The sequence below is a fragment of the Apium graveolens genome, chromosome 2 (genome assembly GCF_009905375.1).
Source record: "Apium graveolens cultivar Ventura chromosome 2, ASM990537v1, whole genome shotgun sequence".
Classification (NCBI taxonomy): domain Eukaryota; kingdom Viridiplantae; phylum Streptophyta; class Magnoliopsida; order Apiales; family Apiaceae; genus Apium; species Apium graveolens.
In genome coordinates, this window is record NC_133648.1 from 5,796,621 (window position 1) to 5,866,091 (window position 69,471).

The window sequence follows — 69,471 nt, forward strand, 5'->3', positions numbered from 1 at the left end:
CCTTGGCCTTTGATGGACTTTATAACATTCATTGTTTAACAGGCTTGGGTGCCTGAAATGGTAGCTAGTGTCGTAAAGATGATGGAAAAGTGGGATGAAGAAAGCAAAGGGAAGAACCAATTTGAGCTTGAAATGCAAAATGAGTTCCATGACTTGATTGCAGAGATCCTTTCAAAAACAGCTTTTAGCAGTAGTTTTGAAGAAGGGAAACACATATTTCAACTGCAAGAACAACAAGTGGGCCTTGCATTGCTTGCTTTGCGAAGTGTTTACTTTCCTGGATTTAGGTGATCAAGATTATTCTACAGTAATAGAAAAAACATATGCACTATTATCCGTTTTATGAGATGACTACCTTTGATTGTTCAATTCAATGTTATCAGCCCTGGTACATTTCATGCCTGCGCTGATTGTAAAGTTATTTGCAGGTTTTTACCTACTAAGACGAATAGATTGAGATGGAGACTAGAGAAGCAAACTCGGGACTCTATCAGAAAGATAATCAGGACAAATGAAAAACTAGGAGACAATTCAAAGAATCTTTTGAACCAATTAATGTCAACTAACATGAACGAGCTCGGTCAGGTATTGGAGGTAGAAGAGGTCATAGACGAATGCAAGACATTTTACTTTGCAGGAAAGGAAACAACTGCTAATGTTTTGACCTGGGCAGTTCTTCTCCTTGCATTACATCAAGATTGGCAAAGCAAAGCTCGCGAGGAAGTTCTTAGGGTATGCCAGGACAACGAAAGTCCAACTGCAAAAGACTTGAATGACTTCAAGATTGTAAGCTCAGTATTCTTTTCATCTACGGTTATGATATATCAAACCAAACCAAACATGTGATATACAGGTGCAGTACAGTCAAATTTATTATTATCGGTGCATTTCTTTAATATCTGTTTCTGTATAATAGGTTGGCTGTATACTAGATGAGACGCTTAGACTATACCCTCCAATTGCAAATATGACACGAAAGACTACGAAGAATGTTGTGGTTGGTGGCCTAAACATTCCAGCAGGAACAGAGTTTTATTTGGCAGTAGCTGCCATCCATCACGACACAGAGATATGGGGAACAGATGCCAAGGAGTTCAATCCATCCAGGTTTTGTGAGCCTCGCAGCAGACATTTGGCTTCCTATATGCCATTTGGTTTAGGTTCCAGAATCTGCATAGGCCAGAACTTGGCAGTGGTTGAAGCAAAACTAATCCTAGCCACAATCATCAGGAAGTTTGCTTTCGTTGTCTCACCATCATACGTTCATGCTCCACTCATGTCTTTCACTGTACAGCCTCAGTATGGTGCTCATGTGCTCGTTCAAAGGATTTGAAATAAAGATCGATAAAACTAAGATTAAAAGTATTTGTGAATAAATAAGCTAGCACCTATTTTATTCTGTTTACAGCTCTTTTAAAGATCTGATTGCATATTACAGCAACGATTCAGTTGGTCATGAGATTGAACAAGTAATAAAACTTCTACTATATGCCTAGCACTAAAACTACTCTCGTATGCCTATGTATCTTCAATTCACTATACTCTTTGTAATCGAGATAAGTTGAAAATTGAAATAATATAAATTTGATTAGCATTATCGTCCTTAATTAGCACGTACAAAGAAATCTCAGTCCAATAATCTGAAGTTCTGACAGTCCAAGTATAATTACATGTGTTAATTGATTCAAATAGAAGATTATAATTACCAGAATGTTCTGCTTTCAGTACTTTTACTCGCGAAGGCCTGGCTATGCTCTGCAACAAACTTGTCGATGTAAAATTTATGAGCAGCACAGATGTTAATCTAGATCATACCCTGACAACCACATGTAGTCTACAATATGAGACTATATCAACTCGATGAGATTTTATCACAGCGAAAATCCTAGCCTAATATCGGATCATATCACCTTAATGACAGAATCCTTAGTCTCCCCATGGAGGCAAGTATGAGCAGAAACACCGAGAACATCAGGCACTTGCCTCAATCTTTTAGCTGCCTCTTCGGAACTGAGGGCACCAAAAGCAAAATAACTTGGACTTGAAACATTTTATATATAATTTCGAGCTTCATCTGACAACAGCAGCTAAGCTTAGGTTTTCACATATTCTGCAGGCTGCAGCTATTTCTTCTCTAGTCTCCAGAGGTTCCTGAACACTTACAAGCCAATGCTTGTAGTCCATACTGAAGTCAATGCACTCTACTGTTGATCACGATAGCCAAAGGCAAATTCACAAAAACTTGTACGATCTAAGCACATACTACAACAATAAAATCTTTTAGTCGTAGCGCCTCTTTTTTTTTCTTTTTTTTTTGCTGTCAAAAATGTAATCTTACAATTTCATACTTCGATTAACGATTTTTTTTCAAATTTTGACAGATTAATCCTAACTATTTTTTATTCTTTAATTCAACTTGAATTTGATTCATCTCCAATTTCTTCTGAAAACTTTTAATGGCTTTCTTAAAAATTAAGTTTTTTCATAAATATAGTATTTTGATTCTAACTTGTATAACATGTTGCAGAAGTTGCCGCCATATGTTAGAATACAGTGTAAGCGTGTGCGAATAAAAGAAACCAACAAAAATGATACGAATGAGAAGTTCTCGAGTCCAGTCGTATAAATGTCTCCTTAAAACTATTACGGCCTCACTATATGTGCGAGTCGTTAGCCTCCCAGGAAAAACGAGAAGACGGCGATGTTACGCGAACAGCATCTTCGATGAACTAGAACGGAGCAAGAAAGTATCACTGGAATAGAGAGAAAGTAGGGTTTGTATTTAGGAGGAGGCTGTGTGTTGTATATCGAATAAATCAATAACCCTAAGCCTGATATGATATTATATAGGCTCGAGTAAACGTGTGCGCTGCTCCACGCGTAATTAATTAAAACGCGTTAATTAATCAGTCGGTTAATAAATCAAACATGTAATTGAATCTGATTATTATTACGTCAAATCAATTATAATAATATGTAGTCAAAACGAATTAAAATTTTAAAAGCTAAATTAGCAAAACTAATCAGTGATTATTCGGGCCAATTTTCTGCTACATTCGTGTCCGCACGTCGCACACGCGGGCAAGTTCGAAGGCTTCACAAGTCTCGGATTGTCCCTCGAAAACCCAAGATTTGCACCCCCATGCGCGCACACGTAGGTGTTGGAGCAATACATAAGTAACACATTTGAACACTACATAAGTGTTTTGTTATATAAAGCTATGTATACGCATTTGCAAAATCAATGTGGGACTTTCTTTTCTTCCACAAATTTTCACTATTAAGACTAACTTTGGATGATCATATCTCATCCATCTCTTCGTCATTTTGAGTGATTCAAAGTGCCTCGAAAAACTCTCTCGGAGAAGAACGCATTTCAAGTGTTACTCGTTGCGCGCACGCAACATTCATCCCCTCAAATTATGGCTTAAATTAACTTGACAATGTGGGACTACTACCCACATTTTCCAGCAATCCCCCACATGGATGAGATTGACGTTTCAGTAGCAAACACCAGAAGGACAGATACGAAGTTTGACTTGGTGATACTTTCTTCGATCAGATATAGCATACGATAAGTAGAGAATGCTCCTTGAACCTTCGCTCGAATAAGCATACCGACTTTATTGGTAGATAGTAGACGTGCTTGTCCTTGAACTGTTCGACCGTTTATGTAAACGATAATATACTTATCACTATATATTTTCTGAATCGTTCAGTTCTCATGAGTATGTCCATTTTGGCCATGGAACATCGTCCTGGTTCTGCAAGAATTTCTAAAGAATTGTGCCTCGCAATTCTCCTTTGAAGCGATCCCACTTTTCTCCCACATAGGTGATCTTTATCTTATAGAGTAACCCGTATATACTCAACTGAATTCCATGTGTTCACTCCTGAACTCCATGTATTCACCAAAAGATCATTAAAAGCTCAAAAGCTTAACCCCGTACCATACGGGTCTCACTGTTTCCTCATCATAGGAGCAGGCCAGGGGTTTCCCCCACAGTGATTTGGTCATCGTGATTTAGTTTTCCCATTAAACCAAGTTCTTGGGATCTCCAGTCAACATTGGTTGGGTGTCCACCATGACGCCGTTAAGCAACAGGCTTAAGGCCCATCCCTCTCGATGAATTCTCAACCACTTATCTCGATAATCCTTTGGTTAGCGGATCTGCGATATTATCCTTTGACGGTATATAGTTAATAGTGATAATTCTGGTTGAGATCAATTTTCTAATGGAACTATGTCATCGTTATATGTGACGAGACTTTCCATTATACATCATGCTTTGTGCTCTACCAATAGCGGATTGATTGTCACAATGTATCCCTATTGCAGTCACAGGCTTTGGTCATCTTGGAATATCCTCTAAGAATTGGCATAGATATTCAGCCTCTTCGGCGCATTTATCTAGTGCCACAAACTCAGCTTCCATCGTGGAATGAGTTATCACAGTTTGCTTTGAGAATTTCCATGAAATTATCGCGCCAGCTAGAGTAAACACATAGCCACTCGTAGATTTTAGAGCCTTCTTACTAGATATCCAGTCCGCATCGGTTTATCTCTCTAATACTACTGAATATCTGCCATAGTGCAGTCCATAGTCTCGAGTTCCTCTCAAGTACCTCAGTACCCTTATGATCGCTTTCCAGTGATCAGCTCCCGGATTACTCGTAAACCTACTCAATTTGCTGATTGAGTATGCAATATCTGGTCTTGTACAACTCATTGGGCACATCAGACTCCCAATTATCCTCGAGTATTCCAACTGGGAAACCGCTACACCTTTGTTCTTAGATAGATGTAAAGTCATATCCACAGGTGTCCTAACTTTCTTGAAGTCATCCTTAAGAAACTTCTCAAGGATCTTGTCAACATAATGAGGTTGACTCAATGCGAGCCCCTCTGATGTTCTAGAAATTTGGATTCCTAGAATCATATTTGCTAGTCCTATATCTTTCGTGTCAAATCTTGCCTTTAACATGTCCTTTGTAGATTTGATCACTTTATCATTGCTTCCGGCAATAAGTAGATCGTCTACATACAATATCATGATGACATAACCATTGTCATTGTCCTTGACAAAACTGCTTTCGTTATCTTCGTAATAGGCACATCTATCACATTCATTGATCTTGAAGCCATTGGCCAGCACGACCTCGTCAAATTTCTCATGCCATTTCATAGGCGTTTGCTTCAAGCCATACAGTGACTTCACTAATCTACAGACTTTCCTCTCTTATACGGGGACAACGAACCCTTCAGGTTGTTTCATATAGATTTCCACATCTATATTTCCATTTAGAAAAGCTGTTTTCACATCCATTTGATGTACTGCTAAATTTCGCATTACAGCGATAACAAACATCATCATTATAGACGTTATTCTCGAAACTGGAGAATATGTGTCAAAGTAGTCAAGACCTTTATGTTGCTTGTATCTTTTAATTACAAGTCTTTCCTTGTACTTGTCAATAATACCATCAGTTTTCAACTTCTTCTTGAAAACCCACTTGTTGCCTAACAGTTTACAACCGTTTGGCAAATCAACTAATTCCCAAGTATGATTCTGCAAATTTGAATCAACTTCATTTTTAGTGGCCTTATTCCACATGAGGCCATCGGGTGAGGTAACCGCTTCCTTATAGGTTTTCGGGTCACCTTCCTCGAGCAAAAAGGTGATAAAGTCAGACCCATAGGATTTCTCTATACATTGTATTTTTCTCCTTCTCACTACGCCCACATTCTCGTCCTCACTTTCTTCACTCTCATTATTGTGATCTATAGACTTATGAGCTCGTTTAAATATTGAAGGAGGTTCATTTCCTGGATTACAAGGAATTGTCATCTCAAGGAATGAGGCGTTCCTAGATTCCATGATCGTATTCTTCTGAATATCAGGAATCTTCAAATCATACACGAGAAACGGATATGTAGTGTTATGTAGTGGATATCCGATGAAGATACAATCCACAGTCTTTGGATCAATCTTCACCTTCTTAGGTGTAGGGATCAGTACATTTTCCAGGCACCCCCACACTTTCAGGTGTTGGTAACTTGGTTTCTTTTTCTTCTAGATTTCATAAGAACATACATCCTTATTCTTGCGCATATTAATATTTAAAATATTATTCGCGCTTAAGATGGCTTCCCCCCACATCGACCGCGGAAGTCCAGAGCTTAGCAACATCGCATTTATCATTACTTTGAGAGTGCGATTCTTCCTCTCAGCCACTCCATTCGACTGAGAGGAGTACGGTGTAGTGACCTCATGAATTATGCCATGTTGTGAACATAATTCTCCAAAGGGTTCAACATATTCACCTCCACGATCACTTCGTATCATTTTAATTTTCTCAGTTTGTTGTATCTCAACTTCTTCCTTATAGATTTTAAATTTATCTATAGCTTCGTCTTTGCTTTTCATCAAATATACATAGCAGTATTTTATACAGTCATCTATAAATGTAATCAAATACTTATTTCCTCCTCTTGTTGAAGCGAATTTTAAATCAAATATATCGCTATGTATTAGGTCTAGCACTTTGGTGTTTCTTTCCACACGTTTAATGATGATCTCGTTAATTTTGCCTCAACACAAGTTTGACACTTATGTTTTGAATCAATTATTGATTATGGTATATATTCTTTTTTTTACACTTAACATTCGTAAAGTGTCATAATTAACATGTCCTAATCTAGCATGCCATAAATTAGGAGACTCAAGCAAGTAAGCCGAAGAATTCTTTATTTCATTATCGTTCTTAATGGACATAACATTAAGCTTAAAAAGCCCATCGGTTACATAGCCCTTTCCTACAAGCATACCACTCTTAGACAAAATGACTCAATTACAATATGAAATTCGTGCTTATTCAACAAAGAACCAGACACAAGATTCTTGTGAATATCAGGCATATACCGTATATTTTTCAAAGTCAGATTCTTCCCAGAGCTCATCTTCAGGATCACCGTGCCTTCACCTTCAATGATAGAAGTCGCTGAATTCCCCATGTAAAGCTTCTCACCAGCATCGGAAGCTTTGAGGCTAGAGAGAATCGCATTTTCTAAGCAAACATGCCTAGTAGCACCAGTATCAATCCACCACTCACATGGATTAGAGCCGATCAGGTTCACTTCAGAGACCGTAGCACAGAGGTCTATGTCACCCATCACCTTGGAGATATGATTAACCATGTTTGTTTATTTCTTCTTCTTGGCCTTTTTGTGCTTCTTGTAATCAGAATACCTATGACCCACTTTATCACAGTTGTAGCATTTCCCTTGAAATTTCAACTTCGAAATCCCTCCTTTGGGTGCCAGTTTTGCCCCTTTACCAGAAGTGGTCTTTTTGGGCTTGGAGCTTTCAACATGCTCCACCATGTTTGCCTTCTCAGTAGAAACATTCATTTTCTTCTCAGACCCTCTATTTTCTTCTTCAATACAAAGTCTAAGAATTAGATCCTCCATGGTCATCTCCTTTCGCTTGTGCTTAGGGTAGTTCAAGAATATTTTCCAGGCAGGTGGTAGCTTTTCAATCACAGCAGCAACTTGGAAAGATTCACTAATGACCATTCCTTCAGCATGAATTTCATGAATGATCACCTACAGTTCTTGCATCTGACTGACCACAGTCTTAAAATATGTCATCTTATAGTCAAGAAAGCGGCCAACAATCCACATTTTTCCCCAGCGTCCTCGGTTTTATACTTATAGTCAAATGACTCCCATAAGACAGTAGTTGTTGGCTTCGAGCTATACACGTTATACAACGAGTCAACCAAGCAGTTCAACACATAATTCCAACATATGTAGTCGGAGTGCTTCCAAGCATCCACGGCATACATAGCCCGCGCATTGCTCTCGGTAGTGAGCAGTGGTACCTCTTCCTTCAAGAATCGATCCAGATGCAACGTAGTCAGATAAAAGTGCATCTTTTGTTGCCAACATTTGAATTTCATTCCGTTGAACTTATCGAGTTTATCAGCATGTGCAGCAGGCACAGTTGGCATAATAGGTGCAACATGCACCGCAAGTGTGACAGTCGGTACGTGCGTCTGTACTACTGGTGTATATACACCAGTAGGCACCGTATACACAGTAGGCACCACAGGTACAATCGTAAGAATGAATCATGTTGACGTTTATCCAAGAGGCACACTAAACTGTCCAATGACAGTGTGTCCCACAGGCACATGTCCAACAGGTGTCTTACCCTCATCAAATACTACGATTTGTGCATTAGGGTTAGGCGCTTGCTGATGAACCCCGTCAGATCCAACTATTTGTGCGTTGGGATCAGCCGTCGTGTTCATCGTATTGTTCACAGTATTATTCTCCATAGATCTGTTACTCAACAAAAAGGCAGAGATAGATGTATAAGTCACAGATAATAAATAATAATAGTTTTAAGATTGTGAACGCAATTTGCGATTAATACATATAATCTAAGTGTGTTCGAATAACAAAAACCAATAAAAAGGATATGAAGGAGAAGTTCTCGAGTCCAGTCGTATAAATGTCTCCTTAAAGCTATTACGGCCCTCACCGTATGTGTGAGTCGTTAGCCTCCCCAGATAAAATGAGAAGACGGCGATGTTACGCGAACAACACCTCCGGCGAACTAGAACTGTGACGACTGAGAATTTTTGTGACGTAATTAAGTCAATAAAGTATGTGTTATGTGATGTGATTATAATTATGTGACTAAGTGCTGATTAATTGTCTATTCTGTATATTAGAATTTAGGAGCGTAAATAAAAATGTTCCAATTTAAAGAGTCAGCTTAGGAGTTAAGCTGTGTCGTCGGGCCGTCAGGTAGAACGGAACCCGTCCTAATAAAGGATTAAAGAATATAGAATGTGAAGTATGTGCGACTGAATGAAATGAATGTTTAAATAAAGTATTTCGTCCTAAGTGACGTGTTGATCGGTAAAGGAAATGAGAAGCGTAATCGAAACGCTGAGCGTCGGGCCGTCAGGCTGAACGTGACCCGGTACGCGTAGTAAAGGATAAAGATTAAAGAGGGATAAAATCTATGATCAGACCTGAGTCGTTATGTGATCGTATATGTGTGACTGCCGGTGTGTGTGCATGATTATGTGCTCTGTGACATTTTATGAATTTAAAAGGAATTATGTGATTTAAATAAAGGTTTAATTAACCTTCGCGCATTTTAATAAAATCATCCGAGTAAGATAAAAACATGGGATTTGTTTTGATATCTTCTTAGTAGTCCTAGAGACTTTTTAAAAATAATAAGTGGGTTTATTTGGTGGTCTTTGCATTTTTAAATTGATTGTATGTGGAAACATGTTATTATTAAGGCAAGCTTGCGAAATTCATATAAAATCAACCGTCCGCTCAAAAATCTATTATGAGTAATGGTTAAAAAGCTAATTTCGAGATCTACGTGTTAAAATCGTCACTTGCAATAATTTCCGACTTTCCGAGAGAGATATATTTTATATCTAATTTTTGTTGCATTTGAGTAAAAAGAAAAGGGACATATAAGCATAAAAAGAATTAGTAAAGTACAAGTTTGCCCTTGTTTTGGTGGTATATAAATCCATTTCCCCCCCTTTTTCTTTTTCCTCCCCGTGCACCCCATTTCCCCTTCTCTCTTTCTTTTTCTTTCTTTCCTTCACTCTCTCTCTCGGCTATACTCTCACTCTCTCTCTTGGCTCTCTCCATCTCTCATCTCTCTCTCTTGCATGCAACACTCAAACCTCACTCAAACTCAAAGATATTGCTTCCTTTAGTCTTTATTTTCGGTATACTTCTCGATTCCCATTTGCATGTAAGTGTTTGCAAGTGTTTTGATGATTAATCACTATGGTGGTGTTCAAGGAAAATGATTTCTTGATACCTAACTACAAGAGTGAATCCAAGAGATTTTTGGGGTCATAAACTCGAGAGGAGACCCGTTATGGGCTCTCTCAAGTTCGACCACCACCGGCTATGATCCAAGGAGAGCCGGTGGAGTTTCTATGATATGATAATTTGATTCTAAAACTTTGCATGTTTGGTTTTCGAAAAGATCAAAAGAGTTTTTGATAAATTCTTTTAAAACTTGAATATGTGATTAGAAAATGGATATGTCTTGATTATTGATGTGTGTATAAGTTGTTTGATGATTAGGAGATTAAAATTTAAGGTTGCATGTGAGTTTTTAATTCGGCTATATGCTAATTAAAAAGAGGAATTTTATTTGGTGAGTTGATCTTAGTGAACACTAAGCTTATTTAGCATAAAAAGTGATTGCATGTTAGTTTTAGAGAAAAACAAGTAGTGCATGTAATTGTTGGATCCTTGAAGTTGTAAATCATATTTTTTCCGAATGGAAAATGGATTTGCTTGTTGATTAAGTGGATGCATGTTGATTGAATGAGTTAATTAAAGTTAGAATCACTAGGTGACGCATGGTTTGGTGTTTAAATGAATGGAATGACTTAGTAAAGGATTAAAATAAGTGGGAAATGTGATATATAACCTTGCATGTCAAAATTGATTCTTGCATGTTTGATTTATGGAAAAACCCATAAATCAACTAAGTTGTGTTTGATATATAAAACAAGTTGTGTTTGATTATATGAGGTTGAAATTGAATATACTTGGTTGTGTTTTGTATGTATGGTTCGAATTAAGGAATAAAATAAAAAAAGGGAATTAAATCGTTTGTTATTAGGAGCTATAAGCGATAGCTATGGTCGTAAAAGAGTTATATTAGTGTGATTTGAGAAATAGCTAAGGTTAACCAAGTACGCTTTGATTGTTAAGTATATAAGGATATAAAAGTTACGAGAAAGGGATATGATATGCGCTATGTGCTATGTGCTTATGTGTATAAGCTATAATCGTATACTCGAGTCAAGGATATAATCGAGTTATCGTATTGAGTGATCGTTCTGGGAACGAGAGTTGAGAAACTGAATGAGATTTTGATTCTTATTGTAGATTCGGAGTGTGAGGGCATTCAGGCTAGAAAAGGAAAGGATATACTAGGTGGCAGTAATTCAACCTTCAGGAAAGCAAATTCAGGCAAGTAACTTTGATTACTTGTGTAAATGGTTATAAAGAGAATGTTGTTCATACCATGTAGAGTATTGAACTGTTTAATTATGAAACCCTGATATTGATTTGAGATACCCTGCCTTTGTTCTTGATAAACTGTTATTGATAAGCTTAATGATTCAACCCTTTGATAATCTGTCCTTTCTGTTCAAGTTATTTATTAAGCCATAAATTGTATTGAACCCTCTGATTAACTTGTTAACCCTGTTTAATGATACCTTATTTCCTGATCATCCTATTGATCCCTAAACAGATGTTGATCCTTCTAACTTAAGTGCTTTGTTATCCCTGATACAGAATCCTTATGAATTGTTCCTTGCTTATCTTTGAATCACTCTATGAACTTTGTTTCCTTAAAATCTGAATTAAGAATGAGTTTCGACTTGAAAGAGACTGAATGATTTCAAATTCTTGGTAATGATAAAATGAATTTTAGAAAAACCTATTTATTTTTCCAACTCAAGGTTTTTCAAATGAATTCCTGATGGATTGGATTGGGACGTAAGAGGCTAGTGGGACTAGTCCATTCATGGTAAGAGGCTAGCGGGGCTAGTCCAACTTAATGTTGAAATTATGGCGATTGGTACCTTAAAGACCGGAATGGAGGTCGGTACGGGCTGATCACCCGTATATAATGAAATGGAAAGATAAATTGATCCAATCAAGGGTTCTAAATGATTATTTAAAAGGGAACTGAAACTTTCTGTTCAGTAAATTGATTCTTGAAAATGAAAATGGTTTATATTGCTTTGAAAAGAGTTGATTATGTTAATGTGAAGCTTAATGCTCGAGAACCCTGATTCTTGAATTTGTTGATCATATGATTGATTCCATATATTGAAATACTGTTGCTTTCCTCTTTTGAAAGATCTATTCTGATCCTTTAATGACTTGTGATGAATGTCGGCTTTCATCCTGCATTGAGCCTTGTTCCTTGAAAGCCCCACATTATCCTTCAAAACCTTTCTTTAACCCAAAAGCTCGAAATCTGCCACCTAGATCAAATAAAGTAGATAGCCCTGAGTTTGGTAAAGCATATTGTGAATTGATATTGTAGAACTGCTATATAGTTACTTGCTGAGTTTTATACTCATATGTTTTGTTTTAATCTAACCATGGCAGTTAAGCAAGAAGATGGCCAGGCTTAGGCGCACTGCTCGTAAGAGCGTACCTGGTGGTCCCTACCGTGTTGAGGGCTTCCGGTTGCCAGAGCAGGTAGTGGTATTTATGAGTGAGCTCGCGCCTAGAAGAAAATGTTTAAAGATACAATGGGTTATCTGTCGGTTCCCAGCCGGAATCGATATTGTTTATTTAATAATATTTTGGGTTTGTAAGTTATATTTTATGATTGGTAGTTGTAATCTTGTCTCATACTTTATCCTGTTGATCCTGTTAGTAGTTAATCGGTGTTTATGCTTATTTAATTACTAGATTAGAGGTGTGTGTGAGTCCTCATTTCCTAACCCCGAGATTAAGGGCGTCACAAGTTGGTATCAGAGCTACAGGATCTAGTCCCTGAGACAAGTTAGGATTAAAAAGGGGTATTTTGGGAATATATCTATATCGCGAGAGAGTTCGACTCATATAGAGTTGAGTTAGACTATTAGGTATAGTCTAAGGAAAGTGTTTATTGGTGAAGTGGAAACTAGAGTTAGGGTGTGAGTTAGTTGGAAGCTTTATTTAACCCTAACATTGTTTCTTGGTTGTTGTTTTGTGTTTTCTCTCAGGATCCTAGTAGTGGTAGTGACTCAGACTCAGAGATTAGTTTGACTGGTACCCCTGTGGACCCCATTCCACCCTCTCCAGAGGAGCCTATGTATGTTAGTTCAGACCCAGAGGAGGACCCTTCTGAGAGTAGTGAGATCCCTATACAGATTTCACCCTTGAGGCCAGATTCAGAGACCCCTGCCCCTGAGCCAGAGTCCGAGATGCCTAAGACTGTACATGTCAGTGTTGGTGGCAAGTTAGCCCAAGACTGAGACTTTGTGTACTCCCGCATTCCTGAGTTGGGAGCTTTGGTGGATAGGTTGATTCGAGATTCTAGGCAGAGGACTTCAGTAGTGATGGAGGAGTTGAGAGCTAGGATCCAGTTGGTGGAGAAGGTTGCCAGGAGGAGATTGGATGAGGGCCATCCACTAGTGATGCTGATGCTGAGGCCCGGAGGCTGCATAAGATCATTCGCTGGATGTTGGTTGTGTTGAGAGAGATTCTAGATGATTAGACGGGACTGTTGGTTGAGCCCGTAGATTGTTGTTTTTAGCACCGGTAGGCTTTGGGATACTTGGTCAGATGCCGGGATCCCTTTTCATTTATCTTGTTGTATTTCAGATCTGTGTTGTAGTAGTAGTAGTTGGAAGTTAGGGGTAGATAGGGGGATATTTTCCAGTTTTTCCTCTGTTTAACCCTGCTATATTATTGTACCTTATTTCAGAACCTGTGATATCCAGAACTATCTTTATGTACTCTTGTTTAAATAAATCCATTGTCTTGCTTTCCATTGTGCACCTTAAATATCTCATAAACCGTTCTCAATATTATGTTTCTACACATCCATGTTTTCGTATAACCATGTTTAAAGATCATAAAACCCTATTCTGTGCCATGATAAAACAACACCGATATGAAAATTATGTAGTAATAGGATTGCATGTGCAAATTGGGTAAAACTTAAAACCCACAAAAGAGATTTTATAGAAACTGTTGTTATATGCCATGCCATCGTATTGCTAAATAATTGCTCAATCAGGTTTGTAAGAAACGGCCAACTCACCAGATCACCAAGAAGAGGAAATTCCCACCCAAGACCCAGAAGTAAACCCAGAAACCACCATGATGAGCAGACTTGCTCAGCTTTTGCAACAACCTGTGGCCCCTAAAGTTGGAAACTTTAAGCACTTTCAATTTGTTCATCCCCCAGAATTCTTAGGTTTGCCAGACCCGATTAAAGCGCAGTCGTGGTTGAGAGAAATGGAAAAAGCTTTTGAGTTAGCGGAAGTTAAGGACGACAAGAAAGCTCAATATGCAAGTTATTACCTGAAAGATGAGGCAAGTTTCTGGGTGGAGTCTTCAAAGGCATTGTTGGAAGGCAAAAACTTACCATGGGAGAAGTTCACCGAGATATTTCTGAAGAAGTACTTGCCAAGCTATATGCAAGATCAGTTGGAAATGAAATTTCTGGATCTTAGACAAGAGGATATGTCAGTAGCAGAATATGAAGTGAAGTTTTCGGAATTGTCTAGATTCGTACCTGAGTACGTGAATACAGAAGCGAAGAAGGCTAAGAGATTCCAACAGGGACTCAAGCCGTGGATCAGGAGTCAAATAGCAATGTTGGAAATCAAGAATTATGCTGTTTTGGTTCAAAAAGCAATGATAGTGGAAGGTGAGCGGGAAGCTGCAAAAAGAGAAAACGAATGAAGAAAAAGGAAGTTTGAAAGCTCTGAGCAAGTGGAGCAAGGAAGCTCAAAGTTTAGAGGAAGGTTTGGAAAGAATGGTGGAGGTCAGAACCAAAAGTTCCAGAAGTTTAAACCCGGTAACGGAGCTCAGAAGAACCGTTTCCAGAAAACTGGACAACCGGGGAAGGATAGCAGACCCCAGATTCAAGAATGCAGGAATTGTGGAAAGAGACACCCGGGAAGGTGTAATAAGCTGGATATAACGTGTTTCAAGTGCAACCAGAAGGGGCATTACTCTTCAGAATGCCTAAATGGAGCGAGGAAGCCTGATTTGGCTTGTTTTAAGTGTGGTAGAGTGGGCCATATGGCCAGGAATTGTAAGGAGCCTGTTCAGAAGGCTAATGTTCTTAGGATTGCTGGACCGCCGTCTCTTCCAGCACCATCAGCTCAACCTAGAGCTAGGACTTTTAACATGACGATGAAAGATACGGTGCAAGATGTGGACGCGGTAGCAGGTATGCTTGTTATAAACTCAGTAAAAGTAAAAGTTTTGATGGATTCTGGAGCAACTAGATCTTTTATCTCTGAAAGTATTCTTGATAAGTTAAATTGTGTTGCGTACCCTCTAGAACCTAATTTGATTATAGAGGTAGCAAACCAAGAGAAAGTTATTGCTAGCAAGATTTATCCTGATTGTGATGTGACTATAGAAGGTCGGCACTTTTCTGCTGACTCAATTCCCTTTAAGTTAAGAGAATTTGAGGTCATACTAGGAATGGATTGGTTGTCAAACCATGAAGCGCAAATAGAATGTAAAAGTAAAAAGGTGAAGTTAAGAACCAAGGAGGGAGAAGAGGTGATATTTAAAGGAAAGAGGCAAGAGAAGAAATTTCTAACGGCTATTGAGGCAAGAAGATTAATACGTCAAAGATGCGAAGTTTATTTGGCTCATGTCGTGGAAGTGGAGAAAGAATCTGTGAAGATCGAGGATATTCCGGTAGTAAGAGATTTTCCGGATGTGTTTCCTGATGAATTGCCTGGACTACCTCCAGACAGAGAGATCGAGTTTACGATTGATTTGGCTCCTGGAACGGAACCAGTGTCAAAAGCTCCCTATCGCATGGTGCCGGTCGAGATGAAGGAATTGGCAGCTCAGTTGCAAGAATTGTTGGATAAAGGAGTGATCCGACCAGGTGTATCCCCGTGGGGCGCACTGGTGTTATTTGTAAAGAAAAAGGATGGAAGTATGAGGTTGTGCATTGATTACCGCGAACTGAATAAGTTGACGATCAAGAATAAATACCCTCTACCGCGGATCGATGACTTGTTTGACCAGTTAAAAGGAGCTTCGTGTTTCTCAAAGATTGATTTAAGGTCTGGGTATCATCAATTTAAGATTAAAGCGAAAGATATACCCAAGACAGCGTTCCGAACGAGATACGGACATTATGAGTTTTTGGTAATGGCGTTTGGCTTGACGAATGCACCAGCCGCATTTATGGATCTTGTGAACAGAGTATTCAAGCAATATTTGGATAAGTTCGTTATTGTGTTTATCGACGATATACTGATTTACTCCAATACGAAAGGAGATCATAAGGAGCATTTGAGGATTTCTTTGGAAATTCTGCGAAAAGAGAAGCTGTATGCTAAGTTTTCAAAGTGCGAATTTTGGCTAAAGGAAGTGCAATTTCTTGGTCATGTAGTTAATAAAGAAGAAATCAAAGTAGACCCAGCCAAGATAGAAGCTGTAATGAATTGGGAAAGATCCAAGACTCCTACGAAAGTCAGAAGTTTTCTGGGATTAGCTGGATATTACAGGAGATTTGTGCAAGATTTCTCTAAGATTGCCGTACCGTTGAAAAAGTTGACGAGAAAGAACGAGAAGTTTGTTTGGACAGAAAGGTGCGAGGAAAGTTTTCAAGAGTTAAAGAGGAGGTTGGTAACCGCCCCAGTGTTGGTATTACCAGATGATAAAGGGGAATTCGTGATATTCAGTGATGCTTCATATAAAGGACTTGGATGCGTGTTAATGCAACACGGGAAGGTAATAGCATATGCGTCAAGGCAACTCAAGCCGCACGAGCAAAAATATCCAACGCACGATTTGGAATTGGCAGCAATTGTGTTTGCCCTTAAGATTTGGAGGCATTATTTGTACCTGGAAAAGTGCGAGATTTATACGGATCATAAAAGTTTAAAGTATATCTTCACTCAGAAATAATTGAATATGCGACAAAGGAGGTGATTGGAATTGATCAAAGATTATGATTGTGCGATAAACTATCATCCTGGAAAGGCAAATGTGGTAGCTGATGCTTTTAGTCGAAAAGAAAGGTTGAATATGTTAACGTCATCGGAAGAATTAATCAAGGACTTTGAAAAGATGGAAATAGAGGTGCAGACTCCAGAATGTGGAGGTGAAGCTATATATGTAATGTTGTTTCAACCCAAGATTTTGGAAAAGATTCGATGTTGTCAAGAGCAAGTGATGAATCACGAAAAGGATAAGTTGACGGGAGAAGAAATTAAAGCTCAAAAGGATGGAAAAGGAACATATTGTGTTAATTCACGTATATGGATACCTAATGTCGTGGAACTAAAGCACGAGATTTTGCAAGAAGCGCATAACTCGAGATTTTTAATTCACCCTGGAAGTATGAAAATGTACCAGGATTTAAAAGAAAGTTATTGGTGGCCAAACTTAAAGAAGGAAATTGCGGAATGGATAAGTAAATGTTATACGTGCCAAAGAGTCAAAGCGGAACATCAAAGGCCAAGCGGATTGCTTCAGCCACTGGATATACCCGGATGGAAATGGGAACATATAGTGATGGATTTCGTGGTAGGATTACCTAAAACCAAGTCAAATCATGATGCGATTTGGGTTGTAATCGATCGGTTGACAAAGTCAGCACATTTCTTGCCGATAAATGAAAGGTTTTCGTTGGAAAAGTTGGTCAAATTGTATTTGAATGAGATTGTGATGCGTCATGGAGTTCCTGTGTCTATCGTGTCCGATATAGATCCAAGGTTTAACTCGAGATTTTGGTGATAATTCCATGATCATTTGGGAACTAAGTTGAAAATGAGTACGGCATATCATCCGCAGACAGACGGACAAAGTGAAAGGACAATTCAGACAATTGAAGATATGTTGTGAACCTGTGCAATAGATTTCAAAGGAAATTGGGACGATTATTTGCCCTTAATTGAGTTTTCCTACAACAACAGTTATCACGCGAGTATTGGCATGTCGCCTTATGAAGCGTTGTAGGGAAGAATGTGTAGATCCCCTACTTATTGGGACGAAGTTGGTGAGCGCAAATTAATTGGCACAGAGCTAGTTCAACAAACGAAGGAAAAGGTAGAAATGATTCGAAAGAGGTTAATTGCAGCTCAAGATCGACAAGCAAAGTACGCAAATCAAGAACGTAAAGACGTGCAATTCGAAACTGGAGACAAAGTCTTATTAAAGATATCTCCTTGGAAAGGTTTAACCCGATTCGGAAAGAATGGAAAGTTGAGTCCTAGGTATATTGGACCATTTGAAGTATTACGATGAGTTGGGAAAGTAGCATATGAATTGGCGCTACCTCCGCAAATGCAACATCTGCACAATTTATTTCATGTATCTCTTCTAAAGAAGTATAATGCTGATGCGAGCTATGTGATCGAGTTGGAACCAGTGGAAATCCAACCAAATTTGTCCTATATGGAACAGCTAGTTCGAATTTTGGACCGAAAAGAGAGGATGCTTAGAAATAAGGTTGTACCTCTAGTTAGAGTGTTATGGAGAAATCCATTAGTCGAAGAATCGACTTGGGAATTAGAAAGCGAAATGAAAGAAAAGTATCCCCGTCTATTTGTTTAGATGAGATTCTGGGGACAGAATCCTTTTAAGGAGGGTAGATTGTGACGACTGAGAATTTTTGCGACATAATTAAGTCAATAAAGTATGTGTTATGTGATGTGATTATAATTATGTGACTAAGTACTGATTAATTGTCTTTTCTGTATACTAGAATTTAGGAGCATAAATAAAAACGTTCCAATTTAAAGAGTCAGCTTAGGAGTTAAGTTGTGTCGTCGGGCCGTCAGGTAGAACGGAACCCGTCCTAATAAGGGATTAAAGAATATAGAATGTGAATTATGTGCGACTGAATGAAATGAATGTTTAAATAAAGTATTTTGTCCTAAGTGACGTGTTGATTGGTAAAGGAAATGAGAAGCGTAATCGAAACGCTGAGCGTCGGGCCGTCAGGCTGAACGTGACCCGGTACGCGTAGTAAAGGATAAAGATTAAAGAGGGATAAAATCTATGATCAGACCTGAGTCGTTATGTGATCGTATATGTGTGATTTCCGGTCTGTGTGCATGACTATGTGCTCTGTGACATTTTATGAATTTAAAAGGAATTATGTGATTTAAATAAAGGTTTAATTAACCTTCGCGCATTTTTATAAAATCATCCGAGTAAGATAAAAAAATGGGATTTGTTTTGATATCTTCTTAATAGTCCTAGAGACTTTTTAAAAATAATAAGTGGGTTTATTTGGTGGTCTTTGCATTTTTAAATTGATTTTATGTGGAAACATGTTATTATTAAGGCAAGCTTGCGAAATTCATATAAAATCAACCGTCCGCTCAAAAATCTATTATGAGTAATGGTTAAAAAGCTAATTTCGAGATCTACGTGTTAAAATCGTCACTTGCAATAATTTCCGACTTTCCGAGAGAGATATATTTTATATCTAATTTTTGTTGCATTTGAGTAAAAAGAAAAGGGACCTATAAGCATAAAAAGAATTAATAAAGTACAAGTTTGCCCTTGTTTTGGTGGTATATAAATCCATCCCCCCCCCTTTCTTTTTCCTCCCCGTGCACCCCATTTCCCCTTCTCTCTTTCTTTTTCTTTCTTTCCTTCACTCTCTCTCGGCTATACTCTCACTCTCTCTCTCTCTCTCGGCTATCTCCATCTCTCATCTCTCTCTTGCATGCAACACTCAAACCTCACTCAAACTCAAAGATATTGCTTCCTTTAGTCTTTATTTTCGGTATACTTCTCGATTCTCATTTACATGTAAGTGTTTGCAAGTGTTTTGATGATTAATCACTATGGTGGTGTTGAAAGGAAAATGATTTCTTGATACCTAACTACAAGAGTGAATCCAAGAGATTTTTGGGGTCATAAACTCGAGAGGAGACCTGTTATGGGCTCTCTCAAGTTCGACCACCACCGGCTATGATCCAAGGAGAGCCGGTGGAGTTTCTATGATATGATAATTTGATTCTAAAACTTTGCATGTTTGGTTTTCGAAAAGATCAAAAGAGTTTTTGATAAATTCTTTTAAAACTTGAATATGTGATTAGAAAATGGATATGTCTTGATTATTGATGTGTGTATAAGTTGTTTGATGATTAGGAGATTAAAATTTAAGGTTGCATGTGAGTTTTTAATTCGGCTTTATGCTAATTAAAAAGAGGAATTTGATTTGGTGAGTTGATCTTAGTGAACACTAAGCTTATTTAGCATAAAAAGTGATTGCATGTTAGTTTTAGAGAAAAATAAGTAGTGCATGTAATTGTTGGATCCTTGAAGTTGTAAATCATGTTTTTGCCGAATGGAAAATGGATTTGCTTGTTGATTAAGTGGATGCATGTTGATTGAATGAGTTAATTAAAGTTAGAATCACTAGGTGATGCATGGTTTGGTGTTTAAATGAATGGAATGACTTAGTAAAGGATTAAAACAAGTGGAAAATGTGATATATAACCTTGCATGTCAAAATTGATTCTTGCATGTTTGATTTATGGAAAAACCCGAATGGGTCTTAGGAGTAAAAAGAGGAATTAAGTTGGTTTTTGTCAATTATCTTAATGGCTAGTGAGAACTTGATTGCATGACAAAGATTGGGGTGGTGTTTATGTTCGAATTTTGATGATTAAAAGAAGGTGTTGATTTTGATTCTTAATGTGATTATGATTCAGATTTTTGATTAAAAAGGATGAAGTTTAAGTGCGTAAATGACTCTTGTGATTTGCATTAGTTGTGTTTGATTATATGAGGTTGAAATTGAATATACTTGGTTGTGTTTTGTATATATGGTTCGAATTAAGGAATAAAAGAAAAAAAGGGAATTAAATCATTTGTTATTAAGAGCTATAAACGATAACTATGGTCGTAAAAGAGTTATATTAGTGTGATTTGAGAAATAGCTAAGGTTAACCAAGTACGCTTTGATTGTTAAGTATATACGGATATAAAAGTTACAAGAAAGGGATATGCTATGTGCTATGTGCTATGTGCTTATATGTATAAGCTATAATCGTATACTCGAGTCAAGGATATAATCGAGTTATCGTATTGAGTGATCGTTCCGGGAACGAGAGTTGAGAAACTGATTGAGATTTTGATTCTTATTGTAGATTCGGAGCGTGAGGGCATTCAGGTTAGGAAAGGAAAGGATATACTAGGTGGCAGTAGTTCAACCTTCTGGAAAGTAAATTCAGGCAAGTAACTCTGATTACTTGTGTAAATGGTTATAAAGAGAATGTTGTTCATATCATGTAGAGTATTGAACTGTTTAATTATGAAACCCTGATATTGATTTGAGATACCATGCCTTTGTTCTTGATAAACTGTTATTGATAAGCTTAATGATTCAACCCTTTGATAATCTGTCCTTTCTGTTCAAGTTATTTATTAAGCCATAAATTGTATTGAACCCTCTAATTATCCTTGTTAACCCTGTTTAATGATACCTTATTTCCTGATCATCCTATTGATCCCTAAACAGATGTTGATCCTTCTAACTTAAGTGCTTTGTTATCCCTGATACAGAATCCTTATGAATTGTTCCTTGTTTATCTTTGAATCACTCTCTGAACTTTGTTTCCTTAAAATCTGAATTAAGAATGAGTTTCGACTTGAAAGAGTCTGAATGATTTCAAATTCTTGGTAATGATAAAATGAATTTTAGAAAAACCTATTTGTTTTTCCAACTCAAGGTTTTCCAAATGAATTCCTGATGGATTGGATTGGGACGTAAGAGGCTAGTGGGACTAGTCCAGTCATGGTAAGAGGCTAGCGGGGCTAGTCCAACTTAAGGCTGAAATTATGTCGATTGGTACCTTAAAGACCGGAATGGAGGTCGGTACGGGCTGATCACCCGTATATAATGAAATGGAAAGATAAAGTGATCCAATCAAGGGTTACAAATGATTATTAAAAAGGGATCTGAAACTTTTTGTTCAGTAAATTGATTCTTGAAAATGAAAATGGTTTATATTGCTTTGAAAAGAGTTGATTATGTTAATGTGAAGCTTAAAGCTCGAGAACCCTGATTCTTGAATTTGTTGATCATATGATTGATTCCATATATTGAAATACTGTTGCTTTCCTCTTTTGAAAGATCTATTCTGATCCTTTAGTGACTTTTGATGAATGTCGGCTTTCGTCCTGCATTGAGCCTTGTTCCTTGAAAACCCCACATTATCCTTCAAAACCTTTCTTTAACCTAAAAGCTCGAAATCTGCCACCTATATCAAATAAAGTAGAATGCCCTGAGTTTGGTAAAGTATATTGTGAATTGATATTGTAGAACTGCTATATAGTTAATTGTTGAGTTTTATACTCATATGTTTTGTTTTAATCTAACCATGGCAGTTAAGCAAGAAGATGGTCAGGCTTAGGCGCACTGCTCGTAAGAGCGTACCTGGTGGTCCCTACCGTGTTGAGGGCTTCCGGTTGCCAGAGCAGGTAGTGGTATTTATGAGTGAGCTCGCGCCTAGAAGGAAATGTTTAAAGATACAATGGGTTATCTGTCGGTTCCCAGCCGGAATCGATATTGTTTATTTAATAATATTTTGGGTTTGTAAGTTATATTTTATGATTGGTAGTTGTAATCTTGTCTCATACTTTATCCTGTTGATCTTGTTAGTAGTTAATCGGGGTTTATGCTTATTTAATTACTAGATTAGAGGTGTGTGTGAGTCCTCATTTCCTAACCCCGAGATTGAGGGTGTCACAAGAACGAAGCAAGAACTATCACCGGAACAGAGAGAGAAAAGAGTTTGTGTTTAGGAGGTGGTTGTGTGTTGTATATCGAATGAATCAATAACCCTAAGCCTGGTATAATTTTATATAGGCTCGAGAAAATGTGTGCGCTACTCCACGTGTAATTAATTAACACGCGTTAATTAATCAGTCGGTTAATAAATCAAATTTGTAATTGAATATGATTATTATTACGTCAAATTAATTATAATAATCCGTAGTCAAAACGAATTAAATTTTAAAAGCCCAAGCCCAGTGTAAATTAAATTAGCAAAACTAGTCTGTGATTATTCGGGCCAATTTTCTGCTACATTCGTGTCCGCGCATAGCACACGCGGGCAAGCTCGAAGGCTCGCAAGCCTTGGATTATCCCTCGAAAGCCCAAGATTTGCAACCCTACTCGCGCACGTAGGTGTTGGAGCAATACATAAGTAACACATTTGAACACTACATAAGTGTTTTGCTATATAAAGCTATGTATGCTCCTTTGCAAAATCAATGTGGGATTTTCTTTTCTTCCACAAATTTCCACTAAGAAACTAATTTTGGATAATCATATCTCATCCATTTCTTAGTCATTTTGAGTGATTTAAAGTGTTTCGGAAATCTCTCTCGGAGGAGAACGCATTCCAAGTGTTATTCATTGCGCGCACGCAACATTCATCCCCCAAATTATGACTCAAATTGACCTGACAATGTGGGACTACTACCCATATTTTCCAACGGTTCCCTGGTTCAAGGATGCATAGTGGTCCCTGGGGTTTCGGGACAATGCCCCCGACCTTACGGTATATTTTGTTTGAGCCTATTTTTATGAGCTTTTCTATAACCACCTACAAATTATTATATACACTCTTTGGATAATAATCTAAACGTATACTGTATTTTGTATTATCAATATTGATAAAAAAAATTACTTCTACTTTATTTTTGTTCTTTTCTAGATTGCAAATGTTGCAAGCCGTATTTTTTAAAATAAAATTTTAGAAGTTATAATTTTGAAAATAATTTTGAAGATGATAATATTTTTAAAAATAAGTTTAAAAACATATATATTTTGGGTGATTTCCCTTTTTTAGCCCTTATGTTTTACTTGCATATCAAAATGAAAGAAATGGTCCAGCATTTTATTTAATTTTGATGGAGCGGGTTAAATGAAAGTTATTAGAATTTATTTACCTTTTTATATTAAAACTGTGGCATAAATAGATGTATATAAATAATGTATAAATGTATTGATATCGTAAAAACAAATATAAATTTTTGCTAATTTTTATATCACACTTTTCTCTAATTATCAATTCTATTGAATGAATATATATACATTTAAGAAAGCAAAACTACAAATCTCTAAAATTTTAAAATTACAAAAAAAAAAACTTATGCATATCTATAAATATAAACACATTATTATTTCAACTTTAGTATTTATAAAAATATCAAAAATACATTAATACATTCTAAAAATATTTATAAAAATACGGTGCAATCAAAATTAACCAAATTTGCTACTAGTTGCATTGAATTTTTTTTAATTGCATTCGAGTTGCATCTTAAATGGAATTGGAGAAATCTATCGAGTTACGTGCAGTTGCATCGAATTACATTACAGAAAAATATATTTTTGTAAAAAAATTAATTGAAAAAATATATATTTGCAACTTTTATTTAAAAAGTGAGAGTATTTTTATAAAAATATTTTTGAATTTTGGTATTTTTTTTAAAAGGCCAACTATTTAAACCAACCAAAATAATTTTTAAAATTAATATTAATGCATATTTATTTAACTAATATTTATTTTAATTGAAATAAAATACAATATACAATATACCAAACCAACCGAATCAGCCTCCAAATAGGGAATCATATAATGATATATACATCTCTCCCTTTAACTAATTTGACTCTTCTCCCACTTTCTCTATATAAACAATCACTTCAATTTTTCTAGGGTTTGCTCTATGAACTCTGCCCCCAAATCACTTAATTAAGAGCCTACTTTTTAATTCACCTATATTTTCGGTGACCCTTTTCGATTCTCTCTCATATATTAAACCCCAATTATTTGATTTTAGGGTTTGCATCACTTCAAGAACAAAGCCCAGGATTCAATTCATTAAAAAGGTGAGATTTTTAAGTGACCCTTTTGTTTATAGATTCTGGGTGTTCACTTTTTTTGTTGATTGTTGTTAATATCACTGTTTTAATCAATCTTTAGTGGTTATATGTAGTTCTTAGTTCATAATTTTATAATTTGTTGTTTTTATCAATCTTTAGTGATTAAATGCTAAAAGATTACATTTGCGTAGTGATGCTAGTTATTTTTTTTAATTCGTAAAAGTATAATGTTTCGAAGTTGCATGATTGAATGTTGTTCTGCTGGTTGAATAGATAGATAGGTACTTACTGTAGGAAGGTTGGATTTCTCGAAACTAAAGATATCGATTTTGTGAGTTGTTGGAAGGGGGTACAGTGTTATATCTGTTGAAATTTGATGATGTAGGTGTGCTTTAAAAAAGCGTTATTGTTATGTGAAATGTGAATGATGTTTTTAGTATGGATTATTGTTCATTCAAATTGTAATTATGACTTCTATCGAGTTCTTTAATATAATGTTAGTGGTTGATAAGGAGATGTCTTTTTAATATATTGTCACTTCTTACTTGCATAAACGCATGATTAAAATGTTACTTGTACTTGTTTAATTTATGTACCTAGGTTATAATACCTGTTTACTTTGACGAACTTAAATCTGTGCTTTTTATAGCTTTTATAAATAGTACAATAAGAATTAGAACTAAAGAATGCCTCGGTCCAAATGTATATGGAACCATATTGATGCAGGATTAGTTATATTGTTATCCATTGAGTTATTTTTGAAAATCACTTGCAAGATTATTTTTTCCATAAACCCTAATTGTCCCGAAATCTGCCCCCACCCCTCATCAGATAATACTTAAGGAACTGCACAAGAAAAAAAATTATTTATTGTTTCTGTTAAACATTGTTGGAAATTTTGTCTTTAGTTTTCAATTAATATGGTTTATTTTTGTTTCTCATCCGGTTTTACTCTTATGTGTTTGGATGTCAGATTTCGACCTTCCTTTGCGGGAGGCAAGTAGAAGTTCTTATATTCTGTCTTATACGTTGATGTACTCAACGTTATGATAGTACTCATTGGAAACTCTGTTAGTGATTTTGTTGTCTCAGAAAAAGCAGTTCAAGTGACAATTACTCGTGTAAGAGGCTAAGATGCCAAATCCTCATCTTTCTACACTGAGGGGTGCCATCAGGCAGGGAATAAAAAATTCTTCTATTGGGCCAAAAGCAAGCATCCAGGATTCTGTAGAAGTCGGTGTTAGCCTAGGCAAAATATTTGGCAATTCTAGACTGTTGCGTTCTGTATCAAGCTCATGTGTTTCTAGCCTGAATCTGCTATTAGAGCCTGGTACTGTTGTTGCTGCTCAATCAACTTTACATTTGGGGAACCGAAGAAAAAATATTTCAGTTGTTGGAGCTGTCTCTCGTACATTTTCTATTCCATCTGTTTCTGGGCCCTCCCTTCAAGTCTGTGGGTATCACGTAGATCACCTGTTTACTGAGCCTGGTCATTTGTCACCCAATATTCACTCTCAGAAGACACCTATGGCAATTAGTAGTTCCAGAGCTTTGATCGGTGACTGTTCAGTGCATAATGTAACATACAAGCACGGACATCCACTACGGCAAACAAATAATGCAAATACTGCCTACAGGAATCTAAGTTTTGACAATTGCAGAAAAGCCTGCATGAAACTGAGAAATAAGGAACCGAATAATAATCATTCTCTATACGGATTCATTTCATATCATGCGGTTAAGAGTAGTGGAAATTCTTATCCAGCATTGGGGTTTGGCATGAGAAGCTTCCACATCTCCGCACCGGCTTCGTTCTCCGCAGGGACTGCTCCAGATGTGTCCTTTGAAAACCCTGTTAGAGAAGAACAGGTCGCGAGTGCTGCTGATTCTTCTGAACAGTATGTTTCTAATCATGTTCAATTCTTACATTTCTTTTTTTGAATTCTTGATGTTAAAAGCTGTTTAGATCATGAATTATGATTACTGGTGATGATTTGGACTATAGCAACCCTTACATGTTACTATTAGTGTACTGTATCGTAGGGGTGTATCTTCATTATTCAAGTACTAAGATCCTGTGGAGGCTAATTATGCAATCCAGATATAGAATAATTAATGATAATTAATAACAAAAGTAATTTTTTTATGTTATCTGTGTTTGACTGCAGGAAAATCATAGCAGATGGATCATTGAAGCTAAACTCAGGATCGTGTTATCTTCCCCATCCCGATAAAGAAGAAACTGGTGGGGAGGATGCTCACTTTATCTGCTCGGATGAACAAGCAATTGGCGTGGCGGATGGTGTTGGTGGCTGGGCTGATCTTGGTGTTAATGCAGGGCTTTATGCTCGAGAACTTATGTCAAACTCGGTAACTGCAATTCAGGATGAACCGAAGGGTTCTATTGACCCATCTCGGGTCCTGGAGAAAGCATACTCAAGCACCAAAGCCAGAGGGTCTTCAACTGCTTGCATCATTGCTCTCACGGGACAGGTACACTGATCCTGCTTTTACATTATAAATATATAACATGGTCTAGCCTCATCTGTTGTAGAATAGCATTCCTGTGAAAGACAGTGTATTTTGTTGCGAGAGAGATACGTGTAAGATTAGTTTTAAAGTGTTCGTAGGCTTGTGATGAGGGAGAACCATTTTATTTTTGCATACCATTATTTGCAGAGGTCCTGTAGCTTCACAAAGAACAATAGAGTTTTTAATCATATTTTTAAGTAATATATATTATTTAAAATATCATATGTATGTATACTTAGAAGTATTAATTACAAAACAATTAGTATATCTTAATAAATATTAAATATTAATGTTTAGAGATATTAACATGAAATAATTAGGGAGATATTAACATGAAATAATTAGGATAGAAGTTAGAAGGTCATTTTACATTTTGGATGAAATTATTGTCATTTCACATTGAATAAATTGGCTCAGAAACCCCCTAGCTGTGCTATTATATAATATATAGATATAGATAGAAAGATAATAGATTCTTTATACCTTTTTGGTTAATCTCCAAGTTTTTTGGACTTCTGGTTAAGTTAAGATTTCAAGTAACTGCAAATAAAATATTTAAATTATACCAGAGAATAGAATTCATTTTGCCTCTACATGCAGGGTATCCATGCCATTAATTTAGGTGATAGTGGGTTTATGGTGGTAAGAGATGGATGCACCATTTTCCGGTCCACTGCGCAACAGCATGATTTCAATTTCACATATCAACTGGAGAATGGTAGTGATGGTGATTTGCCTAGCTCTGGTGAGGTTAGTTGTTGCAAGCCATTCCAATATCACTAGCTAGACTTGAATACGACGGTAGAGTTCTTTATGTTTTTGCAGTACTACACATTTTAATCAAAGCTAACCAGAGATACAAATGTTGCAGGTGATTACCGTGCCTGTCGCTGCTGGAGATGTCATAATTGCTGGCACAGACGGGCTATTTGATAACTTGTACAACAACGATATTACTGCTGTGGTAGTGCATGCTGTGAGAGCTGGTTTTGGTCCTCAAGTAACAGCTCAAAAGATAGCAGCATTGGCACGCCAAAGAGCACAGGATAAGAATCGACAGACACCATTTTCCTCTGCAGCCCAAGAAGCTGGATTTCGCTACTATGGTGGAAAACTCGATGACATAACTGTCGTCGTTTCATACATAACCAAGACTGATGCTAAATAACACCTTTTGCTCATTCTTTCTCGCGCTCACACATCCCAAAACATGCCTTCCTGAAAATGAGATTTGTATGATTAGCTTGAATAAACTTGTCAGTTATTCGATTTGTTGAAAATGTTTGCCAAACATTTTTATCGGCTACACTTGTTAGCTCGGAAAAAAACACGAGTTTGTTAGCTTTTTGTACAGTTTCCTGGTAATAAAGGCCGGACTAAACTTTTTGGTGCATTATTCTTTGGTACGCAGCAATTTACTTGAAATGATTTTAGAATTTCTAGTACCAGAATAACAAGAAAAAAAACTATTTGCCAAAGTAATATGACTACTTTACTCCTTTCATTAATATTGTGTCTTAAATATTATTTTGATTGTACCAAAATTTTGTTTTCATTTTTTGATATCCTTATTTATTTGAAATAACAAATTGAGAGGTTCTGGCATGACGAATTTTTTGTAACAGATTTATAAATGTAAAATCATATTTGTCAAAAAAACACTAAATGTCACTATCCCGATTATAACAATACGGAATATTTGCCCGTGTACTAGTTTTACTTTGACGTTCAAATATTAATGATTTAGTAATAATATAATAATTCAGTTTTAACAATAAAATAAATCTTTTTTATTTCCTAAATAAATTAATTATTATTTATCCGCTAGACTATTCTACCGCCTGAACTTATAAAATGGGTTAAATGTCATAGGTCACTTGCCGCGTCTGATTACAAAACTGACTCAAATGAGTCACTCATTTAAAAATTTGTATGAAAAAAATCACTCTATCGTTAGTCGAAATTCTTAAAAGTATTATATATTGAGTTTCGCACATTTTTTATGAACAATATTACATCCAAATGAAAGGTTCCGAGTTCTACTATTTTAGATAATATTGTTAGATTTTTAAAATTTTATCAACTATTTATTTTTAATTTTTTGATTGTTTTATTTTATTTAAATAAAAATAAATAGTAGATAAATTTTTAAAAAATTTAAAATATTATCTAAAATATTATAACTCAAAATCTTTCATTTGGATGTAATATCATTCATAAAAAATGTGCGAAACTTATTATATACTCCCTCGGTCCCAATTTATCTGTCATGTTTGACTTTTTGCGGTCAAACTGACCCAATTTTGACTGAAAATTTCATATAGTATATAATCGAAAAAAATTATAAAAATTATATTATTAGAAAGTACACGTAATCTACTTTAATACGTATTTTTCGAATTTTCAAAATAATGAAATATTAATGTTTAATTTACAGTCAAAGTTGAGTCAATTTGACCACAAAAAGTCATACAGGACAGATAAATTGGGACGGAGGGAGTAATACTTTTAAGAATTTCGACTAACGATAGAGTGATACTTTTGATACAAATTCTCAAATGAGTGACGCATTAGAGTCAGTTTTATAATTATTGACTCAACTGATACATTTGGACGCAACAAATGACCTACTTGATACTTAACCCCTTATAAAATTACTTACACCGGGAAAAAAAAGCTACAAAACGACATCATTTCCTGTATTAAAATTGTCCCTTGTGCTTTCTTGTCTCACAAGTCCTATTGTCCAATTTTTAGCCTCTATATAAACTCACTCGTGCCCTTGTTTTTAATCCAAAGTCTTTGCAATCACTAACATTACATACATAGCTGCTGGGATTTCAGTAAGTTTTCGATCTCCGTCTTTTCAATATATTTTGTCGTTTATGTTGTCGATTTAATCTCGTCGAGATTTAATTAATTACAATGTATTGTTGAACTAAGTGCTTTATCGAATTTTTTATTTTCAGGAAATCTAAGAATGTCGACGAAAACACAACAGATGCCTACTACTGCTGAATGAAGCTGCACCAGCTTCTAGTTCATGTTACAGGAAGAAACAAGAAGCATCGACAATTTTCGAGAATGTGGTGGATCGTTTCAATGTGTTTGTTCATGCTTCGGTGGATGAACACAAAGCTTGCTTCAAAAACACCATCCAAAAGGTTCATTTCTCTACTTGTTATATTTTTTTAACCCAATCACATTATGAGAATTAGTTATCACATCAACTATGTTCCTTTGTAATTGGTTATTTTGCGGATACTTATAATAGTAGGTGGATGATCCACGACAAGCGCATGTTATATCATATTATATCATACTCCCTCAGTCCCACCGGGAAGTTTACGTTGGGATGGGAAATCGACACACATTTCAAGGCTCCTGTAAAACATGGTTTCCTAAATAATTTTAAATATTTATTCTTTTAAATAAAAATATAATGTTTAAACTTTTATACAAAGTAAGAAAATTCTAAAAATAAATTATAGAACCATATTTTATAGTAGCCTTAAAATGCGTGCGGAAAAGTAGGTAAAGAATCCGGGGGAACGGAGGGAGTAGTAATTAATTCATTCATACCAAAAAAACCTAGGTTACACGCGGAAAATATGTGACCTCATTCATTCATACCAAAAACCTAGTTTACATGTACTGCCGAATAATACTATGCTGTAACATATGCTTGTTGTATGCTCCCTAATAATGTCCGTTGATTTTGAACTCTGAACTTGGCTGACTCTTGATTTTTGATGTATTTTTAGGTGAACCAGATGCCAAAAGCAATTAAAGAAAGGGTTCTTAGTGCAAAGAAGCTGTCCTGCAACAAGTGCAGTCTCTTTGGGGAATCCTAATTTGAATTTCGGAATAGTTTATATTGTATTTCTAAAGATAAGGACTACTTTTGTACTTGATTTTCAATCACTATGTTTTTGTACTGCAATAGGGAGATTCTAAAGCTGATATTTAGCAATTGCAAGTAATGTTTGGATGATTAAGTATCTGCGTTGTTATGCTGATACGAGAGCATTGTGCACGCTGACACATTAACTGGTTATAAAAGTTTAATTTGATGATATAGTTTGCAATTTGATTTTACTAGGACATGTTTACAGCAAATTATTCGAGTTTTGATAAGATTTAGAATTTAGTGGGGTTTTTTCTGAAAGTCCCTGTCGAAATTATATCAGGATACTGGTGACAATATGTTCAGTCCACTGTTTATATTCTGTGCTGATTTCTGGATGTAGACTGCAGAGTATAAGAGACAATAAAATTAGTCCATCACAATCTTTATAGAAAACTGATAGGACTATTATGACTATTATCACAAGAAATCGGAATAACTGGCGCCAAGAGAAAATAGAAATTAGTTATTAGGACATACTAATCCAATGACTCTCTTTTTGTTGTTTACTGAGAATAATAGTACTCTTATCCTAACTTCAGATTCTCTTGGTCCCTACTTCCATTCTGTGGCTTCAAATTCTTCGTCTCTAGCCCTTAATCTGTTAACTGAATGTATAATCCGATTAGCAAAATCTTCGAGTATCAGGACTTCAAAAGTATTTGCAGTTGGTACAGACCGAGATTCTAGTATTAATCATGACCTTTTGAGATATTTCTAAGATTTGTGCAGGAAGTCTGATAATTTCCCGCCATATTTATTTTTTGAAAATCTTGGTAATATCTTGATGAAAAGGGAGAATCGAAGAGACAATATACTGCTGGACTACTCAGCGCGAAGATCAGTAGAAGGGAGTAGCGGTTCACCAGTTACAAGTTCAGATGATATTGATTTTAAAGATGTTTTTGGAGGGCCTCCCAGGAGGTTTTCATATCATGAGACAACAAGGTACAGTTCAGATGGAGCAATGGATGTTATGGAAACTGCAAGGTCTCGCAGTTTGAGTAGCGGAAAACCAGTATTTGGGGAAAGAGGAAGTAGTGTCAGTAGGAGGACACATCAGAGGAATGATTTTTTTGATGACATATTCCAGGGTGTCAAATCTAGGTCCGGCTCTGGCGCTGGCTCAGCCATTATGGGCCCATATGAACCGTTTGGGACTTCAGTTTCTGCTCGATTAAGGTACCTTTGATCAAACAACACAGACTACTTAGTTGCGCTACTCTCTAAGTTTGGTATGGTTTTATAGAACAATTATCCAAATATCTGCAGCTTCGAGTTCAGCTCCCTGAATTTTTTACATGTTCACTGTTCACAAACGTCTGCATGAGAGCTAAAACTATTTATCTTATTTCACATTTAGAACTAGGTACCTTGTGTTTAGCTTTTTACTTCAACTCCAGCTCGAATTTTAGAATCGAGAATTTTTCATATAAATTCTAATTCTTCTGGCTGACCTTTTAGCTATCATTTCTCTGTGTAATATAACAAATATCCATATTACAGATTATATGTCCCTGCATCAACACATAATCTATGATTTATAATATTAATTATCATCTCTGCTCTTGTTATCTGCCACATGAGTATTGTATTCTCTTCTATTTGCATTTCATATGCAGCTTTTAGTTCATTGATACCTTAAACTGTTTCTGGCCTTTCCAGCCATCCTTCTGCAACATTGAACAAAGATGTTAATAATCCAACATTAGCGTCCACCAGCAGTTTTAAGAAGAAAGAAGATACTTCAAATGGAATAAGTTCCTCAAAATATTCTATATCTAGATTCTCAAGCCAAGGTGAGTCAGGACATGATTTGACAAGTAATGTTCAGCAATCTAATTGTCCAGGACCGTTGTCAACTGAAGTATATCCAGGAAATAAGGAAACATCATACATGACCAAGTCTGATGAAATAGGCTTAAGGATGGAACCAAAAAGCGATTCAGATTATACAGAAGCTCCAAATGATATAGAAGATTCTCACTTCTCCATATACAAATGGGCAGGCGGAGAAGTACCTATAGCGATGCCTTCTCCAGATTGGATTGGTTTAAAAGTCGATGAGAATCCTAGATATCTACGTGAAATAAGCAAGTCTGAGAAAACCAGAAAAGAGGTCTCTATGGTGACTGAAGAAACCCCCAAACCAGTTGCTAAGACTTTACATTCTTTTCTACAAGATAACATGGAAGCACAAGGTAATGCAGGTTTTAACCAGGAATTTGCAAACAATTGTAATTTCTATATATTAAATCAACTTATTCAGATTTCATGTGCAGATGATAAAGATACTACTTTGAAGACAGGTAGGAAGGTGAAAGCAACTAAAGTGTTTGGTTCAAATGATGGCACCAGTAATAAAGTAAAGAGATATGGTGAGAAAAAAACTGATTCAGAAAGTACTGAAGTAAACAAGGGCAGCAATCAGAGATCATCGAACATTCCAGAAGGAAATGCCAAGAGAAGTGGAGTTAGGGGAAAGGTCAAAGACTTTGTTAAAAAGTTTAATCAAGAAAATAATTCAAAGCCCAAAAGTAACTTTGATTGTGGAAATCAGAATTTTAGATCGGAGGGAAAAGTTAATTGTATACGGGTTGATAGCTCAAGTCTTAGCACATCCAATATCGATGCTGTGATGCAGTTGTCCAACTTAGACACAGTGCTAGATGCGCTCTTTGAGGTAACTAGGTTACAATTTAGACATACCAGCAGCCTGTTCCCCTAAAAATATTCAGTTTGAAATTTTCTTAATTAATTGACAACATACTCTTCTTCGATAATATTTTTGATAATTCAGCTTGATCCACTCTTCTGTACTTTTAGCTGGATGAAAATGTTGAACAGCCAGAGAGTAATTCTCCAGTGAAGTCCACATTCTTCACAACTACTGAAAATTCTTCCCTTCAGAATGACGCTTCACCATGTTCTGGTAAGTTGATCAAAGAGATTAACTTAAAAACGTCAAAATTTAATCACTCGTGATGTTATGATTTCAATTTACCAAACTTGCAAAAGGTTTAATTTGTAAAAATTTGGGTGCTTTCTTATTAGAGTCAATCCCTGATGATTCAGAAGTTAAAGCTGACAAAATAGAAGACCACTTCCGCGAGAGAAAAATGGTACGTCCTCTTACATACTAGTTGTGCAGTTTTTCATAAGATTCTGCTTTTAGATGTTCCACATTTACTGCGTAATCCTATATATAACTGTATGTGATTGCTGTCAACATATCTCACAGACTGATGTACTTCATAGAAATTTCTTCTATATGTTTGATTATCAAACAGAAGTATATTTTTCTCTTCTGAAGTTAGTCTAAAATATGATAAAGCAGATGCAAGATGTATTGGAAAATCAGGTCGAGCATCTGCCAATAAGTGAAGATAACAAGGCTAATGTATTTTCTTCTGTGTCTGAGTGCTTTCATATAACACAATTACACAACAGTTCACTCACTGAGTATATAATGCAGGCTTTAGATGCTGAAGTTCTTAAGTGGTCAACGGGAAAGGAAGGAAATATCCGCTCTTTAATCTCAACTCTTCAATATGTAAGTTTGTGATCTTTAATGTCTATAAATTCCTCATAGGATTCATAGACATAAAGGTCGAGTGTACTTGAAATTCAATGACATTGTCTTAATTCATTAAATTTTAGGCTAAAACGAATACTTATATTCATACTCAGGTTCTTTGGGAAGAGAGTGGATGGAAGCCAGTGCCTCTTGTGGACATAATTGAATTAAATGCAGTGAAGAAATCATACCAGAAAGCTATGCTGTGTCTGCACCCTGATAAACTACAGCAGAAGGGTGCTGATTCTCATCAAAAATACATTGCAGAAAGAGTTTTCGATATTTTACAGGTATTTGAATCTACTTATTACTACATAGTGCTGGTATTTATCAAAATAAGAGCTCTACCATTTTGTTTTAAAGAGGATCAAATAACTCGAAAACACTGTGTACAGCTTTAACATATTGCCTTCTGGAGACTCGAAATCATCTTTTAACTTTGATCTTCCTAAATCTTTTCAAGTTATCGACAGATCAGTGAATTATAGGTGACAAGATCTTATCAAATGGTAGTTACCCTTTGTGCAGTCATGTCGATAGTATCGGATCATGCTGCACATACCAGAAACTTTGATTGGACTATCAGAGTGCTATAAGAATATATAGTGACAAAATCACAAAATGAAGCTTTGAAAATGCTATAAGAACTAGAAATATGCTATTGAAGTCAGTAAGAAACCTAGACATTTCATAACTAGAAATTGTTCTACTTTTTACAGGAAGCATGGGATCACTTCAATACACTTGATCCATTATGACTGCTCGGAAAGTGGACGAGTAAAAATCAATCTGATTGTGCATATTCACACACACACACCATTCATAATGATACATTTTACAGTGTAGTATCTTGTTTATGGGCCTGTTTGGCAACCACTAATTTAGTGGCTTATTGGTTTATAAGCCCGTAAGTACTTATCGATGAGTGTTTGTCGACCCAACTTATAAGTTGAATGTTAGTAATTACGTACTTTTTCTCAACTTATTATGGTTTTTTAATTTTTTATTAATTTTAGTTTTCAAATTTATGTTTTTAAATGTTAAGTTAATTTAAAAATCATGAATTAAGATAATTATATTTAAAAAATATTTATTTTAGTTCATTTAAGTTATAAAAATTCTGACTTATAAGTAAAATTAACCAAACACTTAACTAACTTATAAGTATTATCTACTTATCACTTTTAAGCCATTTATTACTTATTTTAAAATTTCCCAAACCGACACTATATATCACTTTAGTCATGTACACTATATATATATGATCAATAGTGGACTTCTTGGACATTTCTGGTATAATTTCAAAGTAGTGCATTCTTTAACAAGTAGTCAAAATCTATAAATTCATTGCTAACGAGTGACTGAACTAGGCTACCGAGCTCTTTTGAGATTTTGGTTCCGTCACCGTTGAAAAAATCATATTAACTTCTATCTCCGTCTCTCTCATTTTTTTACATTTTTTTCACATACTTGACAGTTGACACGCATTTTAAGACAACTATAAAGTATAGTTTCAAAATTCATTTTTAAAATTTTCTTTTTCTGTATAAAAATTTGAACACTATATTTTTTTATAGGAAAAAAATTTAAAAAAAACATTATGCAACTACATTTAATAAGAGCATTAAAGTGTGTGCCGAACCCCGCCCCCAATGTAAAGAAATGAGGGGATTGAGGGACTTGTAAAATTATATTGCTGAACAAGGACGGCCAACTCTTTTGAAATTCTGGTTCCGTCACGATTGAGATATTGTATCAGCTGTGTATTATTGTAGATATTTATCAGATTGCCTGTCAGCAACACAAAACTGTTGGTGGTCGTGTGGTTGAGAAACAGCTTACAACATCATTGGATTTCTTTAAGTTTGTTTTGCACTTTTGGTGCTTATTAATTAAATGATGCATTAAATTTAAAACTAAAACAGTTGAGGACTCATTTATTAAAAACAAGGCCGCCAGGTACAACAGGCAAGCTGTATTTTTCCATGGCACACCTGTCAATTCAACGCATCTGCACCTTTCATTTTTAAACTTTCAATTCATTCTAGCTAAAATTTTATGGATAATGTTTGAAAATTATGATTATAATTAGACCCGGCAAAGCGGATTATCGAATCAGTTTGGATCGGATTAATTTCAGATCGGTTCTATTATCGAATTATCATATATAACTTGAGATCATTCGGATCGGATTGGATCGGATCGAATGTGATTCAGTTCGGGTCTAATTCGGATTAAAAGTAGATGAAATTCGGATAAAAATCAGACAAAATTCGGTTCGGATTAAATTCGATTCGGATATTTTCGGATTATAACTTATTTAATATTTTTATTTTGTGAGACTTAAAAAATATATTTTTATTAAAAGTATTACTTTTAATATTATATAATTTACTTTTACAAAATATTATGATTAAATAATTATAATATCACGAACACAAAATACTTTTAAGTATTGATTTTGCTTATTTCAGATCTTATGTCTGATTTCAATTTATAATCGGATCTAGTATTTTGGATCATTTTCGATCAAATTTTCGATTTGGGTAATTTTAGGATCAATTTAATTTGATTTTCGGATAATTATCGAATTCTATGATTCAGATCTCGAATTGAATTTCGATTTCATGAATTTCGATTTGATTTTTCGTATACAGACTCATTTTACCATGTATAATTATAATTCATTACATTTATCTTTATGACTTTGTGAATAGCAGATGCAGTAGATAATAGTTTATTTTCTCGGAGAAAGCAAACGATAATATTATTTATTATAATTTAAAATTAGTCATGGTAGCAAATTTCAAATTTTTAAACGTTAAGTAAAATTAAAAATTATTCACATAATTCGCGAATATAATAAGCTAAGCTTTGAGCTCGTAAATATTGCAAATCAAATATAATAAATTAAGGCGACGAATGCAAATGAACTCAATTTTAATTTGATCTTTTCAAATAATAAATGTTAATGCTCAATAATAGTTATTAAATCGTAAGAAAGTGCATCTCAATTACCATATATGTTTTACTTTTATAAACCCATCGTCTTTTATTGTAAATATAAGTGTATCATAATTCATAGATACCGATTCGACCTTTGTTTATACTCTTTATAAGTCTATAAGTCATATTTATAAAAAAAAAATACATATAATATGAAAAAAATTGTATTTAGGCTAGTGTTCTAAAAATCTCCGATTCAAGTATTCAACCTATTAATTCTCGATTAATCCCGTGCAAAGTATCCGATCGATTCGGTTTCTGAAATCCGATTAATTCTTGTAAATTTTCCTTTATTCGAGTATATATAATTATTTATTAAAATTAAATACTATATTAATTTAAATATGAATATTTTTAGAAAATATAATATAATACATATATATTTATTAATAAAAATAACTAATATAATCATAATAATATATTAAATATAATTTAATATTATAAAACATCCGATTTTTACTCCGATTAAATCCCGATTTTTAATTAATAACAAATCGGGAATTCGACCGATTTTTCCCGATTCCCGATTTTTACAACACTGATTTAGGGTTATTTTTTTCTCATTTAATATATATGTTTAGAAAAAGAGTTCTAATATTTATGTAAAAAAAAAAAGGACAAACAACAGATGAGCAGTGGAGAAGAGGGTGGCAGTTTTGCCTTAATAACTTCTACAATTTGGAGAACCTGAAGCTTCCCCTTCTTTAACTCTCCTTCTTTCTCTTACCCTTTTCAACTTTAATTTCTTTAACTCCTGATATCATTTTCTTGCCAGGAAGTTACTTTTGTGTATTTCAAGAAAATGATAATGACTTGTTAATACATTCATACAGACCTTAACTCTATATGTAGTCTACAGACAACAGGGTTTTGTTGTACCTGGTGATTCTTGTCTTTGCTGAGGTGGGATTTTCTGCTTTTTGTTTTTGGACCAGGATTTGGGCTTTATGTGTAAGTGTTTTGTTCTGTTTTGTCTTTAAGTTTCTTTCTTGGGACTTGTAGCTTTCACACATGTTTGTTTGTAGTCTAGTGTTCTACAAGTTGTTTCTGTTTCAAATTTGTTTCATTAAAAAGAATTGTATTATCAGTTAGTTATGTCTGTTTTGGACTTGAAATTTGATGTTAGTCTCTGTTCTTGATCGTTTTTATTGAATTTATGTTGTTTAAGCTGTTGAAAGACTTGGTGAAATGGTGATGATGTGTTTTGCTGAATCTCTTGGTAGATTTTTGTAGACTTGTCATTTTTATCATTCTGCATGTTTGCGAAATTGTTTTCTTGGTTTGATATGAGTATAATTTGTAATTATGGCATAAATCTTTGTACTGAGTCTTTTCACAGGGAGGGGGGAGGGGGATATGATGATTGAACCAAAGTTCATCTCAACACCGGGAATGCGCCTTTACCACTAGGATGTCCCTTGATCCGTAGTATGTTGTAAACTTGAGAATAAGTTGTAGGTTAATTACAACCTGGGTGACTTTTGATTTATTTGATGAACCTTAGTTATCTAAATGAACTCATAAATGGTAAAATTTGTGCTAGTAGGCAAGTACTATAACAAGTGAACCTTAGTTATTGGTGGTACATCTAAATATCAGTATCAGCATTGAAATGTATGAACGAAAACATCAGGGTTTATGAGTGTTTTAACATTATTGATCTATACTACCTTCTTTTCATTCTTTTAAAATCTAACCTGTTACATTGTATGAATCTTTGTAATATGATGTAGGTGTCTTGTTTCTGGTGTCGTGTTACATGGCTACTGAAAGTCTTCAAGCTTTGTTCGTTTTGTAATTTATAAAACTCAGGAGTCGAGACCAACTTGCTTTACTAGGAGGACTATCATTTTTTTTGCTTTTCTCATTGGGGTAGATTTCTAATTAAGAAAATTGATCTCATCCTCGTAAACTTCTGCTGTGATTTGACTGCCACTGCTTATAGACTGACTTCTACTTGGTCGTTACTGGAAGTGCCATGAAATTGGGATTAAAGAAAGGATGGAAGGCAGTAGTACCTCTTCGCTTGGAAGGAAAATCCGTTGCACGTTTTTGTCACTTAACCAAAATGAAGTCAACCAGTCATCATTCTGGGACTACACCAGTTTATCTTAACGTATATGACTTGACGCCTATGAATGGCTATGCATATTGGGCTGGCGTTGGTATTTTTCACTCTGGTGTGGAAGGTAGGCTGGTAACTTTGTCATTGACTCTACTATGAATTGAAAAAATTGCTATTATGAACCGTCTCTACATTTCTTGTGGAGCTACCTGTCAGGCTATCACATACCACAGTTTCATCAGTTAACTTTTTGCTGGATTATTTCTACCAAGTCTACATCGTTGAAAAAGATCACGTAAACAAAAAACAATTTTTTCTACTCGAGGCAACTACTATTGTCCACGAGATGAATATTTGACATCTCAAATTTGTCTACTTTTTAAATGTCTACACCAGATATTATTATAATTTGCACGCTCTCGTATGTCTATACTCTATAGATGTATGAATACGAGCATTTGGTTCTATATATGACAAAAATATGGGTAAAAAAAAGAAGCACACATTTGATATTATTTATGCACATGTTTTCTATTTCCAATTGCAGTCTGATTAATCTTACATATTATTTGTTTGACAGTTCATGGTATAGAGTATGCATTTGGTGCACATGACTATCCGACCAGTGGTGTCTTTGAGGTTGAGCCCCGGCAATGCCCGGGTTTCAAGTTTAGGAAGTCGATCTTTATTGGGACTACATGTTTGAATCGTGATCAAGTTAGGGAATTCACATATCATCACTCGGCAAGCTATAATGGTGATACGTATCACTTGATTGCCAAGAACTGCAATCATTTCTGTGAAGACATCTGTTTCAAGTTGACAGGGAAACATATTCCCAAATGGGTGAATCGACTTGCAAAAATAGGTATATTTACTTTTACTCTTGGTCCTCAATGCCTCAAAGTATTCGGATTATTACCGTGCTGTATCGTTATATTGATACTTTCAGCAGATCATGTCTGATTATTCTCCCCTAGAAGTTTAAGTCGATTTCAATGTATTGGCCTTTTTTAAAAATAAAGAGCCCATCTTTCCCTTGTTCATACCAAATAGAAGGGTATAGGAGTATAGCTCCCTCAGGTCTTTTAGAACTTGTAACATTGTTTTAGGCAAATACTAGTAATTTTTTAGTGCCTTGCATTCAGGCCTAAAAAGTCCTATTCAGCAATATTGTGATATTTGTAATTCTAATCTGTTTTCCCCAGGTTCAATCTTCAACTGCGTGCTACCTGATGCCCTTCGAGTATCTCCAGTGGAAAATCCCGATTACCAAGCATATGATAGTGACAAGAAGAGGCTGAGAAGTAACTTCAGTAGTTGCCTCTCTTCTGTCTCAACAAGGCAGAAACAGTTATCATCGTCTTCATTGTTTATGCAGTCACCCTTGAAAAGCTGCTTACCACCATGGGAATTAAGTAGGTCTGATAAGGTTTTCTGAAAGAAATGTAAGATGGAAGAACTTTATGCTCAAAGTTGTGTTTCACAAATTTTAGTTCAAATAGGGATATCAGATATGTGTCTGTAAAATTGCATTTTGTTACTTATGTAGGCATTGGAAAGGTATGTAGATTCACCACCAGCCATCATATTCTTCTCTTATTCCCAAACATTGAACATTTGAATTTGTAATGATATCAAAAGGTTGAATTTGATACGCCTTCCTTTATATTACAAAGGAAAATCTTTTGTTACATTACTTATATAGGACCTGGAATTCAAAGATTACATATTCAAAAACTAAGAGAATTCTAGTGATTGTTCTTGGACTAACTTCCTTGTGTAATTTTCTACTTCATATAAGACATAATCATACATTGAATATACAGATCACGTATCCGAATTAGCTTGGAGAAACAGGACCTGCAGGAACACGAAACAGATGCTTCAGATCTACAAATCATGTTTCCTTTCATTCTTTCCCCAGGGACTCACAGGGCAATAACATATACTGATAGGACATCCACAACAAAATTGAACTTTATTTTGTAAACTTATTACAACACTATAGTCATACACAGTGTTCATTACTGGTTGGTAAAACCTTAAAACAATGTTTCCTTGTTTTATTGAGAGCAATCTCCACTCTTTGCTGGAAAATTCCAGAGTCAATCCTAACAAGAACTAGGTAATCCAACATATCTTTTGAAAGCCATGCCATGAAATTATCATTCTTCTTTCTGATGCAAAACACTATTATTACCATTGAGAGCAGCATGGTATTCTCGTTTCTCTGCCAATCCGATATCTGCCAGTTTCAGATTACCCTGCATGAATAGAAAAAAAATAACGATACTTGATAAAAACAAATTCCTAATAATTTAAAATGTGCGACCCTGCTTTCAGAAGAGAATCAAGAAATTCAACATGAACAAGAGGCATGTCTTACAGGATATATAAACCAAAATTTGGAAGAGATTTGACATGATTGAGGTTGCTGGACTGGATAGCAGGAGGAAATAGACTCTATGGTCCTTACAATTTACAGATACTACTAGCACATTTAAGGCATCTCATCCATGAATACTACTACAATATGAGACAGTAGTAGCCTCGTACAGTCTTACTAGCACATTTAAGGAGCGTAAAATTATATATATAAGCTCCTGAAGGCTTCTCAGTGTTGCTTCTAGTTTGCTAAAGGGCATTGTTCAGTGAAACTTTCATCTTATTAATAGTAAACATCATCTAGCTGACCATGATCAATAATAAGCATCAACATAGGATTTTCTAGAAGGACATAAGGGCATCTGCAGGCGCTTCAACATGTTTCAACAATTTTTTGTTTTATCTCATTAAATTAAACAGATGACTTCATAAATTTTATAAACGTTGAGATGTTCAAGGGAAATCCTCCTGGCCTTCGATATACATAACATCAGCAGTTTGGTCAGGTATCTTCTTGATCATGGAGGTCGAGGTCGTATATTAAGGAAGATCACATCATTATTCTGAAAGGAATGGCTGATTGGGCCTCAAGCCATAACAAACTAATTCATCTTGTTATATAAATTAACATGTAATACTGCAAATTGAACAATGCCTACCAAATGCATATGAAAGCATTCACAAACTTCGACAATCAAGTATTTTTGTCATTAAAAGACCACCTTTTGGGACAGAATACAGAAAACCTTTAAAAGAAAGTAGATAAACATTAGTTTTATTTTTCATTACTACTATTTTCCTTCATCAAAGTTCTCTGATGTTACTCTCGCTGAGTATGTCATAAGGCTAAAATTTAGATTTTCAAAAACAGACACTTTTAGACAATCAGAGAAATAGTTTACCTCGTGAGCCATCAGCTTCCGAACATTATTAGCATATAGCTTTGGATCATCCTTTTCTTGTTGTGAAGGGTAGTATACAGGAAGTCTTGTTACTTCTAAATAATTTACAAACTGACACAAGAGAAGAAGCACATGGCGTACCTGCAAATGAACTTGCTTAATAAAATATTACACTTGCTTTTTGCTTATGTTACCCTGACTCTTTATTTCACTGGGAGTATCCGTGTGAGACACTCGACATTCAGACGTGTTTATTAACACTCCACACATTCATTTTGGCCCAAAGACATGCAAAAACTGTAAAATAATGCTGAGCCCGTCACTTGAATATGTATCTGTGTTGGATACTTCCAGCCAGGTCCAGATAACATAGCTTTCTTATAGTGCTAACCATGGAATTTACCAAATTAAACTCACTCCTGATATTGAGTCCCAAGCAGGACTGAACCTCTGGTGAGGATATCGTAAAATTACTGGAAGAACAGGAGCTTTTGGTAAGAAGGCGCCAGTCTTAAATGGAAGTAGGTAATCTCCGTTTGTAGTCGTGCCTTCTGTAAAATACAGAGGAACACATTTATATAGGTGTTTATGATTACTCAAATATTTAAGCATTATGAAATTGAAGCTAAAAGTTTGAAACACTGATAGAGTAGCAAAGTGTACAAAGACAAACAACATCCTTGTTGTGTTATGTCAAATGAGGTTATACCATCTACCATCTCACTTTAAAAGAGGAAGTTATATACTACATCAGGAGCTAGCAGAGACCTGTTAAAGGTTAGATAATTTTAGTCCTATACTCCTATCCTAATCTACTATAATAGGAAGTATATACTTAACTTCTATAATATATCCTTTTGGCGGACATAAGGTCATACCGTTGTAGTGTTTCCCTCATCATACTATTCTTCAGATGCACGTGCATATATCTTTGCTTCTTTATAGTGTGATATGCTCATTATAGTTTCTTCATTTACTCGTGTGCACAACCAATCAGAGATTGAAAGCCAGTGTGCAGTGCCTTAATAAGATGCAATGATGGTATTTATTAGCAAAACAAAGTATAACCTGGAAAAAGCATTATGATCGGAGCAGACTTGTTCTGATGAGCTTCCTGGATCCTTTCATTAATGACGCCTGCAAGCAACCAAGGATTGCAAATATCATAATGCATCCACACTCCTCATATCACCAATGTAATTTTGTGGACACATACACCTACACTGTTTCTACGATTTATCTCTAAATACTAGTGATCTATTTGACATGCTTTAAGTATTCAGATTGTTTCAATTTTAAGCATGCACAAGGCAAATATAGAAAGGGATGGACCTACAAGAGGAAGCAAAGGTATCGTGCAACAGTAAATCCCAACAAAGTTGGAAAGTTATAGGATCATGAAGCAAGATATGCATAAAACTACAACAACTTGAATGAGGACCATCGTGAATGTGTAAAGTAGGTATATGCCATTATGACAGGTTCCAGTTCTAGGTCCAAATGTTACTCAGAAAGACACTTTCTCAGGTAAACCAGGCATGTATTTGCTACAGAAAGGTTCAAAGAAAAGGCGTTTGGATCTGGCCAAACTTTGTTCCAAGTAATTACAGATTCTCACGGTGCAGGAAGCATATTAACTTATCTAAATACCTGAAACACCCTTAAAGTCTGATGATTTTGACTCCCGCTGGACATAGATACAACCAAGGCATTTGCTGTAAAAACAACAAAAAAATTAGGCCAGTAAGATGCAGATGGCTTGAATGCCTGTATCCCTATGCCCCTAAGTAGTGATAACAGAACACAAAATTTAAGTAAGAGAGTTTCGAACCTGATAAGACCAAGCAGAGGAAGTTTACCCACTGATCTCTTCAGCAATAATATCAGAAGTAAAATTAGTAAAGAGGTATGCTGGCTATATCACCTTAAATTTCAGATAGAAACTTCAAAAGTTATGAGAAATGAATAACAAACCTTGGCAACAAAGCTCGGATAAGAAGCAGACATGTGGTATAATATATCTATATAAGAGACGTGATTAGATACAATTACCCCAGGTCTTTCAGGTTCATCGGCTTGATCATTGTGCTCTACCTGATAAAAGTAGAATATACATGAGAAAAGAAAAAAAACTGCCTGAAAAATGCATTGATACTTGATCGACAGAAATTGTAATGTTCATAAAACTCAGTTAATGCTTCAATTACCTAGAGAAAGATCAAATGCTTGTATTCTTAGGACTTGCATATCTATTACTTCTGGTTTTTTCTAATTTCACTAACAGAAGACCTAGTGACAGAATATTTAGTATCTATTATTCACCCCTCTTAAACCTAACTATACATCTGGACAGAACTGTCCCATAAACATTTTTTTAAAATCTTACAAGCCTACAAAAGTTGTTAAACTAACCAGCAGCCATAGTTTATGGGCATAAGCAAAAAAAGTGACTTATTCCTTGAATTGAACATCTTATCATTACTTACCCTCAAGGTATATTAGAACTTGATAACCTAAATACAATCAGGTACCAGATAGCCCCGACACCGATAAGTAGAGCATGTTTACTGATATATTCTTGATTAATCAAATTAAAGAACCATATCAAACAATGCTACATTTTAAAGTTTAAACAAATTACCTTATCAGATTTCTCATCATCACCAATCCGAGGCTCCACAAAAGTCTCACGAATCCGATAAAATCCAAAAAGAAACAACATAACCCTTGCCAAAAAACACCCACTCTTGACAACAACAGCCTGTCTCCACCCTCCCATATGTGCAAAATCCTGCTGCTCATTATCCTCCCCATTCGGCAAAGAAAACATCGTACAAACACGACACACGACGTAATAAAACACCAATATGATCAGCGAAAGTGTCACCCTAACAGGCAAGATGGTGATCAATGCCAAACCAAGAAGGAGCTTCTCTGTGAAAGGAACATGATCACGGCCCATTGTACCATAAACATCGCGACGGACGTAAGCTGCACATTTCGTCTCGAGTTCTTTAAGATTGTTGGGCTGTTGTTCAGGTGCTGGTGTGGCTTCATGTTCAAGGAGAGGCAAGGTGGTGATGGCAGGGTCAGGGTCTTTGGAGTTTAAGGGTTTGAGCTCTGACTCCATGCCCATTGTTTTGCATGCTCGATTTTACGCAGTTTCAAAGAAATGTCATAGATTGATAGATCATAACAATGTAGGTTATGAATGTGCAGAGATTTGCAAGAAATTGTAAGCAGAGTAACAGGGGACAGGGGAAGTTAGATCTGGAATGTAAGATCCGAGATTAAAAGTGATACTCTGTCCCCATGTCATGGTGGAAACAATATTTTATTTGTTTGGCATAACTAATTAAAAAAATTATTCATTTTGTACTAAAATTTAAACTAAAACAGTTTGTCATTTTTTTGTTGAGCGGCAATTTTTTGGTAATAAATTTTAATTCGAACGAAATCAGACACTCTAACAAGTTTTTTGAAGAAAAATCGATGTGAACTTTGTGCAGAGTTGGCTTATTTTAGCTCAGATACGGCTCGAAGTAAATAATACTCCCTCCGTCCCTCTCAGTTCTTTACATTTCAGAAATGGTTCGGCATGCATTGCAAGACTCAGTTTCATAAAAAAAAAATCTGAATAAAAATTCAATGTAAATTTTTATTGAGAAAATAAAAATTTTAAAAAAAAGTAATAAAACTATACTTTATATACGCTTCAACATGCATGCCGAGTAATGAAAAAGAAAGGTAAAAGAAATGAGAGGAACGGAGGTAGTACTAGTTTTCCGGAAAGTTATCATCTCCCTTTATGAAGATGGGGCAACCCTGAACCTGCTGTGGATTTTTAGGAATGAATTGATACAATGCTACTCCGGTCTCCGGCAATGCTACCGCATACATATCAGTGTATCGGAGTCTTTCCTGCGTTAGTGTTATAAACTAGAATTTCTGGGCACAAGGCCCATATTTACACTTACTGCAGGCAAAAATCAAGTCAGAAGAAATCGTTTAGCCTGGACCACCTGTTATGCGAAATTACCCTGTCACTGGCTACTGGATTCTCGCCATCTAAGGTGCATTGCACTCAAATCTTACCCCTTCTGCTTCACTAGCAGTTGAATATTTATCCATGTGTGTACAAGTAAATCAATACTTCATAGAAATGGATCAAATACTGGTTAAATACCCAATTTAAGAAAACATAAAAAGTAAAAATAGAGGTTTACTCTATGATGTGCTAATGAACAGACACTATTATACTTTTATGATACTATGCAAGAATTTTGATTCATCATCAGTAACAGGTTACAAGAAAAGGACTGGTTCGAAAAATTAGGTTGAGGCTGGTAAGAACTTGCCCGATAATTAAATAACAGCGAACAACCAGGTCTCATCTGGTGTAAGTACATGCCCAACAATTAAATAACAGCGAACAATTATGTCTCAGTTTGTAAGAACATGCCCAACAATCAATCGATAGTAATTTTTACAAGAGCCATATAACTTATTGTAAAGCCAAAAAGTGAAGGTGTATACACACACATGTATTAACATCTTTGTTAAGCACATTTCTGCTTCTAAAACAAGCAAAAATGTCAAAGTTATGAAAACTGTGAAGAAAGTCTTGGAGACTTGTACCTAAGCAGACTGCAACATCAATTATATGCATTACAACACTACTACAAGAGGAAATGGTATTACCAATCCAAATATTTACTGCTCTTGTTAAGTCTCCATCCGCATTGTGTGCCTTCTTAAATTTCCATTCAAACTTTAACAATACAAACATATAACGCACTTAACTTGAATCCTCAACAACTTTCAAATTTGATGAATCAAGTAGAATCCAACAATAAATTTGACGAATGTAAGATATATAATATGAAATTTGCACGTACTAGGGTATCACTTGAAAAAACATAACAATGAGATTATGATAAGCATTACAGTTTACAAAATTAAATTTATGATATTTGTATCTGAATATTAATTATCAAAGTATATTCAAATATTAAGCTGAATATCTGTACTGGAGGCTCATAGCATTTTAGTACTTTTCCAAAGTGATTTAAGTAAGAAACAGACCGACCACAGGCTACTCTTACTCTACTAGTTTCTTAAATTTATTTTTGTTGTTGAGTTTTACATACAACCCTACCTGGTTGTGAATGAATCTGAGTAGTCATTAAACTGTTCTTCTCAATCTCTCTTTACAGCCCTGTGTAATTTAAAAGAAGATATTGGTCCACAAATCAGTGCAGGAAATCAGACGGGGCTGTATTATATTTTTGGAAATTGGAAATTAAAATGGGGATGGAAATATGGATTACATTCTTACTTCTTGCCTCGAGGATCTCTGAAGGTCTCCAAGTAATCTTTCTAATATGTTAATGGAGTAAATACCTGGCATGAGGGGTCTATCAAGCTGGGGCTTTAGTGATGGACAGAGATGTTCTTTTCCGGTATCCACTAAAACAGAAAATTAAGAATCAATTGAGGCAGGACATGTTAAGCTGCAAACAGTTTGAGGCAGTGCTCGTTGTGAAAGTTGGAGCAGGTGCGGCAATTTTAACTATATTTCATCAAACCCAATTATTCATAACATTGATCGTGAGTTATAATTACAACCCATAGATCATCGACATAAAGAGTACAAATTGACAATTATCTACAAGTATAGGAAGGTTTATTCCTCGGGATCCCTAATTAAGTTTTGGAAAATCCTGGTAACAAAACAAGAGGAGATTAAAGGGAGTAAAAAAAAGACAAGTAATTGTTAGATGCGGTCCTTCACAAGGAGTTTATTGATGTTCGCTATGTGGCACTTTGACAAATATGCTTTACTTTATTGCAGAACGAAATTGCAAAGTAATATCAACACACATTACACAAATAACACTAAACTACATTGCCTAAACTAATGATAATTTTCAATAATGTAAAGAACTTAACCAATAGCCAATAGTATAAGAACCAGATACTTTCTACACATACAATAGGATTTTAACTTAAAACAGCCTTCAGGCTCCGATTGTCAACTAAAGATTATTTCGTAATAAACAATATAAACTTCCTTCAACTGCAGCTCTAATACAATTTCATTGAATTGATTAAATATCTTCGAGAAAAATAACAATCTCGTCACAGAACATATATCTTATTCAACCATTATTGTAAAAACTATAACCCCGAGAACTTCCACGGGTTCTGATCAAAGTTCCAGGAGCATCTCACCCCACATTGTATAACACAAATCATATAAACTACTTCTAAATTTCATAATCAAACAACAATGTAGTAGCTACAAATGGTACCTGACCATCAGCAAGACAACCAATTCTTATGAGTACTAATAACCGCAGACAAAAGCCCGGCAGAGGACAACACCAAAGGACCCGTAAACCTTCCTTTCCCATCCCTAATATCAGCCAATGCCATTAACCCATCAGCCAAATCTTGCACAACAGAAAGCCTCTTCAACATTTTCTTCTCCCTAACCTTCCTCAACCTCATCCTATCCTCCTCACACCCAATCCCCCTCAATCCCGAAACCCGAATACTCGAAACCAAACACCTCTCATCCTCTCCAACCCTCTTCAATTCCCTAATTTTCAACCCTACACTCCCAAAATACCCAAGAAACTCACACCAAGCACTAATCTTTTGCATAAAGATCAAATCTTTACCATCAATTAGGCCTGATTTCACCAACCAAACATACTGTTCAATAAAATAATAAACCCCTTCTCCCCCATAAGCAAGAACTATCAAAATCAAGTCTTGGGCTGAGTCAATTACCGAGTTACGCAGTGAGTTGACATCTTGGATGAACTTACCGAGTCGAAACGCTTTTCGACTCAGACCCACGCTAGATTCGAAAGATTTTAAATGGGTTTTCTGGGATGGGCTTAAAGGGAGTGAAGATGAAGAGAGGATGAGTTTGGCGGCGTATCTTGAGATTTTGAGGAGCTTGTCAACGCCGTCTCGTTTGGCGAGATAGGTTTCGAGATGGGTTAAAAAATCTCGCTGGGGAGGTTTTGATGAAGGAGGTTTTGTAGGTTGTTCCATGGAGTGTGTGTTTAGTGTGTGAAAATGGAAGAATGAAGGAGGTTGATATAGTGTTTGAAAATGGGAAATGTTTGTTGATCTCCTTTGTTTTGTGTGCCCGCTGGCGGTTTCAGACTTTAAAACTCCAAAATCGATATTCTCGGGATTTTAAAATTCGAGTAATCAATCGATTTTTTGTATATTAATAATGAGAGAAATTTTAAAAAATTTAAAACGGTTATCAAAATCGTTCTCGAATATTAATATAAAAGGGACATATTTCATAAATTTTTTAATAATAAAATGTAAGTCAAATATTACGTCATGTGATTCGAGACAAATTTTGTGTACGAATTAATATTTGAATACTTTCAATTTCTACTCTAATGACTTGTGATTTTAAAGTACCTGGATACTTGGTCGAGCCAACCAAATTTTAGAATACTGGGATTTTTACCGGGACAAATTATTTGAATATTCAATTACTTTTTCTAATATTTTTTTACAAAATAATGTAAAAGTAAATATCAATATTATTCTAAAGTTACGAGGGAGGGGATGTAGAAATGTTAGAATACTGAAAACTGTTCTCAAAATCGTTCATAAATACTGATTTTTAAGATACAAACTTAGTAATTTTTTTAATAATTAGATGAGACTTTACTTGCATTCATATACGGCCATACAAATAAAATGTGATAAATATCATGCAACATCATTGAATAAATATTTTGAAAACGAACTCAAGTACCAATACGAAACGTACGAGAACAAACATGAGTTGGAGAAGATACCTCAAGGATTGTCGTAACGAACTCCTATTTAGAACGAGAATATTGGTTACGCAACTGCACATCAATATCAGTTTCATGTTTTGTGTAATCTGGTTTTCTTAAAATGGAAGTTTCTTTTTATCCATGGCCCAAAGGAACTTGGGCCTGCTAGAGCCTAGATCTCCAGGGTTAAAGGAATTTGGGTCTTTGTCAACGTAAACAGGCCTGATATATTAAAACAGCAACCGGATATCTTTGTCAACGGCCCAATATTATAAGGCCCATTTAAGAAGTTTTAACAAAAGACCAAAGCTGTAACGTAAACAATAGAGCCGTTGGTTAGCAGGTTTTGTGAAGTGGAGCTTTGGATTCCTTGTGGCAACGGTAAGGTAAAGAAATGTAAGGTCACACGTTTTTGTTCTTTAACCACAACTGACCATGACTCTTTGCCTAAAAGCAACAACTATCCCCCTCTTCCGCCCCTCTAGCCAACTAACAAGATACCGTAACCCGTCATTACGACCCGTCTCAAACTCGACTCGATTATTTACACGTTTAAACAACGTAAATTACAAGTGACATAAATATTGTGTGTTTATTAGATTTTTGCAACTTCGCCTATTACAACATAAAATTGGCAATTTTACGAATACGAGCAGGGACGGATCCAGAAATATATTTTTAGGGGGACACCGAGAAAAATTTGAGAAGACACTCTTATGATTTTGAATTTTATGTGGGCACTTTCATATATTTTCAAAAATTTTAATGATGAAAAAAAGTAAAATTTGATTTTAGAGGGGGACACGTGTCCCCCGGTGCCCTAAGATCCGCCCCTGAATACGAGTACATTACACGATAAACAAGTACTATTATAAATTATACGTTATCGAATCTAATAAACGAGGATTAAACGGAGAATTCACGAATTTAAACTATCATATACGAGTACATTACACTAAAACAAGTACTATTATAAACTATATGTTGTCAAATCTAATAAACTAGGATAAAACGGAGAATTCAAGAATTTAAACTATCATAACTGACACCTATACAGTATAGCCGGCAGGAACAAGTCAAACACTTCTTCTAATCCTCCTTAAAAATCTAGTACCTTGACATTGCTGTTTCAACTTAAAATCAGACATTCTACTTCCTAGGACGGCCAAGGGTGTAGCAGCATTAAAAATTCAGCAGATGTCTGCAGCTAACGAGCTAACGGTTGCGGAAACACGTACAATACTAGGCCCTGCTGGGAACAGAGTGAGTGTTTCTGAGCATGAGACTAATGGTAAGAAGGAGAAGACACCGGAGAAGCCGAAGAAGTTGAGTACCGTTAAGGCAGAGCCTGGTAAAGATAATGTCGTTCGGAGTAAAAGTACTGTCAAAATTTCATGTGCTGGTGCTGGTGTTACAGTCCTGTCATCAGCTTCTTGTGTTAAGAAGAACGCGAGAAAAGATAAAAAGATTGAGTGCCAGAGTACTCTGTCGAATGTCAAGAAAGTGTCGAAAACTGTGAAGCAACCATCGGTGGCTCGTGTGGCGTTGAAGCAGTGTGATTGGATCACTCCATTCTCTGGTATGTCAAATTTTAGAACTTGAAGTAATCAGATTTTTCATACTAGGCTATAAACATGAACAAAATACAAAGTCGTGACTGCAATAAGCTCTGATACCATGTTAAGAGAAGGTCTAAAAATGTATATTGTAATTGTATGTTCTAACTTGTTATCTTCATCATCCTGAAGCATGAACAAAATGCAAACTCGTGACTGCAATAAGCTCTGATACCATGTTAGGAGAAGGTCTAAATATTTATATTGTAATTGTATGTTCTAACTTGTTATCTTCATCATCCTGAAACATGAACAAAATGCAAACTCGTGACTGCAATAAGCTCTGATACCATGTTAGGAGAAGGTCTAAATATGTGTACTGTAATTATATGTTCTAACTTGTTATCTTCATCATTCTGATTGCATGCAGACCCTCTTTATATATCTTTTCATGATGAAGAATGGGGAGTTCCAGTTCGCGATGATAGGAAACTATTTGAATTATTTGTTCTGTCGATAGCTTTGGCAGAAATGACTTGGCCTGCCATCCTTTATAAGAGAGATCAATTCAGGTTCGTTTACTTATTCGATTAGTCTTAGCAATTTAGGGATTTTGAACGCGTCTCCAACTCTCTCGAAATCCAAACCGTAAGGTGTTACTTAAACATCGAGACTTCTGATATCATGTTAAGTTTTACCAGCTATCCCGAAAGGCTTAATACGTATCGTTTTGCAGGAAGCATTTTGATGATTTTGATCCATCCACTGTGGCCAGATTCTCAGAGGAGAAGTTGCTGTCAATCAAAGCTAATTGCAGTACTTTGTTATCTGAACAAAAGCTTAGAGCAGTTGTTGATAATGCAAACCAGCTACTAAAGGTACAAAACAACTAACCTCTCTGAGACAGTTATAAATCTATGTTCTTGTTTTCAGTTGTAATCTTAAGAACATAACTTGTTGCAGATTCAAGAGGAATTTGGGTCATTTAGCAACTATTGTTGGAGATTTGTGAACCACAAGCCAATTCAAAATGGATTTCGCTATGCACGTCAAGTACCAGTGAAGACCCCGAAATCAGAAGCTATAAGCAAGGATTTGATGCGAAGAGGATTTCGATGTGTTGGACCTACTGTAGTGTACTCATTTATGCAAGTTTCTGGGATGACTAATGATCATCTTGTTACTTGCTTCAGATACCATGAGTTCAAGGATAACGCTGCGACTGATTTAAAACCCAAGATCCTAAAGACCAAGATATCAGGTGGCTAAGCTTTACATGCATGATGCAACTAGCTGAAATTCAACTCTAATCAGAGCTGTGCATATGTGTAGTGAGTTGTTAAACAGAGTTCTTGTTAGTGCTGATAGTTTTTTTTCTGGTATGGAGTTGTATCATATACTAACCAGTAACCATATACTGTGTAACAATGTTGATATTTGTGTGACTTTGTAATATAATCTGTCATTCTTGTGTAATACAATCTTTCAAGAGCCTTCTGATTCTCCTGTCTTTCTTTTACTATGTATCATTCTTTGTGTCTGCTTCTATCTTGACATTAGGTTAGGCAACAGAATTGTTGCTTAACGCATTACTATAGGATCCTAATACACCCAACAAGATCGATAATCAGGACCAACAATGAAGACCCTAAACAATCCTTGATTATAAAAAAAGGAACATCGTTTAAACGATAATCGTCTTTAAAAATTTGAAGGTACAATGCCATTACACATTTGAAAACTGAAGGTACAATGCCATTACACATTTGAAAACGTCGAGGAAGCAGATAGTTGCATAAATAGCACCGCTTTGTCAGCCACATTTGAGCATGCGAGAAATATGTGCATGACTAGGGAAAAGTAGAACATACTAGCTTCAAATCACACTTGAATAAGATTAATGAAGAAAACCTGCATTCCTGTTGTTCCCAACTTAAGGCCTCGAGTCTAACTTTTTGCACTTCCCAATCCCAATGTGAGCTCCAAATCATCTAGTCCCACTTCATGAATCCTCTCTCCTTCCCATGCCTTTACTGATATGCTCTCAAACTCGAATTCTTTTCCTTTTCGTTTCTCTAAGATTGTGTTTTTGAAAGAGACATTCGGTTTCACAAGATTATAAGTTGGAGAGGTTGGACCGATGGTAGGAGCATGAGCTTGAAAGCTGATCCATTGGCCTGAATCAATAGTTGAGTCAGATTCATCACATTCAGGTATAGTGACCGGAGTGAATCGTTGGCCACGAGTAGGACTTGCTGGACAAGATGCGGCTAAATAAGGGAACTTCAAGGAAGCAGACTGTTTAGCAATAGACTCCCAGTTAAAATTATGCATAGATATATTGGTGATTGGTGGTGAGAGTGGTGGAGTTACAGGTGCACTGTTTGAGATCCTGAGAGAACGGAGAGATGGATTGTAAGACTGATGCATGAACGAAAAAGGATTGGAAGACATATTGGCATCAAGTCTAGATGGACTGGGGAAGGAAGAGGATGAAGGAGTAGGTTGATAGGAAGGAACGGGGCTAGGGAAGGAAGAAGATGGTGGACTTGGCCTACGAGAAGAACTCGGAGTAGTGTTGGCTGAATTAGCTTCAAGGTCAATTGATCCGATATCAATGCAAAGTGGTCTTGATCCCTGAATCAGAAGTCAGTTAACAAACTAAATATATAATATGCAGTGATAATGATACACTATTACACATACTAGTTAAGCATAACTGCAGACATATACATAGTAAACCTAAACATTAAACCTTCTTAAGAGCTAGAGGCCTCAAGGGTAAGAACTGTCATAGACAAAATGGATGTGTGAGTGTGTTCAGTTACCGGAAAATTGAAGACATTACAACTAACAGATGTATGGATTCCTTGATAACAAGGCGCCCCTCATGGCCAAAGATCATGAGCTCAATCCGCAATTAAATGTACCAAAATCATCGTTAATTCAACACAATTGACACCACATGTATGATGATATATACCTTAAAGTCATCTTTGGCTAAAAATCATTTTATCAGACTGAAAATTCTAGAAACCGGCTATTTAAATCGCAATTCACAGTTCTACACATTATCATTAGTACTACAAATCATCAATATTCACAGATACAGAAATTATAACAGCTTGTAATTATTCAATTGCAGATACGAAAAAAACAAGAAATTGAGGCTAATTAACTAGGAGAAAGGAAAAGAGTTTAGACCTTGCGATAAGTGGTGCCATCAGGTTCAACAATCCAACCAGCTTGAGCACACAGAGCTTTCAAGACCTCATTGTTATCACAATGTTTAGGCAAATCAAAATTAGCCTGAGCTCTTAATCCACCATATATCTTAGCAGCAATTGCTCTCCTTCGCCTCTCTCTCCTCCTATTGTTCTCCCTCTCTCTCCATGATGGCTTCCTCCTCCCTCCTCCACATGTTGATCCCTCTTCCCAGTTCATCTCTCTCTCTCTCTCTCTCTCTCTCTCTCTCCCCCTCTCTCTCCCTCTCTCTCTCTCTACTAATTAAGAATCTCTCTCTCTCTCTACTAATGAAAAATCTCTCTCTCTCTCTGTCTCTCTCTGTTCTCTCTACTAAAAAGAATCTCTCCCTCCCTCTCTCAAACTCACAAAAAAAAACCACCTGGGGCCTCTCTCTCTCACTCTCTCTCTCTCTCTGTTCTCTCTACTAGTGAAGAATCTTTCTGTTGTTATACACAACTAAAAGCTACGTGAACAGACATGATGCTGCACCGTTATGAACCTCTTTATCTCTTTACTTGTTTTCAACGGCACAGATTAGTTCAAACTGCATACTAACACTGATCACACCACTTTTAATAAAATAAATGTGGGTACTATTACTATATTTGGCAGTGCATGAAAATGAACTGACAGTGTAGAGGAGATATTACAAGCAACCACTTTGTAATTTCGCATTTTCTTGGTCAATGAAAATCTCCGAAAGTAATATTATTAATACATATAATTGCGTGTTTATGATTTCTGATCCTCGGGTTCCGAGAAAAATGATTAATGGCCTGATAACAGTATCATTGTCTGTCTCATCTGCTAGGTTCCTTTTCCCAATATATAGAATCTCATTTTTACATCCTCTAGCTAAATGCGTTTCAACTTTCAAGTGATACTATGTTATTACAAGTTACTACCTCTGTGTTTTTTATTACAAGACTTTTGATTTTTCTGTACATATTTTTAAGTACTTTGATCCGTATAGTTAAAATAATAATTTTTAAAATTTTCTTTTTTTGAATAAAAGTATATAACTAAAATTTTAATTTACAAAAAGAAAATTTTAAAAATTATTGTTTTAAATATGCGGTCAAAGAACTTAGAAATGTGTGCAGAAAAGTCAAACGTCATATAATAAAAAATAGAAGGAGTATAATAGAAAAATTATCCAGAAACTGTATCAGAACTCGGTTTATGAAGGAATTCGAATTCGAGTCCTTCTATCCACATTATTTAATTTAATATTTGTTGTTGATATATTAATATTGGTATTAGTTATATTTGTTATTATCAATCGTAACGAAACGTATCGTACAATTGAGGGGAAGTTTAAAATCAGGTCTTCCTCTATCATATTACTCCCTCAGTCTCACTGGATTATTTACGTTACTTTTCAGCACGTTTTTCAATACTCGTTTAAAGTATACTTCCATAATATTTTTTTAAAAAAAAATTCTGAAAAAAAAAGTTTAATGTTTAAACTTTTATTCAAAAAAAAAATTAAAAAAAATATTATGAAACTATACGTTATTGAAGTCTCGAAATGCGTGCAAACAGTGGACGTAAACTATCCAGCAGGACGGAGGGAGTAAGATTTTAGTGTTACTGTTACTTAACAAATTTCAATATATTATATCATAATTTTTTCTCACAATTGATGTATAATTAAGTTTATGATGTGAATATACGGAGATTATTTTTGTGACCGATGGAGAATTTTTATCGTAATATGATATATTATAAAAATTGTTTCCGAAAACTGGGCACACATTTCTAACATGAATTAGCAGAGGTTAAAATTGTTATGAGATTGCGTACAAGTGTGTGTATGTAATAGACCAACTTTGACAGAGCCTGACGTACCTGTTTTTTACTTTTTCATCATTTTTGCCATTTTCTTTTATATTTTCTTCTTTTTAATTATTTTTTTCTTGGGTCAAAAATTTTCACTTTTTCTTTTCTTTCACATCCATGACCACCTCAAATTGCTAAAGCCTAAAAAGACGGAAAGGATCCTCTCATATTTCTTTTTCCCATTCTCCAAAATATTCCCCAACAATTAAAATTTTAATTAATTATGTTAAAAAGTAATTAACTGTTTGATGTGTAATAAAGTACAGGAGCACTGTTTTAAGATAAAAGATAAGACAGTTATAGTTTATTAAATTTAAATGTAAACGCCTCTTTTATATGCGAGCCCGGTTAACTTTTTTATGTAATTTTCTCTTATAAGTAAGAATACATTGTTAAAACGAATTTTCTAACGTGTGTTCAAGTACACATAATAAATGCAGAAAATTATAAGTTAAAACCATTTTGATTAGTTCCTTACAATATTCTAAAAAGCGAAAATTGGGTTTGTTAGATGGAGGGACTTTACAGTGATTAATCGGATAATCGGTGATATCGAAGTATTAATCGGAAGCAAATTATTTAATAAATAATTCTATTTAAATATCGCTAATCTTCCATAAAATTTACAAAAATAAAAACACATATCATTAATTTAATATTAATGTTTAAATGGTAAGATTTACAAAAAAAACCACCATCACTGGTTCATAATTAATATTTAAGTAGTTTATACTAATTAATTATTACTGACTACTCACCGGTAAGAAAATACCTACTAGTTGAAACCTTAAAATTTAAAATATTATTATTATTAATTATTAAATGTTAATTATTAAACTTAAATTTTCCTTAAAAAAATATTTTTTTTGTTAATTTCAAACTTTGACCGATTCAACCGATTTTTGACCCGAATCGACCGATTTTTCCCGAAAAGCCCGACTTTTAACCGATTTCTTAAAAACCATATTTTGAATTAATCGAGACGGAACCCATCCAAATTTCGATTAATCGGTTAATCGGCCGATTTTTAGAACACTGGTTCCTTAGAAAAACCGTTGTTAAAATGTTATATTGAAATTAAAATTCAATTGAAATAGATTGTAAAAAAGCGCCTTGAAGTTCATAAAACGGTCTAATATAATGGGATGAGCCAGAGCACATATTGGTCAAATTCAGGACTAACAGCCTCTATTTGCTCAAACCCAAATCATGTTCAGGAGGTACATATCAATGCAAACAATCTCAGACTATCTTAGTTAAAACCTGTGCAGCAAAAAATGGTCTACACACATCTGCTAAACTGAGTATTCCCAACGTAACCACCATACATTGCCTTTCTCACATTGGACTCGAATAACTTCGGGTTATCCCTCAGAACTGCAGCAGCATCAGAATTGAGAGGATCCTCGTGGTTTGGTTCCTACACAAACGAAAACTCGTTTAGCAAAAAGGAAGGCAGAGATCAACAATTTTTTAAATTAGATGACTAAGACTTACGGTGAACAGATGGTACAAGCCATATATTACGGTGTTTATGTTGAGGACAGGTTTCCAGTCTTCCCGGAGAATGTTAAGGCATACGTTTCCTTCCAAGTCAATATTTGGGTGGTAAACCTTCAATTAGTTTGTTTTGTCAGTGACACCTCTAAATATATGACAGGGAAACAAAACAACAATGTCACATTAAGGACCAAGTTTGGATTTACCTTTGTCTTGCATTTAACCTTTGGTGCTTCATGAGGATATATTGGAGAAATTACAAACATAAATGTGAATTTCCCACCTCTGTCAGACAGCCATTGAAGTAGATGAGACATCGATATTTATAGAAATTGCACAAAGATACAAAAGTACAAACGGAGAACATGCATATGTTCATAAATACAATGTAGTTTAGAGTCTTCTTCAGATTGTACTCTATTGTTGAAAAGAAACAGTAAACAGATACATAAGAAGGAATATATACTTGTAGTATCCTTCATCAGGACTAACTGTGACTTCAAAGTTCATCAGATCATCCTTCCCATTGGGAAATGACATTTTGCATGTCTTCCGAAGGTTTAATTCACTAATATCTGCAGGAAAACAACACATTAGTAGTATTGTAACAGACACACAAGTATACGAGCTAATAGAGGGAAGACAATATAATTCTGAGATAGCAAGATGGCAATTTGTGACTAGGTTTTAAAAAAAATGACTTGTCGGAACACAATTAAAAGAACAACTATGGTGATTAAACAACCATTATTCTTAGGGTTTATCAATTCTCACCATGTAGAGGAGATAATATTACTTGCAATCAAGACATATAATATCAAAAAACAAATCGCATAGTGAAAACAATAACAGTAGACATTTACATATCACAGTGTAAACAACTTTGGAGCCCGTGAGGGTATTACAATGTAACTAACACAAAATCTAACTATAACAAACAATAAGAAAGTTCATGAACATATAGTAGCAACGATAAAATATATCCTTGTTATGTACTCCAATCTACCTTTGACAGTGTAATAAAGAGATAAGAGCCCTTAAGTCTTGGTTCTTATTTCTTTGTTGAACAAAAAGCATATCAACAACCCACCCTGATGCTACAAGATTACATAAGATATTCATGCAAAACTCGTACACTGAACTCTTTTCTTTCTTCCTTCCTTCTGGATCAAACACATAAATACATATAGCCTTAATATCCTTACTATGTTTTTAATTGATTTGGGCATACACAACCCAATAATACTTCAAAATCATGAGCCTTTTCAAAGCTTGAATTGGAATATCATGACAGCTCAATTTATACCAAATAATTTTTAGAAGGAAAGGACTCTGGAAAATTCAACACCCAAATCTTGTAAAGAATAAAGACCACCAGCTTCGGAACCTGATATAATATATTGTTAGAGCTAGGTTCCAAATAATGCCTGACCTGTCAAAGCAACAAGCCAAAGGTCAGTACCTGGAGATCTGAGCACATTGGGCAAGCTCGACTCAAATCGCTTAATGTGGTGACTGAAATCTTGTTAAGTATAGAACAGAATATCTCAGTATCTGAACTACACAAGGTACCCTCCATCTTGGTTTTTTGCTCCTTGTCTATAATAGTAATACAAACACCCATGTAATGTATATCCTAATTCATAATGAATTCAATTCCTTCATTTGCAGCAGATCCAAAGGAGAGACCCTTAATGCTTAAAAGAATAAAGACTACCACTTTTGAAAACTTGAACTATAATACATTGTCAGGTCTAAGTTCCTAATACTGTGTGACCTGTCAAAGCTACAAGGCAAAGGCCAGTATATGGGGTCAGCCTAATCTGAGTCCATAGGGAACCAAAAACCTTAAAATCTCATTAAGGATAAAACATGTATTATATTGGGTATCTAAACTGTACAAGGGTAACATGCCATCTTGGTTTACATGCTCCTTAATTACAAGAGTAATATGAACACCCATGTACTATGTTTAAGACAGATCCAAGGAAACAACCCCAATCTGAGTCCATAGGAAACCAAAAACCTTGAAATCTCACACTTAGTAATGGAAATCAGCTTCAACATGCATCTTTTATTCTTTATCAACTCTCAGAATATACCGTTGTTTTTTTACTAAGTAGGCAATGACAATAGTTTTTTTATTGAACACAGATGACAATATGACTACATATAACCCCCTTTATGCATTGATAAGTAGTATGTAAGCAAGTCTATTCCGGATCGCTCTGCAAACGCTCCCTACTATAAAAAAATATCAAGTAAAAAAAAAATATTACAATTATGAATAATACCTTTGTGGAGTCGTAGTTCCCCAGCACTTCGCTTCTTAACTGCAGGCTTACCACGCTACAAGAAAAATGTCATCAGACAACACCCATCAGACAACGCTTGACCAAAAAAGTGTTGCCCAGAAATTTTACACAACAGTTTTTTAAAAACCAGAAAACAGGTGTTGTGTGAATCCCTTTACTACAATAGGTTTAAAACTGTTGTCTAGCATATCGTATCAGACAACCGTTTTATGAGATAAGGTGTTGTTTAAATAAAAAGATTTCATCATTCCTACAATGCTTTAAAAACTATTGTCTAGGTAATCGACACAGACAAGCCTTTCTAAAGATATGTTGTGCAAATGAGGTAGTTTGTACAACAGTTTAATTTTGCATTGTCTGAAAGTAATGGAGACAACGTTGTGAAACACCGTTGTTGGAATGAGACAAGTGTTTTCTCAATGGATTAGTTAAGCTGGAATCAAACAACGTACTTCCATTGTGTTGTCTAAATATCACTTGACATACAAGTGTTTTTATTCTGTTGTATGTCACGACATCACACAAGCGTTTTGCTCATAAAACCATTGTCACTTGTATTGGTGAGCTGGTATAATGAGAGACGTTCATTAAGAGGAGATGAGGTGGCACCATGTGATTGGTGAAAAAACATTCACTTGGATTGCTGAATTGGTGTAATAAGAGCAGTTGATTGAAAGTATATTTAATATCAGCCATTAGATTAAAAAACGCTGTTACGCTTACACAACAGCTTTTGTTCAAATAAATGTTGTCAATGTTCATCTAAGACAACCTTTTTTCATAGAAAACCGTTGTCTGTAAGTCTGATTCTTGAAATTTCTGAAGCATTGCTTGTGATGAGGTGGCACCATGTGATTGGTGAAAAAACATTCACTTGGATTGTTGAGTTGGTGTAATTAGAGCCGTTGATTAAAAGTAGATTTAATATCAGCCGTAGGATTTAAAAAAGTTGATCATCTAAAACAACGGTTTTTTTTTCAAAAAAACTGTTGTCACTATTTATTTCAGACAAGACTTTTTCATAGAAAACCGTTGGATGTTGCCTCGTACTAGATTTTTTTCCATACCCGATTAAAGAGATAAATTTTTAAAATGATTTTTTAGATGATCCAACCGTACGGATGTTAAGAAATACTTATTTTAGTCACATGAAAAAAGTATTAAAAATTTTCAAATTCATCTCGAATGTCAAGATTAGAAAAATCTGGTAAAAGCACTACTTCCCAACACGGGATTCGTTCCCGATGAACAAGATAAATTTTTTAAATGATTTTTTTGACGATCCAACCGTACGGATGTGAAGATATACTTATTTTAGTCACATGAAAAAAGTATTAAAAAATTTCAAATTCATCTCGAATGTCAGGTTTAGAAAAATCTGGTAAAAGCACTACTTCCCAACATGAAATTCGTTCCCGATGAACAAGATAATTTTTTTTAAATGATTTTTTCAACGATCCAACCGTATGGATGTTAAGATATACTTATTTTAGTCAAATGAAAAAAGTATTAAAAAATTTCAAATTCATCTCGAATCTCAGGATTAGAAAAATCTGGTAAAAGCACTTCTTCCCAACACGGGATTCATTCCCGATGAACAAGATAAATTTTTTAAAAGATTTTTTCACACTTGTTTGTGATGAGGTGGCACCATGTGATTGATGAAAAAACATTCACTTGGATTGCTGAGTTGGTGTAATAAGAGCAGTTATTTGAATGTATATTTATTATCAGCCATTAGATTAAAAAACGCTGCTACGCTTACACAACAGCTTTTGTTCAAATAAATGTTGTCAATGTTCATCTAAGACAACCTTTTTTCATAAAAAACCGTTGTCTGTAAGTCTGATTCTTGAAATTTCTGAAGTGTTGCTTGTGATGAGGTGACACCATGTGATTGGGGAAAAAACATTCACTTGGATTGTTGAGTTGGTGTAATTAGAGCCGTTGATTAAAAGTAGATTTAATATCAGCCGTAAGATTTAAAAAAGTTGATCATCTAAGACAACGGTTTTTTTCAAAAAAACTGTTGTCACAATTTATTTCAGACAAGAATTTTTCATAAAAAAACCGTTGGGTGTTGCCTCGTACTAGATTTTTTTCATACCTAATGAAAAAGATAAAAAATTTTAATGATTTTTTAGAGGATCCAACCGTACGGATGTTAAGAAATACTCATTTTAGTTTCATGAAAAAAGTATTAAAAAATTTGAAATTCATCTCGAATGTCAGGATTAGAAAAATCTGGTAAAAGTACCCCTCCCGACAACGAGACTCGTTCCCGATTTACAGGATTAATATTTTAAAATGATTTTTCGACGATCCAACTGTACGGATGTTAAGATATATCGATTTTAGTCATAAGAACAAATTATTAAAAAATTTGAAATTCATTTTGCATGCCAGGATTAGAAAAATTTGGTAAAAGTACCCCTCCCAACAACGAGACTCGTTCCCGATTTACAGGATTAATTTTTTAAAATGATTTTTCGACGATCCAACCGTACGAATGTTAAGATATATCGATTTTAGTTATAAGAATAAATTATTAAAAAATTTGAAATTCATTTTGCATGTCAGGATTAGAAAAATTTGGTAAAAGTACCCCTCCCGACAACGAGACTCGTTCCCGATTTACAGGATTAATTTTTTAAAATGATTTTTCGACGATCGAACCGTACGGATGTTAGGATATATTGATTTTAGTCATAAGAAAAAATTATTAAAAAATTTGAAATTCATTTTGCATGCCATGATTAGAAAAATCTGGTAAAAGTACCCCTCCCGACAACGAGACTCGTTCCCGATTTACAGGATTAATTTTTTAAAATAATTTTTCGACGATCCAACCGTACGGATGTTAGGATATATCGATTTTAGTCATAAGAAAAAATTATTAAAAAATTTGAAATTCATTTTGCATGTCAGGATTAGAAAAATCTGGTAAAAGTACCCCTCCCGACAACGAGACTCGTTCCCGATTTACAGGATTAATTTTTTAAAATGATTTTTCGACGATCCAACCGTACGGATGTTAGGATATATCGATTTTAGTCATAAGAAAAAATTATTAAAAAATTTGAAATTCATTTTGCATGTCAGGATTAGAAAAATCTGGTAAAAGTACCCCTCCCGACAACGAGACTCGTTCCCGATTTACAGAATTAATTTTTTAAAATGATTTTTCGACGATCCAACCGTACGGATTTTAAGATATATCGATTTTAGTCATAAGAACAAATTATTAAAAAATTTGAAATTCATTTTGCATGCCAGGATTAGAAAAATTTAGTAAAAGTACCCCTCCCAACAACGAGACTCGTTCCCGATTTACAGGATTAATTTTTTAAAATGATTTTTCGACGATCCAACCGTACGGATGTTAAGATATACTCATTTTATTCACATGAAAGAAGTATTAAAAAATTTGAAATTCATTTTGCATGCCAGGATTAGAAAAATCTGGTAAAAGTACCCCTCCCGACAACGAGACTCGTTCCCGATTTACAGGATTAATTTTTTAAAATGATTTTTCGACGATCCAACCATACGGATGTTAGGATATATCGATTTTAGTCATAAGAAAAAATTATTAAAAAATTTGAAATTCATTTTGCATGCCAGGATTTGAAATTCATTGCCTTGGGTTTTATATTCTTTTCATATATTATTAAAGGAGCTCATATGTTCAATTAATGTATTAGTATTAAAAACCTACTAATTTGTTATGTCATGTAATTTTATACTGCAATTTTTATTTCATCCATTTTGCAGGTGGTCCTATGATATTAATTAATTTTTGATTGCTCACTCTTATTAGTGTATGTATGTTTTCTTAGCTGCTGGATAAATTTTAGTTATATGATTGCTCAATTCACATATTTTGTTTCAATAGATTCTTGATTTTTGGATGCTTTTAATATATGATTTGTTCTTATCTTGATTTTATTGCTTTTAATTAATATTTTTTGCTTCAGATTAAATAAATTTTCATGCTGTCTATTCTAAACAAAGTTATATGATTGATTTAAGAAATTGTTGGTTTTGCAAGTACTATGATTCAAGAATGCATGTATCTTAACTTTGTTCTATTTTTATCAGACTATTGGTTGTTTGTAGTACCTGGTAAACAAGTTTGAATGGGATGCGGAGAGATTATATAAACTTTGTTGATATGTTTAACCAAGCCCATGTATAGATTGTTGCTAGAGGAGGAAAGAAGTTATCTAGAGTTGCAACTGTTGTAGGGGTATTGTCTCAATAGAAAGGATGATACTTGTTGGAAGCCAACATCCACACCAGGAACATAGAAGACAAGATGTGAGTGATGGGTTAGAAGGTGTGGTCGAATCTTGTGATTTGGTGGAGGTCTTTATTAATTGTCTTGTGTGAATACAAAATAAAATAGAAGCTTACACAACTCTCGTGTATCAACAACATATACATTTTTTGCAGGTTGAACTTGACTAACCAAAGATTGCCAAGTTGGTATCGTTGAAGAGTGTATTGGAGATTCTTGTGTGAACTGTACAAAGATAACTGCTAGAAGAAAATGGAGTTTGTAAAAGTGATCATTAGGTTTGAACTTTTTGTTTTAAATTAAACCTGAAGTATTTTATTATTTGCATAAATTGATACATGGAATTGAATTTATGAAGAGAGGAAGTTTTAGTCACGAGGAGCTTAATGTTTTTGTTTCTCTATTGGAATTTGCAGGACAAAACAAGACCCGAGAGCAAAGACCACGAGAATGTCTTGGACAACTGCCAACCACAGGAAAATCAATTATTAATCTTCAAGCCATGGGAATCAAAATTTATGGATGATATGAACCTATTACAGGGGATTCAAAAGCTAAAAATTCATTGGAAAATATAGTTGGATATAGTTGAGCAAAAAAGGTATTTATAGTTGGCATATTAGTGCGTATACTAGAGAAAGCGTCATGTGTGTTTGCACATGTAAATGTCACCTGAATTTCTAAAGAAAGTTAACTCAGATTTTTCATTTTTATATGTTTTAACAAGCAATATAGAGTCCCGAAGTACATGTACTCGAATGGTCTTATTTTTCTTAAGATAGAACTTGGTTATACTTAGTTGGTTTTTAGTTGAAATGGTGTAATGGATGGTTGGTTGATTGCTGGAGTAATGGAGGGTTGGTTGTTTGCTAGTGTAATGGTGATGACTTGGTTGTAATCTCAATGGTTTTTCTTTGTTTTTTAAATTTGATGGCATATTAATTTTACAATGTTGCTTTATTTGCTTTGCATTTGGAAACCATTGTCTGAGGGGATTTTAACCCGTAAGTTATCCAGTTAAAACATTGTTATAGTTTGTTTCACACAATAATTTCAAAAACTAAAAGCTTGTTATATTGACTTTCGCACAATACCAAACTGAATAAAAAACTCTTCTCTATAAAACTAATTATGTTCAGACAACACCATTTGTTATAAAAAGAATCATGTCTTAAACACTAACTCAACACATTGTAAACTAAAAGACAAGTGTGAAACTAAATCACACAACACAAGAAACAGGACAAATCTTGTATGAGAAGAATTCCTACAACACAAAACAAAATGCAAGTGTTGTCTGTAGAATTTTACTACAAGAGCTATTTAATTCATTTGTGTTGTGTGTTGATCTGCAGAACAACCATTTGAGGACAATAAGAGTTGTATTACTTGTTTTGTTCTTATATTATTATGGACACACTACACAACCGTTTCCAGAACACTTGACTAATACAGATGTTTACAATATAAGTTACAAGAATGCGTTGTCTATTCTGGATGTAACACAACAGGTTTACTACTCTGGTCGTTGTCTGTGCTCATTCACACAACAGTTTTTTCCCGTTGTCTGATCCATGTAAGAGACGGCGGCTCAATAGTCAACGGTTTTTCAGGGTATCAGATAACGGGCAAAAACCGTTGTGTGAGCCGGTTTTCCTTGTAGTGCTAAAACAGAGTGCTGCTAGCAGGAACAAGGCTACCTAACGGCCTCTAATTTCCTTTCACAACATATAAGGGTTCAGCCTTGCCCCAATTTCTCAAATCAGACATCTACCCATAAGGATCTCTATTGTTATACCAATAATTTATTACACATATGCTAGATTCCGTATCATATAAAGTGTAGGCATTTTAAACTGGTTAATAAAAGTATATGCATCTTAAGTACTTTATTTAGTTTCTTTCTTATAATCCTTTGTAAAAATCAGAACTCATGGAAAATCAGACTTTAGTTCTCTAATTCATAAACAAGATCATATATCTAATTAACCTAGGAAATTTTCCACCCCGTTCCCCAGAAAAATTTTCTGAGACACATTCCTAATTCTAGCCTAGGAAGACACATGTACGCCCCTTCGGCATGCATGCACATACATAATACCCAAAAAAGACATCACTGATATGCTGAGAGTCTCTTGTTGTTATTGAAACATAACAAGACATAAATTATTTATATCTATAATAATATAAATATTTTTTATGCTGAAAGTAGTACATTAGTAGCTTGATACAGTTTATGATCCCTTATCTCGATGTTTAAATTTGAACTTCTAATAAGACAAAAATTTCAACTTTAGAACTTCAATACATAACAATTATCAGTAATCAGTGTTCAACCCAAGAACTGGCGAGCAATGCCATGATTTTCCAAGGGTCTTGCAATTTACAAAATCAATTTGAAAGACCAAATTCAGTGGTGATAAGCATGTATAAAAATGATAAATCATCTATTAAGACCCCTCAGTCCCTCACCCTCCTAGTACACTTGAAAATACATACATATTACACCTAAAATATATATAAACATATCCTCAAGACAAATGATTGTTGCAGCATACTTTATTGGCGCAGGTAACACTACCCAACACTAAGTGTTATTATTTTTTCCCATTCTAACTACTCTCCGGGTAAATTTTTTAGGGTTTTTACCTTACCACGCTAATGATCAAAAATAAATATGTTGCAACAATACCTGAGCCTTGTATCATAAATAAAATCCTCCAACTAACTAAGCATCAATGACCCAACAACCCCTACTTAAAATACACAAACTCATACAAAAACCCACTTTAAAAGATTAGTTGCACCCACAGCATATATCAAAAAAATTATCAACAACCCACATCAGCAAATTTAGTAAAACTGTAAAAATACTAGAGAGATAAATCAATTTAAGCCAGTAAAAATAAACAGTAAGTATTGGAAGAACCAAGAACGATATAAACCAAAAATTAATCTGAATTAATTATAAAAAAAGGAAACATAGATATGATCATGTATGTATAAGCAAGATATGATTATGTGTAAACATAAGCAAGATACGAGGAGTGAAGCGAACCTGTTAGACAAGAGACAAACCTGATTATTATGAGCTTATAAGTTTAAGCTTCAGGGTTATATACGTTTTGTAATTTGAGTAGTAATTTCTACACATCTATCAAGATTTTGCTAAGAATTCTGAAAATATAAAATACACTAATAATTCATTAAAATCTACAATTTTATAAAATACAAAAAAAAAAATGGATTTTTGAATACCACCAGATTTTAATGGATTTTTCAAAATCCAAATTGAATACAACAAGATTTTAATGGAATTTTTAAAATGTAAATTGAATATCCCATATTTTATAATACTTTTTTCAATCCTCATTAAATATCATCAGATATTAAAAGATTTTTTAGAATCCAAATTAAATACGCTAGGATTTTCAAAATCCAAAAAAAAATCTTTAAAATCTCAATTAAATACGGGCAAAGGACAAATTTGGCAAAGTTTGAAAAGAATTTGACAAAAATAACTGATCCCGCACAAGATGGCCATTTTTAGCCGACGGGTTAAGCATTTGCGATTGGTGTAATCAAAACACGCATTCGCCAGCCGTGTAAGTCTTATTCATTTTTAAAAAAAAAAATTATGCTGGTTAGGCATAAGCGGTGGGAGTATTTCCTTTACAATTTTTTTGAGTCTTGGGAAGTGATGAAATACGCATGCACGGGGTATTGTTGCTGAATAATCAAACTTTGTTTGGGTAATGTAAATACGCATTTCTCAGCTTTGTAATTCCTATTCATTTAGTGAACAAAAAAATTAAGCTAGTTACGCATAAATAGTGGGAGTATTCTCTTTATATTTTTTTTATTT

The 69,471-nt window shown here is 35.0% G+C and overlaps 9 protein-coding genes and 1 long non-coding RNA gene across 19 annotated transcripts in view; 6 read left to right on the top strand and 4 right to left on the bottom strand.

Annotated features, from left to right (window-relative positions):
- LOC141705786 (cytochrome P450 734A1-like) overlaps positions 1–1,430 on the top strand; it is a 2,085-nt gene extending 655 nt beyond the window's left edge. Inside the window, exons 2-4 of the mRNA XM_074508673.1 lie at positions 43–287; positions 429–786; positions 917–1,430. Coding sequence (XP_074364774.1) covers positions 43–287; positions 429–786; positions 917–1,333 — 1,020 coding nt within the window. The 3' untranslated portion in view covers positions 1,334–1,430. The remainder of the gene's footprint in view (positions 1–42; positions 288–428; positions 787–916) is intronic.
- A 22,986-nt stretch (positions 1,431–24,416) lies between these two features.
- LOC141706795 (putative protein phosphatase 2C 55) lies at positions 24,417–28,572 on the top strand. Of its 3 annotated transcripts, none has more exons than XM_074509623.1 (5): positions 24,417–24,653; positions 25,621–26,545; positions 26,816–27,140; positions 27,780–27,929; positions 28,051–28,572. In XM_074509623.1, exons 2-5 carry the CDS (start codon positions 25,782–25,784, stop codon positions 28,345–28,347), a joined length of 1,536 nt encoding a protein of 511 aa, XP_074365724.1. In that variant the 5' UTR covers positions 24,417–24,653; positions 25,621–25,781; the 3' UTR covers positions 28,348–28,572. The 3 variants fall into 3 exon arrangements, with proteins under 3 accessions (XP_074365724.1, XP_074365726.1, XP_074365727.1); XM_074509625.1 differs by having other exon boundaries at positions 25,723–26,545; XM_074509626.1 differs by having other exon boundaries at positions 25,740–26,545.
- A 3,049-nt stretch (positions 28,573–31,621) lies between these two features.
- On the top strand, positions 31,622–35,977 carry LOC141706796 (J domain-containing protein required for chloroplast accumulation response 1-like). 4 transcript variants are annotated; one of them, XR_012568897.1, is made up of 10 exons: positions 31,622–32,268; positions 32,752–33,287; positions 33,369–33,769; positions 33,913–34,018; positions 34,141–34,208; positions 34,421–34,486; positions 34,562–34,639; positions 34,777–34,953; positions 35,383–35,518; positions 35,891–35,977. XR_012568897.1 is itself a non-coding variant. In XM_074509627.1 (9 exons), the coding sequence occupies exons 1-9, from the start codon at positions 31,874–31,876 to the stop codon at positions 35,419–35,421; spliced, it is 1,866 nt and encodes a 621-aa protein (XP_074365728.1). In that variant the 5' UTR covers positions 31,622–31,873; the 3' UTR covers positions 35,422–35,626. The 4 variants fall into 4 exon arrangements, 3 of the variants coding, with proteins under 3 accessions (XP_074365728.1, XP_074365729.1, XP_074365730.1); XM_074509627.1 differs by lacking the exon at positions 35,891–35,977 and having other exon boundaries at positions 35,383–35,626; XM_074509628.1 differs by lacking the exon at positions 35,891–35,977 and having other exon boundaries at positions 31,623–32,268; positions 34,424–34,486; positions 35,383–35,626.
- A 2,314-nt stretch (positions 35,978–38,291) lies between these two features.
- On the top strand, positions 38,292–41,391 carry LOC141706799 (deSI-like protein At4g17486). Of its 3 annotated transcripts, XM_074509633.1 has the most exons (5): positions 38,292–38,620; positions 39,403–39,541; positions 39,644–39,858; positions 40,315–40,602; positions 40,943–41,391. In XM_074509633.1, exons 3-5 carry the CDS (start codon positions 39,648–39,650, stop codon positions 41,173–41,175), a joined length of 732 nt encoding a protein of 243 aa, XP_074365734.1. In that variant the 5' UTR covers positions 38,292–38,620; positions 39,403–39,541; positions 39,644–39,647; the 3' UTR covers positions 41,176–41,391. The 3 variants fall into 3 exon arrangements, with proteins under 3 accessions (XP_074365734.1, XP_074365736.1, XP_074365735.1); XM_074509635.1 differs by lacking the exon at positions 39,403–39,541 and having other exon boundaries at positions 39,615–39,858; XM_074509634.1 differs by lacking the exon at positions 39,403–39,541.
- Positions 41,392–41,425: 34 nt separating this feature from the next.
- On the bottom strand, positions 41,426–46,307 carry LOC141706797 (lysophospholipid acyltransferase LPEAT1-like). Of its 2 annotated transcripts, XM_074509631.1 has the most exons (9): positions 45,666–46,307; positions 44,999–45,118; positions 44,856–44,893; positions 44,675–44,739; positions 44,093–44,161; positions 43,442–43,575; positions 43,025–43,165; positions 41,938–42,001; positions 41,426–41,597 (listed from the first exon to the last, which is right to left on the bottom strand). In XM_074509631.1, the coding sequence occupies exons 1-9, from the start codon at positions 46,158–46,160 to the stop codon at positions 41,578–41,580; spliced, it is 1,146 nt and encodes a 381-aa protein (XP_074365732.1). In that variant the 5' UTR covers positions 46,161–46,307; the 3' UTR covers positions 41,426–41,577. The 2 variants fall into 2 exon arrangements, with proteins under 2 accessions (XP_074365732.1, XP_074365731.1); XM_074509630.1 differs by lacking the exon at positions 41,426–41,597 and having other exon boundaries at positions 41,692–42,001.
- Positions 46,308–46,734: 427 nt separating this feature from the next.
- Positions 46,735–50,193, bottom strand: LOC141706798 (peroxisomal membrane protein 11A). Of its 2 annotated transcripts, XR_012568898.1 has the most exons (3): positions 49,339–50,193; positions 48,363–48,493; positions 46,735–48,242 (listed from the first exon to the last, which is right to left on the bottom strand). XR_012568898.1 is itself a non-coding variant. In XM_074509632.1 (2 exons), exon 1 carries the CDS (start codon positions 50,090–50,092, stop codon positions 49,346–49,348), a length of 747 nt encoding a protein of 248 aa, XP_074365733.1. In that variant the 5' UTR covers positions 50,093–50,193; the 3' UTR covers positions 48,338–48,493; positions 49,339–49,345. The 2 variants fall into 2 exon arrangements, 1 of the variants encoding a protein (XP_074365733.1); XM_074509632.1 differs by lacking the exon at positions 46,735–48,242 and having other exon boundaries at positions 48,338–48,493.
- A 1,660-nt stretch (positions 50,194–51,853) lies between these two features.
- On the top strand, positions 51,854–53,906 carry LOC141706800 (uncharacterized). Its single transcript, XM_074509636.1, has 4 exons — positions 51,854–52,426; positions 52,834–52,975; positions 53,140–53,281; positions 53,367–53,906. Exons 1-4 carry the CDS (start codon positions 52,045–52,047, stop codon positions 53,670–53,672), a joined length of 972 nt encoding a protein of 323 aa, XP_074365737.1. The 5' UTR covers positions 51,854–52,044; the 3' UTR covers positions 53,673–53,906.
- A 139-nt stretch (positions 53,907–54,045) lies between these two features.
- LOC141706801 (protein BZR1 homolog 1) lies at positions 54,046–56,266 on the bottom strand. The gene is made up of 2 exons (XM_074509637.1): positions 55,608–56,266; positions 54,046–55,040 (listed from the first exon to the last, which is right to left on the bottom strand). The coding sequence occupies exons 1-2, from the start codon at positions 55,845–55,847 to the stop codon at positions 54,351–54,353; spliced, it is 930 nt and encodes a 309-aa protein (XP_074365738.1). The 5' UTR covers positions 55,848–56,266; the 3' UTR covers positions 54,046–54,350.
- A 2,302-nt stretch (positions 56,267–58,568) lies between these two features.
- Positions 58,569–61,764, bottom strand: LOC141684789 (NEDD8-conjugating enzyme Ubc12-like). Its single transcript, XM_074489918.1, has 6 exons — positions 61,759–61,764; positions 61,286–61,340; positions 59,458–59,566; positions 59,198–59,276; positions 58,989–59,105; positions 58,569–58,911 (listed from the first exon to the last, which is right to left on the bottom strand). Exons 1-6 carry the CDS (start codon positions 61,762–61,764, stop codon positions 58,774–58,776), a joined length of 504 nt encoding a protein of 167 aa, XP_074346019.1. The 3' UTR covers positions 58,569–58,773.
- A 4,026-nt stretch (positions 61,765–65,790) lies between these two features.
- Positions 65,791–66,304, top strand: LOC141705787 (uncharacterized). The gene is made up of 2 exons (XR_012568480.1): positions 65,791–65,884; positions 66,023–66,304. It is a non-coding gene; the product is annotated as an uncharacterized LOC141705787 (long non-coding RNA).
- The last annotated feature ends 3,167 nt before the right edge of the window (positions 66,305–69,471 follow it).

Coding starts and splice junctions, on each gene's coding strand:
- LOC141706795 (XM_074509623.1), top strand. CDS start 25,782: ATGCCAAATCCTCATCTTTCTACACTGAGGGGTGCCATCAGGCAGGGA. Junction 26,546..26,815: donor GCTGCTGATTCTTCTGAACA/GTATGTTTCTAA, acceptor GTTTGACTGCAG/GAAAATCATAGCAGATGGAT. Junction 27,141..27,779: donor TCATTGCTCTCACGGGACAG/GTACACTGATCC, acceptor CTCTACATGCAG/GGTATCCATGCCATTAATTT.
- LOC141706796 (XM_074509627.1), top strand. CDS start 31,874: ATGAAAAGGGAGAATCGAAGAGACAATATACTGCTGGACTACTCAGCG. Junction 33,288..33,368: donor AGATAACATGGAAGCACAAG/GTAATGCAGGTT, acceptor TTTCATGTGCAG/ATGATAAAGATACTACTTTG. Junction 34,640..34,776: donor TAATCTCAACTCTTCAATAT/GTAAGTTTGTGA, acceptor ATTCATACTCAG/GTTCTTTGGGAAGAGAGTGG.
- LOC141706799 (XM_074509633.1), top strand. CDS start 39,648: ATGAAATTGGGATTAAAGAAAGGATGGAAGGCAGTAGTACCTCTTCGC. Junction 39,859..40,314: donor TTTTCACTCTGGTGTGGAAG/GTAGGCTGGTAA, acceptor TTTGTTTGACAG/TTCATGGTATAGAGTATGCA. Junction 40,603..40,942: donor GAATCGACTTGCAAAAATAG/GTATATTTACTT, acceptor TGTTTTCCCCAG/GTTCAATCTTCAACTGCGTG.
- LOC141706797 (XM_074509630.1), bottom strand. CDS start 46,160: ATGGGCATGGAGTCAGAGCTCAAACCCTTAAACTCCAAAGACCCTGAC. Junction 44,162..44,674: donor AGACTTTAAGGGTGTTTCAG/GTATTTAGATAA, acceptor GGTTGCTTGCAG/GCGTCATTAATGAAAGGATC. Junction 42,002..43,024: donor GGAAGCTGATGGCTCACGAG/GTAAACTATTTC, acceptor CTATTCATGCAG/GGTAATCTGAAACTGGCAGA.
- LOC141706798 (XM_074509632.1), bottom strand. CDS start 50,092: ATGGAACAACCTACAAAACCTCCTTCATCAAAACCTCCCCAGCGAGAT.
- LOC141706800 (XM_074509636.1), top strand. CDS start 52,045: ATGTCTGCAGCTAACGAGCTAACGGTTGCGGAAACACGTACAATACTA. Junction 52,427..52,833: donor TTGGATCACTCCATTCTCTG/GTATGTCAAATT, acceptor GATTGCATGCAG/ACCCTCTTTATATATCTTTT. Junction 52,976..53,139: donor TATAAGAGAGATCAATTCAG/GTTCGTTTACTT, acceptor ATCGTTTTGCAG/GAAGCATTTTGATGATTTTG.
- LOC141706801 (XM_074509637.1), bottom strand. CDS start 55,847: ATGAACTGGGAAGAGGGATCAACATGTGGAGGAGGGAGGAGGAAGCCA. Junction 55,041..55,607: donor ATGGCACCACTTATCGCAAG/GTCTAAACTCTT, acceptor CTTCTGATTCAG/GGATCAAGACCACTTTGCAT.
- LOC141684789 (XM_074489918.1), bottom strand. Junction 59,567..61,285: donor GGAACTACGACTCCACAAAG/GTATTATTCATA, acceptor GTTTTCCTGCAG/ATATTAGTGAATTAAACCTT. Junction 59,106..59,197: donor AGGTTAAATGCAAGACAAAG/GTAAATCCAAAC, acceptor AACTAATTGAAG/GTTTACCACCCAAATATTGA.